Here is a 72,089-nt window from a genome sequence, read left to right on the forward strand (position 1 = left end):
CAAAGAATGACTGATACTGTTACTGGTCTCTTTTCTCCTCTTTTTGGGTCATTGGGTACGACCTCTGTTTCAGCGCGTACACAGTTGCGTAGCCAACTGCCTGGCTTCGATGAGCGGGAAGTATTGGATCACTTAGCGCGTAAATGGGTTACTTATACTTCGAGATATGATTTAGAGTCTGTTATGGATGTCTTCCGTCAATGGGAAGCACCGAAGCAGAGATATGTTTTTAAGAAGATGTGTACTTTTCTTCGTGAAGAATGGGAAGATGGTGATTTGGGACAGGCTCCACCTGAGTTGTTCCGTGTACAGTCCGAGTTTGCAAAGGGAACTATAGTGGGTGTTGACGTTGAGAGAGCAGTTGCGACATTGTTGTCATTTAGGAGTGAGTCTCCTTCTCAGTCGTTGTTTGAGCCTGATCCTTCTGTTAGGAGAAAAATGTGACAATATCCAATGAGAGAGGTTCCTCCGATGTGAAAAGATGCAGTTCAGGGTGATGTCGTTGCGGGTATTCAAGCTGTACCGGCTCATTTTCAGAGTGTTTGGGTACATGTTCCGTGGAAGCGAGTTGAAGTTTTGGCCCTTAAGCAGTCTTTGCCTGATCCACGTAAAAATCCTGCAGTGTACTATAAGGAATTATCACAGACTGCAGACTCATGTATTATGAATTTAGCCGACATAGACATGTTGTTTGGGAATGTAGTTCCACAGCCTATATGGGGATTGATTAGTCATACGGATCATGCGCAGGAGTTGGGTGATACATGGGCTAATATTGGTGCCTCTGATGCTAGACAAGTTGGTGGTGCTAAACCTGAGCAACTCATTGCAGAACTTCCTGGTAGGATTGTTAATTACATGAAGACTTTGATGCCTGCTGTAAGTATTAACTGGGACAAGTTGTCTGCATGTAAGCAGAAGAAAGATGAAAGTGTGTCTGACTTTTTCACTAGGTTTGAAGAGACGCTTGTCGACCATAGTGGTCAGGACATGAGTACGGAAGGTGGTCAACGGTTGTTCGTTGACAAGTTTGTGCATAACTTGCTTCCAGATTTGTGCAATAAGTTGAAGGATTCTGAGAGTGCTTGGGCTGTTTCTTCGTCAGCACAGATTTTAGCTACTGCATAGTACTACGAAAATAGGGATAAGGACGAGAAAGATAGAGCCGACAAGAAGACTAAAGAGTTAAAGACGAAGGTTCTTTTACAGCAAGCGTATCCGCCTCGTAATAATCAGCGCGATTATCAGCAACCTCAGCAATATCAGAGAAACTCGCAAAGATTCGAGTCTTCTCAACCACGTTTTCCTGTAGGCCCTAATCAGTGTGCATATTGTAAAGAAGAGGGTCATTTCAAGAGTAGTTGTCCGGTTCTGTTACAGCGTACGAATGGTGCTTCTGGTGTGAGAGGTCGAGGTGTTCATCAAGCTCCTAGATGTAGAGGACATGGTCAGAATGCGCGTTCCTTGCCTCCACAGAATTCTATGAATAGCTTTGATCAGCAGAATGGTGTGTCTGGTAGGACTGCTCAGTACTATGCGGACGATTACTACGTCGAAGGTGAGAATATGGATGGTAATGATTGCTAGGACAGCCATAGACAAAGAGAGGGAGTTGTTTCAGTTCCAGTAGATCAGAGTGGACCTTATGTTGAAGTGATTGCATCAGGTGTGCCAGAACCTTTTCTGTTGGATACTGGTGCTGCAAAGAGTTCTGTCATGCACTCTAAACTCCCTGGGGCACCTTTGTCTGGCTTAACGAATGTTTCAGTAGGTTTTTCTGGCGCCCCGGTTACTAATCCGATTTCTACTCCTTTGTCTATTTCTGTTGGACCTTGTGAATTCGAAGCACCCCTTATTCTGACAACAGGTTGTGGTGAGAACTTGTTGGGATTAGACTTATTGAAAAGATTGTATGCAATGCTACATTGTTCTCCTTCAGGAGTACAGCTTACATTGGGTAAGAGAGTGATCTCTCCGATGTATTTGTCTAAAGATAGACTTCCAGCTGAATTGTCTTCTCTCCCTGATTTTCTTAGGGCTACTGGTCGTAATGATGTGGGTCTTTTGGAGATTCCGCCATATGTTGTGACGTTGAAAACGAATGCTAGATTGCCACGTATTCCCCAATATCGGATTTCTAGTGATGGTGAAAGAGCACTTTTGGCGATCATCTATGATCTGATTGAGAAAGGTGTGATTGAAGAAACGAGAGGTAATGTGTGCAATAGTCCGGTTTTGCCTGTTCTGAAAAGAACTGATTCTTCGCAACCTCCTGTATATAGGTTTGTGAGGTGAATAAGATTGTAGTTCCGCAATTTCCTGTTGTACCAGATATCACTGCTTTATTGACTTTGATTCCGGCTTCTGCCACGTGATTTTCGGTGATTGACTTTAAGAATGCTTTCTTCAGCATCCCGATTGCCGAGGAGAGTAGGGATATTTTTGGCTTCTCTTTAGGAGGCCGAAGTTTCCGGTTTAAACACGCTCCTCACAGCTATTGTGAGAGTCCATCCATCTATAGTCAGGCTTTGAAAAGACAGCTTGATTCGATTGTCTTACCTGATGGTGCTGCCCTTATTTAGTATGTCGACGATTTGTTAGTTGCTGCTGACAATGAAGAGATTTGTAAAGAGGCTACTTTGTCGTTGTTGCGTCATTTGTCTGATTTCCATCATAAGGTGTCTCTTTCGAAGTTGCAATATTGTCGACAAAAAGTAACCTACTTAGGTCACCTCTTATCGAAGGAGGGAAAAGGATTGACCTCAGAAAGAATTCAAGCTATTGCGAAAATGAGTGTGCCAACGACACAGAGAGAAGTGCGTGCTTTTCTGGGTATTACATCGTATTGTAGACAGTGGATCCCTACTTTTTCTTTGCCTGTGAACCCTTTGATAGCTCTTACTGTTAAGGATATTCCAAATCTTATTCCTTGGACTGACGAATGTCAGAAGAGCTTTTCAGAATTACGCGATGCGTTGTGTTCGGCTCCTGTGTTGGGTACTCCCGACTACAGTAAGCCTTTTACACTCTATGTCCACGAGAGAGAGGGATGTGCATTGTCAGTTTTGACACAGCAGTTCGGCGATAAGCAACATCCATGTGCTTATTTTTTGTCAACTTTGGATCCGGTAGCTATTTATTTTTATTTATTTATTTACGCAACTTTTATAGCGCAACAAATACCCGGAGGTGTCTCGGCGCTGTAGAGCAACTGAAGTCTGTCATCAAATCATCCTCTTACTGATTAAACAGCCATGTTTTCAAGAGTCTGCGGAAGCTCATCAGGTTCGGGGCGGTTTTGATGGCTAGTGGCAGGAGGTTCCAAAGTTTTGGAGTGGCCACAAGAAAGCGCCTGTCTCCCCAGGTGACCGATCTTGTGCGTGGCACCGGGAGGAGACTGTTGTTGGCCGATCTTAATTGCCTCCTAGGAGTATACATCTGAAAGGCTTCAACCAGGAACCTAGGTCCAATGCCATGTACAGCCTTATAAGCAATACAGAGGGCCTTGAACTTGACGCGGTTCTCCACTCTCAGCCAATGAAGCTGACGAATACCAAGAGTGGTAGATTTGCGACGAGGGATGTTGAGAAGAATCCTAGCAGCCGCATTCTGAATAGATTGCAGCTTCGTTGTGACACGCTTCTGGGTGTGAAGGAAAAGTGCATTCCCATAATCCATCCTTGAGAAGACTAGGGTAGAGACCAGAGTCTTCCCAGCTGACGGCGGGAGATAAGGCAGCAGCTTCTTGATTTTTTTCAAAATGAAAAAAGACGACGACACCACCTTATTGGTGTGGAGGTCGAAAACCAACTTGTTATCGAAGATCACTCCCAGGTTTCTGGTTTTTTCTACTGGGACAGGTGGAGGGCCAAGCTTTTCTGGCCACCAACCAGGAGACCATTCAGGGGAAAGTCTTCCGAAGGTCATGATCTCGGTCTTATCCGAATTGAGGCGAAGGCAGTTCAGAGCCATCCAGCTACTGACCTCAAGCATAGCTTTCTGAAAGTTGGCTGCTACGGTGAGACCATCCTTGTGAATACCCAGCACCAGCTGGGTATCGTCTGCATACGATGTAAGCTGTATCCCATAGGCCTTTATTATCCTCGCCAAGTCCGCTACATAGATATTAAAAAGCATAGGACTTAGCGAGGAGCCTTGTGGGACTCCACAAGGGAGTGCAGAGATAGGGGAATAGAAATCTCCCAACTTTACTGTCTGGGTACGGTTTGCCAGGAACGATGATATAAGATCCTTGGCACAACCGTTGATCCCCAAAGCAGTGACACGGTCGACTAAGGTGGCATGGTCGACCGTGTCGAAAGCTGCTGACAGATCCAGAAGGATAAGAATAGCTGCCCCTCCCTGGTCCATGATCACCCTGATCTCGTCAGAGGCCTTTATCAAGGCAGTCTCTATTCCATGCCCTTTCCTAAAGCCAAACTGCGTATCGTCGAGGAGTTGGTGAGTCTCTAGAGCGTTGCCGAGTTGTTTGAGAGCTACAGCAGCAGCGGCTGTCTCGATTCGACAGTCTGCTGGTTTGGTAATGGATAATACATTGATTGTGATAGTTCCACATGCAGTGGATACCTTGTTAAATCGGACCAAGACACAGCACTTAACTAGTGCTCGGTTGTCAGGTTACGAATTGACACTCTTAGCGAGTTATGTGCATATAAAGAGATGCAACACGTTGAATCCAGCTACGTTGATGCCGATTTCAGTTGAGACAGATGTTGTTGAACAGCAAGATTGCTTCCTTAGGACAGAGGAAGAAATGAAAGGGAGAATAGACCTTAGGGACACTCCTCTTGCAGAGTGTGATGGTACCTTATGGGTTGATGGATCGTGTTTCAAGCTTCCGAATGGTGATACGACTGCGGCATATGCTGTTATGACTTTGCATACGATTGTTGAAGCTGCACGTATCCCACATAATTCAGCGCAAGCAGCAGAGTTGATTGCATTGACAATAGCGTGTGTGTTGTCGAAAGGGAAATGAGTGACTGTTTACACTGATAGCCAGTACGCTTTTGGTGTGGCTCATAGTTTTAGACGTTTGTGGAAAGAGCGTGGGTTCCTGACTTCGCATGGAACTAAGATTCAGCATGGTCAGTTGGTGAATGAACTTCTTGAGTCGCTTACTTTGCCGTTGCAAGTTGCAGTCGTGAAATGCAGTGCGCATAAGAAAATTACTGATGATGTTGGTCGTGGTAATGCGTTTGCAGACGATGTCGCGAAACGGCGAGAGATGTAATGAATCGAATGTATGTTGCGGGTCCAGTGAGATGGGTTCCGGATAGAAGTATGTGTGAAGATACGATAGAGAGTGTGAAGTCCACTCAAGCTGAAGCTACAGAGAAAGAGTTGAATGAATGGAGAGAAAGTAAGGATAAATTGGATTCGAATGGTTGTTGGATTGAGTTGTCAGCGCATCAGCGATGGTTGTTACCTGATGCGTATGTGCTTCCAGTGGTTACGATGGCTCATGGAATGGCTCATATCAGTGTGAAAGGGATTTGTAAGATGTTAGCTCCAGTATGGCAAAATGCAGGGATTCCTAAGTGTGCAGAGAATTTGGTTAAGAATTGTATGGTATGTCTGATGTACAATCCTGGTAAGGGAACTCCAACTCCAGCTGGTCATTTTGCTCCTCCAATGTATCCGTTTGAGTCTTTGCAGCTAGATTTCATCCACATGGAGAGGTGCAACAACTTAAAGTATGTGCTCGTGGTTGTTTGTGCTTTCTCGAGATGGGTAGAAGCATACCCCTTGAAAGATAATACTGTCTTGTCCACACCTAAAGCCCTTATTAGGGAATTCTTCCCTAGGTATGGATTGCCGAGAATGGTCTGGAGTGACAATGGGAGTGAATTTGTGGGTCAAGTGATGAAGAGAGTGTGTGACGGTTTAGGAATCCGCCAAAAATTCCATGCTGCAAATCACCCCCAATCAGCTGGCTTGGTAGAATGCTATAATAATGGCACCCTTAAGCTAAAACTAGCCAAGATTCAGGCGAGCTCCGGTCTACAATGGCCTGATGCCTTGTCGTTAGCACTTCTGTCCACAAGAATGACTGTGCATTCATGAATGGGACTTAGTCCGTACAAAGTAGTTTTTGGTCGCCCGGCGAACATATGGGGAGTGCCGCGGCCGACCAAATTCAGTGAGATAGAGCACCCTGTATTGCTTGATTATCTTTACGAATTGACGGCTAAATTGTGTGTTTTGCACCAACAGGTTCACGATACACTGCCACAAGCATCTGAAGATCCAGGACATGCTATCCAACCTGGTTCTTGGATCTTCGTGAAAAACTTCCAGCAGACCAAAAACGATCAGCCCCGCTGGATTGAACCCTACTTAGTGCTTTTGTCCATACGTTCAGCAGTGCGAGTGCGCGGTAAAAAGAACTGGATCCACGGTGTACACTGTAAGAGAGCTCCTTTGCCTCTGCCGTACGACCGGTGGGTCCAGGATGGTATTCCTGACTCTGAGACTGAAACCGTGCCTCGTTTTCTGCCTTTTAGCGATGCATGTTTGATTGGAACGAACACTGAACGAGAAAGCAACGATCTTCTGCAAGAAGCTGTGCCACCGTCGAATCGTTTGGACACTTCTAAACCTGAGCTTTTGTTTCGAGAACAGACATTGCCTGGCAAAGGCCGTTATAATTTGCGACCAAGAGTCGTTGGACTAATAAAATAATATTCTTTTTTTTATAGTTTTTTAATTTATGTTCTCTCCTCCGAGGAACTGTTTTGATCGATTTTTGTTTTTCGAACCGCCATCCTGGTTCAGCTGTAAGGTCGCAGTGCAAAGACTTTGGAGTGCAAGCCGAAGACACTAGGTCAACGGTTCTGGTTGGTCTAAGGGCGTTCCCTGGACTACAGACGTATTCCTTAGCACGGAACACCCAACCGCCGCGAACAGCACGGTTAGAGGATGGAGTTTTTCGAGATGGAGAGACCTGTTGAAAGAATGAACTTTAAGAGCGAAATATGTACTGTGATGAGCAGAAAACATTTTTTAGTATTATGTCTGTTTATGTTGTTTAGCTTAATGATGTTTTCAATAGGATATGTGACATTCTCTTTTCAAGTGACGTTTGTGCCCACTACACAACCTATGCCTCCTCCTACTGTTTCTTCGCATTCTTTTCACCCTCTGCCCGAACATGATTCTGTTAGAAGACTGGAATTTGCAAATAATTTGTTTGTTCAGCTTCTGCACCAACACCAGCTAGTAGTGAACACGACTAATTGTTGGGTGTGTGGACTTATGTCTCATACTACCGATAAAGGTATTCCTTACTTGGTTCTTCCTTTTAGCTACAATGGTTCTGTGTGGGCATATAGAACAATGTTCATCTATGCTCATGAATTCTACCCCCTTCGTTCTGTGAAGGATAGTCCAAAGACTAGTGGTCTGGTCAAGGGTATAGTCGACATGATTAGAGGAATTAGTTCCTACGAGACTATCCCGAGAGATGAGACACAAGCATACATTGGTTGGAACGTGACTGGATATGGAGTTAGTCTGAGTGTTAACCAGCAAGCGAAAAGATCCCCTCCGATTTGGATAGTGCCCCATCAGGGTCATTATTGTCTGCAAGGTAATGGCAAGAATCCGAGAGCTCAGTTAGGGAAGAGTGTCTGTACTGAGACGTTTGTTTTTGCATCCCAGTCTTCCCCATCGTTTCTAGCAGCTAAGGGTACCTATTTCATCTATTACGATAGAGCCTACACATGGTTGCCCCCTGATTTCTCGGGCACATGTTTTGTCTCGTTCCTGTTGCCTCCGACATATACAGCTGCGGCAGATTACCACAAGACGAGAGTTGCTAGAGGTGTCTTCAGTAAGGAAGATACTGCAGGACAAGAATTAGGAGATTTCTTGAAGGGTTTTCTGCCGTTTTGGTGACCTCTGGCTAACAGCAGGAACATTCGACAGTTGACGAGAATGGTTGAGTCCACCATAGTCGAAACTGCCGGTGCCCTTAGTAACTTGACTGCTGAACTCCAGTCGGATCGTCTTATGACTCTTCAGAACAGAGTTGCGTTAGATGTCATACTTGCAGATAGAGGAGGGGTATGTAAATTAATTCAATCGAGCTGCTGTGTTTTAATTCCAGACAATGCTCCAACAGTTTTCCAAGCCATTTCCAAGCTACATATGATCTCCGAGTCTGTACATGTGGACGAAGGAGATTGGTCGTTAATGGGATGGTTTTGAGGATTGTTATCCACTTGGGGATGGAAGATTTTGATGATCATTGAGATGATCTTAGCTATCCTTTTCCTGTTCTGTCTTTGCGTGCAGTGTGCTCCTGCTATTTGTGGCCTTTGTGCTACTTCATGTGCAAGGAGACCTGTCCAGAGAGAGTTGCTAAGTAAAAGGATGATGCTACAGCAACATCTTGATGATCTGATGAATATAGACCTAGATTCAGACTGACATGAGTTTGGGTTTATTGCCTATGTAAGGGCAAAAGAAGGGTCTGAGGTTCCGTGATTCTGAACCCGTTTAATAAAGGTCGTCAGATCAAGACGATTTTAGTATCAGCGGACCGCAAATGACGAGTGCGGTATGTACGAGTGTTTTCGTCATAATCGATCGATGGAAACACTATGTATTCAGGGATTTTGTTCAAACCTTCGGGTTCCATTTTGTGTACAGCAGCCATTATGTGGTTGCCCTCACATAGGCCGATGACTACGGCCGAGCGAGTCCTTGGGACACGTACACCTTTAGCTGACTTTTGAGTGACCTGAGCGAACTGACTCCCTTGCCCGAGGCTGACCTCGTTGAGCCAGTTCCTTGTTAGGCAGCTGGTCAGGTAGAGATCAAAGAGCAGGACATTGCTGAGTTTATGGTACACGCACACACCCTTCTATCTTACTTCTCATCTGTTTCTGTTCCTTCCTTTATGGCCTATTTATGGTTTGGGTTGAGGTCCTTTTATTATGGGTTTGTCCGGCCTGTCCGAGCAGGAATGTTGGATTTTGCCTTGTAATCTCTGGTGGGCTGGACAACTGAAAGTGGGCTTGTCGTTATGCGATACTTTTGAAATGTTATTGTATGATTGGATAGTTTGTAAGTAATTGATGCTAATCAGGAATGGGATTTTTGGCATAAAAGACGATGTCTCGCTTTACTAAATTGTGCAGTCTTTGAAGAACCACCCGTGTTGTGCTTCGTAGACCTCTGTTCCTGGTTGCAGCCAATAAACTTGGTCTTTGATGTCACCTAGAAGTGTCCCGTGTCTCTGTTTGCCAAGACAGGAGAACTCGAAGACTTCGGGCGTTTCCCCTGGCGCCGCTGGGTTCTAAAACCTGATCCTTCAGAGCACTGAATGAGACATGGGCTGGCTGACTTCCTGGTTGTAATGTCATCAATATGCATCACACAGCGACCTCGCAAATAGCGATTTCACCAATTGCGATTTCGCTCTTTGCATGATTGCAAATTGGTTTTCTTTGATTGCGAGTTGTTCGGTTGTATTGTAATAAGCGTTTGCGATTTTTAGCGATTCGCAGATTTATCGCTAATATGGTCTTGCATTGAATATAGCGATTCTTTATTTGCGATTCCTTAAATTTCGCCAATAAGGAATCGCTATTTTCTAGTTTGATGCATATGTCTGATAGTCATTAATGACACGCAAGGGGCACTGGGTGCAGAGTTTAGTCAAATGTCATACCCTATGGCCGCTGCCTGAAGCTCCAAAACAGTTGAACATGGTTCCGGGGAAGCTGCCCACAACTGCAGCAATTACGTTTTCACAAACCCCCAATATCTAGTCAGGGTAAGGGGGATATACACTTTAGATATCCCCTGCTCACCCCCTTGGTAGCTTGGCACGAGCAGACAGGCTTATCCCAAAGGCAATGTGTAAAGTATTTGTACCAACACTCAAAGTAACACAGTGATAACACCACAAATGGACACCACACCGGTTTAGAAAAATAAAGTATCTTTATCTAAACTTTAACAAGACCAAAACGACAAAAATCCAATATACAACTAATAAGAAAAGTGACTTTCAAAAGGTTTTCGCAACTGAGTCCATAGAAAACTATGGATGCGTGGTTTCTTGCAAAGTATCTTTCGTTGCGACATAATTCACCAAGCCACACAGCCGCAGAGATGGGAAACGTCAAAAAATAAAGAGATGCGTCAATTTCTGAAACCTTTGTGGAGGTGATGCGAGAGTTCCGCTGGACAAAGGGGAGCACTGCGTAGGGTTTGGTCTGTAGGGGGAAGCGATGTGTCGATTCTGAGATTACTCAGATCAGCGGGTTATGAGTCGGGGAAAACTTATCACACAGGGACGATGCGTGGAAATCCGGGATGCGTCGGTGAACAATGCAACTGCGTCAAGCAGCGCTGCATCGATTTCTTCAGCCACGATCCCTCGATGCATTGATTCTTGCAGCGGCGACAGGTGCTGTGTTGGTTTCAGCAGCAGCGTGGCAGTGCAGGGAGATTCCTCTCGCACCACGGTGTTGCGTCGGAAAAACTGTCACAAGAAGAGCGATGCGCCAATTTTCTTCTTGTTGTGTTGCTTTCTAGAACCCAGTAGCAGAAACAACCTCCAGAGGCAAAGGGCTGAGTCCAACACAACCCCCATCCAGCTTAAAGCCAGGGTAGATCAATCCATACGTCGATGGGCTACCCTGCTTGGGGCGATAGAACATGGAACCTAACCCACAACAGCAGGGGTCTATTCCCGTTCAATGCCTTCCTGAACCCAGTTGGCTCCCTCAATCCATACTCTCAGGGCCCACTAAGCTAACCCATGGTGAACGCTTCTCCTCACCTGTGGACCCCATCTGTGCAGCGCTTAAACTTACTCTGCTCACAGATGTGTCCCAACAGGCAGACAGTACCCACATGGCCAACACAGTGGTGTGGCCCAGTCCCCCCTCCCCGGGTGTGACTCCTGTCTCCCTTCCATGGGCAACTCTGTCCACCAGGACAGCAAGCCACAGTGGCCCTTGACAACTGTCACTGATGAGAGCCAGGCCTCATGCCTTTCAGGCCGTTCTAACCTATGTGGCGTCAGAAAGTAGTGGCGGTAGCCCCAGGTGACTTGTACCTTTTGTCCACTCTCCCTCCTGCCAAGTCAGGTATGGCATCCTGACACTGGCCCACCAGCCCAGGGTCTGTAACCTGCAGCTGGACGGGAGACAGGGGTGTGCTCACCCACACTCTGTTTCCCTCCACGGGGATCTGCATGTCCACTGGGAGCAGTCCCCCTCAATTCCAGAATTGTCAGGGCACCTGTGGCAGGTGTTCTGCACGATTCTCCAACCAGTTCAGGGGTTCTATCCTGCAACTGGTACACCAGCCCCGGGTCTGTACCCTACGGCTGGGCACAGGACGGGGTGGGAACTCCCACACCCTGTCCTCCTCCCTGGGGCTCTGCACCCTCCCACCTGGAGTCGTACCCCCAGAAGACAAACTGGTAGTTGCACTGTTAGCAACCACTGCCTCCATGTTAGGGGGACACCCTGAACCTGGTCCTCCAACCCAGGGTCTGTACCCTTAGGGTGGACCTGTGCCTGGCAACTCAGGATATCTGGGGGAGTACACCAACCCGTCCCAAGGGAAACACATTCCTTATAAGTTGTACAAGAGTCTGCCTGGTCAAGGTCTTCAGCCACCTGTCCACTTGACGGAGCATGAAGACCCACCAGGCCAGCAGTGGCCTCACCAGGTTCAGACCTGGGGTGCTGTGACCTCAGAGCCGGCAATCCCTGACCCACTGGTCCTTCCACTGGAAAAACTCCCAAAAGCTTCTTCAGACCCTCTGATCTACCTCCAGGGCAAGCTCCCTGCGGTCAGAGAACTCACACTCCACCAGCTGTTAGCATAGCTCTGGAAAACAGTGACTTAAAATATGCTCTCTAACAATTGAATCACACAGCCCCACACAAGTGTTGACCAAGCTACTCTTTGCCTCACGATCAAGTGCCTCACACAAGTACCTCACATCACCCTCCTGAGACTGGCAAAACAGTGTCTGACTGTTGCTGTCACTCAACCCACACTCTAACAAGACCAAAACGACAAAAATCCAACATACAAGTATTAAGAAAAATGACTTTCAAAAGGTTTTAGCAACTGAGTCCATAGAAAACTATGGATGATTGATTTCCCGCAAAGTACCTGTCATTGCGACAAAATTCACCAAGCCAAACAGGCGCAGCGATGGGAAGCTTGAAAATAAAAAGAGATGCGTTGATTCCTGAGACCTTCATGGAGGAGATGCGACAGTTCCGCTGGACACAGGGGAGCGGTGCATCGGGTCCGGTCTGTAGGGGGAAGCAATGCATCGATTATGAGACGACTCCGATCCGTGGGTGATGAGTCAGGGAAAACTTGCCACACAGGGACGATGCGTGGAAATCCAGGATGCTTCGGCGAATGATGCAGCGGCATCGAGCGGCGCTGCATCAATTTCATCAGCCTCGATCCCTCGATGTGTCGATTCTTGCAGTGGCAACAGACGCTGCATCGGTTTCAGCTGCGGCACAACAGTGCAGAGAGATTCCTCTCGCACCACGGCGTTGCATCGGAAAAACTGTTGCAAGAAGATTGATGTGTCGACTTTCTTGTTGTTGTGTTGCTTTCCAGCTCCCGGTAGCAGAAGCAACCTCCAGAGGCCACACACAGCCAGAGGCACTCCCGACAGGCCAGAACTCTGAGCAAGGAAGTTCAGAGTAGCTGGGGGTGAGTGAAGTCTTTGTGTTCCTGAGACTTCAAGCTCTACTCAAGCCCTTGGAGACTTTCCTCAAGCAGGGGACACAGCACACAGCAAAGTCCTTCTAATTTCTTTGGTAGAAAAAGCAACTGAAGGCCAACCCCAGACACACAGCAAGGGCAGTACTTCTCAATTTCTCCAGCTCCTCTCCTTGGCAAAGGTTCCTCTTGATTCCAGAAGTAGTCTAAAGTTCAGGGGTTTTGGGTCTGATTCTTATACCCCAAAATGTCTTTGTTCTCTTTGTGCAAGGTGCTCTGAGCCCAGTTCAAACCAGTTGTGAAAGGCACTCTGCAAGTGCACAACAGCATCCATTGTCAGTGTGAGCCTTGGCTCCAGACACACCACAGGGGTGTGGGGGGTGGAGCCAGTATTGTGGAAGGCAGGCACAGCAGTAGTCAGGTACAAGTGCTACTCCTCCCACGACTCCAAATGCAGTTCATTACAATTCAACCTAGTGCTGACTCATTCAGGAAAGGCAAGTCACACATCAACCCCCCCTCTCTGGTTGTCTGAAAGCATGCACCTCCCCAGCCCCTGTCACTACATAGCCAGACAGTGAATACACATCCTGGCAGAAGCACACTGGATGGCTAAGCAAGAAAATACCTACTTTCTATAAGTGGTATTTTCAAACACAGAATGTAAAAACCTTTCCTAAAAGATGCATCTTTAGATTCTGACTTCAGGCATACTAAACTTTTTTTCCCATCTGGTCCCAATGGTAAGTTATATTTTAAGATGTTATAAATTTACTCCCATGCTTTCCTATAGGGACAGAGAGCCTTACAATAGTGAAAAACAAAATTGGCAGCATTTCACTATCAGGACATGCTACACACATAGGGCATGTCCTACCTTTCACATACACCACACCCTGCCCACAGGGGTACCTTGGGCCTTACTGAGGGGTGACTGACATGTAAGAAAAGGGGAAGTTAGGGCCTGGCAAGTGTATGCACTTTCCAAGTCGACATGGCAGTTAACAACTGTGCACAGACACTTCTGTGGCAGGTCTGAGTTACCGTTTCAGGACTACTTGTGTGGGTGACACAATCAGTGCTGCAGGCCCAGTACTAGTATTTGATTTACCAGCCCCAGCACACTCAGTGCTCTTTACTAGGGACTGACCAGTAAATTAAATATGCCAATCAGAGAGAACCAATCATGATAACAATTTACACAGAGAGCACATGCACTTTAGCACTGATCAGCAGTGGTAAAGTGACCAGAGTCCCAAAACCAACAACAGATCAGGAAAAATCTAAATGATAAATATAAATGAATACAAACGTACATACATTAAAGATGAATAGTTCGTTTTTTTTAGATTAATCGGAGAAATGAGAGCTCAGTCTCTTGGATAATGAATGGGTAAGGAACATTTATTTACTGTGAGGTACACGAGAGTAACAAAAGCTTGTATAGTTCAACATGCAAAAACTCTACTGTCACAACACTGCTGTCAAAAACTCCTCCACCATATTCTCTTGAAAGATGTTTGCACCAAATACTGCACTGTTTACTCCCAAATGTTTGTCACAATACTGGCCGAAAATATATTTTCATCTGACCTATAATAGTGCTATAAAACTACTAAACAGCGTACTGGAATCCTGTATTAGTCAAAGACAGTGTGTACTTTGAGATCACTTAGGGGGGGGACTTGTTGCCTAGACCTATAGAAATCAGCCTGTTTTACGGTATGAATGTGGGAGGAGAGCTCACGCAGTAAGTGCATTTACTGCAGAGATAAGTGTTTAATGCGCGCCTCACAGCTTTTAATCATCATAAAATATCTTCGAGCGGATATAACACTGCTGTAAAGTACTTGTGTAAACTGCAGTTCATAGGCTCGTATTCTACAAAGATTTCTAAATGGGTCGATGTGCTGCACACATCATTCTGGTAACTAGTGCACGAGTTGCAGTTCTAGAAAAAGAGAACAGTGTGTTAAGCATCTGCTCCAAATATCACCCTACAGCTTAAAGTAATACATTTAAACTATTGAGTTTTTTTAATTCAATTAAGCTAATTGAAAACAATTGCGAAGCTCGAAAAACAATTTTATTTCCATTGTGTGCTATTTAAATGGCTAGTAACAGTGTAATTACATACATACATGCAGTAGTTGTGCGTTTAGTAAATGTTATTTTCCTTGGTTATTTTTTTAAAAATGTACCCAATATATAAAAACCTCATGCTTTATCTAGTGACATCATACATATATTCTCTAGTATTCTTTGGGTGTATGTATGTATGGATGCAGTATTTCTAGAGTGCAAACCTAACCAAAAGGCAGTGGAGCACTGTACATAGTCAGAGACAAGCATAAAGCCACGATGTATTCGGAGGGGAAGCCATGTTGTGGGCGATTAATGCATTGTGTTGGAGTGTTCGTTAAAGAGGTGAGTCTTTAACTCTTTCCAAAATTGGAGCAGAGTTGAGGCAGTCCTGATGGACACCCGGATGTTGTTCCATTCCCTGGATGCAGAGATGGAGAATGTCTACTGCCATGTTTTAACTTTTTTATACTTCTTAATCTTCAGTCGGATTGTGTCTTGGCTGCACTTTTTTTATTTTGAGGGGCAGAGTACCGGCACTTCTCAAGATAAATTATGTACTTTTAAAGGGAGAGTACCGGCACTTCTCAGAAACAAGCAGGTTCTCTGGTACCTGCACTTCTATTTTTCCATTTCAAGCACTGGCTGCAGGTGGGCTGAGTACTACCAGAGATGGTCAGCTTGGCTGCAAGATAAGTGGGGATGCCGGTTGTGATGGAATTATAACATAAAATACTGTTATATAGCATAAAATGCATTTATTTTTGGGGCCATCCCTTAGCTAACCTGTGGAGGCAAACATGTGTCTGTCTTCTGCAGCGATTACTTTGACTTTAGCGCCTACAGCTAACTAGCATTCAAATACCACACAGAATTACCACTTGTCCTTGCACCTAGATGGCTGCCTTGAAGAGGGAGTTAGAGAGTGTGGGGTGGGTTGGTAGCGGACTGCACTGCAATCCTCAAGCCTCCTTGCAGATAGCAGGTTGTTATGTGAAATAGAACTGGATGTACAGCAGCATTTCAGCTCAGCTCTGCTCCGATGAAATTACGTTTTTTCCTTTAATGGGCACGCTGCTGAAGACGGCAGTATTCTGGAAGCATGTGCTAAGCTGACCGAAGCATGGAGTCCTGCACCTCTGAGGAGTTGGGTGGGTAAAGGATGGAAGACATGTTTGGTAGGTTTTGGACAGTTTCAGGAAAATGTTGCTTCCAGGGAGACAAATTGACAATAGCAGCTTCACTAAGCTCCTTACCCTTGTTCCAGGTGGCCATAGTCACTGATGTACAACACCATGGCTCCGGGTGTACTTTGAACAGCCTCACTCCTCTACTTCATGAATACAGGCTTTCAGCACAAGTGTGCACTATCTATCGCACTCTGATCCATGTTCCACTTACAACATTTTTAGCACTTTTCTGGGCAGAAAGGATGCTATTTATGTCATCTTCCAGTTTTCTTCCCCTAAGACCCAGTCCACCCATCATCCTTGAGCACCTTTAGCTCTGTCCCTTTCACAACCTTAAATGGATGATAGCAAACAAACTAACAGCACCACCCACGGCTTGCTTATCTGAGAGCCCTATCCAACACTGAAGCAGAAGCCCCCAGCCTGCCCAGTCTAAATTCACAGTCTATTAGTGACACAAGGGAACACTTGAATTATATTTTCTAGTCTGCTGGTGGAAAAATACTTCTCAAACCCATATATTGACATGATGGAGGACAAGCAATTATTGATTTCATGCGGGGGCCGGAGTTTGATGAGAGGCAGTGAGCATATTTTCAGCAAAGCCAAACACATTTAGCTTGCAGTCCACATCTAGATCTAGATACTCTTCCAATAAAAAACTGGCAAAGAAAATTAATCTGCCCTGTCTAACAACTGGAATGCATTTAAGATAGTGTGGTGTTGGGGGCGTGGCTTTGGCATCTCCTAAGATGGCGGCGTAGCGGCGAAGCCCCAGCGCCGACCTCCGATCTCTGTCAAATTTCCGAGGCTTCAGCTGCAGTTTTCGAGTAGGAAGCGCTGCCCGTTGCCCTTCAGGATGAGGTGAGCCCAGCGCCCTCAGTATAACTCATAAAAACTGCATTTATGAACTTTCTCGGCCGCGACTCGGATCTCTAGATCCCGGCCGCCATTTTGTCATGAAGAAAGCGCATCCTCATTTCTGAAGCGCTAAACTACTGGCTAAGTCAGGCTCCACTGACATTTTACTCCATTGTACCACCCAACTTCTGCAGTTAGGATGAGGTGAGCCCAGCGCCCTCATTAAATACAGTTTTGCTGCATGTTTTGTCATTTTTAAAGCCGCGACTCGGACTTCCACATTCCAGCCGCCATTTTGTATTCCGAACGCGTGCTTCATTAAATAAAGCACTAAGATGCTGTTTCTTCATTCCTGCTTTCCTCCTACAATGTGGACAGCATTTTAACTATTTTCTTTTTTCTTTGGTCAGTCCTCGTCTGCTCTGGTTTGCTCCATGACCTTGCTGCTTCATTTTCAATGACTTTTCTGTCACATACAGGTTTTCCGCCATTTTGTTCGATTTCCCTTCTTTTTGACTCCATTTCCTCTCAGGTTTAATTGACTTTTCTCTAAATTTTTGACTTTTAGTGGCCAATGCTTTGCTTAACTTCTGCTCTCTGTGCTCTTACATGGTTAAAATTCGTAATTTGAAGCTCTCTACTGCTACCAAGGTGCCTACGTGTTCAGACTCTGACTCTCCCTCACAGGATACGGAAGAAGGTGCGATGTCCAAGGCTGAGATGCATCCAGGTGCGATTTCTAAATCTCACAATGGCAGTAAATTACCAACAACTTCAGCATCTTCTAAACGCCTCAAGAAAGATCCTCCCTCCCCAGATATTGCCTCATCCTCCTCTTCCATGGATTTTATTTTAGAGGAACTACGAGCTCTTAAACCATTTATGGAAACAACAACTAAAACCGTGCAAATTATGCATGATAAATGGTCATCCTTGGATTCTTGTGTTCTAATCCTTGAGCAATCAACGGAATCTGTACAAAGTTCCTGTTCTCGTATCCCATCCATGGAGGCTGAAATTCTTCAACTTAACAGGCAAACGGAGGACTTGGAAAAAAGAAACCGCAGGAATAACCTACGCCTTTATGGACTTCCTGAACTTTCAGAAGGATCCAACCCTACTGTCTTTTTACAGTCTTTCCTTCCAAAAATTTTAGATGCTCCTGCCTTATCTTCTGTCAACATACAGAGAGCTAATTGTCTTGGTCCTAAAGTATCCTCTAAACCTCGTGGGGTCATCATGTTGTTTCTATAATACACGGATCTCCTACGGGTTCTCTCAGCCGCTAAGATCAAATAATAAATTACCTGGGAGGCTCATCATCTTTTTCTATCACAAGATGTAGCTAAGGTCACTGCCGACCGCCGGAAGAAATATCTTGAATATGCGCCCAGAATTGCGAGCTCTTAACACCAGATATGGTCTTCTCCACCCATGTCTCTTCAAAGTTACTTACAAAGAGAAAACTACTACATAGGAAGATCCTGCCGTTCTGCAAGAATTTCTTCGACATCATGGAGCTGATGATATGAACACTTCCAGAGTCACCTGATTGGACCTAAGAACACTCCAGACTTCTGCATCCTAATTTAATTTTGTTGTCTTTCTTTTTTGATTGTTGCCTTACCCTTTCTTTTTATCCTTTGTTTAGAAATGTTTTAACTTATTGTTCCTCCTTTTTCATTTTCTCACAGTATATTTTTCTGCCCCTTTTTTACAGATATTTCCTCGCCCTTCCTATCCCGATGTTGTCACATTGGTTCTTTACAATGTTTTTCTAACGTTCTGTAAGCAGAGGTTTGGTTGCCCGCTCTCGCTGTTGTCGCCGTCGTCTTTTGACGCCGTCACCGCTGTTTCACGTTTGTTTCCGTAAGTATGTTTTTCAGTCGTCTGTTTTGGACATGTACTGTCTTTGTGTTCCTTATCTCTTTCTATTTTTTTTCTTGTGCATTATTGATCTTTCAATCTTTTCTTTTTCTCTCCTTTATTTTCTCTTCTATCGCTCTTGGTTACTTTCTCCTCTTCTGTTACTCATTCTTTTACATCTCTGGACTCAGTAACCATGCCATCGCTTTATATTTCCTCTCAATTTTATATTCCCTGTTACTACTTGGAATGTTAAGGGATTAAATAATCCCATTAAGAGGCAACGGGTATTGTCGCACCTTGCTAGACTTAAGACTGATGTTGCCCCTTTTCAAGAATCTCATCTCTCAGAAACTGAAGCTTTAAAACTTAAGCGTTGCTGGGTGGGTCATGTTTTCTTTTCACCCACTAATGATAAGAAAACGAAGTTTTGATTTTGTTTCACAAAAAGTTAAATGTTTCTGTAATTTCTTAGGATTGTGATGCTCATGGTCGTTGGTTAATTGTCAACTTGCTTATTGATAAAGTACCCCTTGTGATTTTCAATGTTTATGCTCCCACTGGTGTTGATAAGCTATTTTGGCCTTCCATCTCTGATAAACTAGCTACCCTTACAGATGAATATATTATTTTTGGTGGTGATTGCAATCAACTTCTTGACCCTATCCTTGACTGAAACTCCAAGGTTAAGTTTTTACCTCTAAGATGCAATACCAATTCACCAAAACTATTCAAAATAATGTATTAGTGGATGTTTGGAGGTTATGCAATCCCGACCTTAGAGAATATAGTTTTTATTCTTCCTCACATAATTCCCAATCACGCATTGATTATATTTTCCTTAGCAAATCCTTGACTCAGCATGCCATCCACTCTGAAATTGGTTCCATTTTGATCTCGGACCATGCTCCCGTACTCGTCGATATTGACCTCATTCCCTTTTCTCCCCATTCCGGCAGGTGGAGGTTTAACAATTCTTTACTTCTTGACCCCATTTTCTGAATAGAATTTACTAAGTTTACTTCTGAATTTCTTTTACTGAATCACACTCCCGATTCCTCATACGTCATGGTATGGGACTCCTTTAAGGCAGCCTCTAGAGGTTTTATCATTAACTTTGTGTCGCAAAAGAAAAAACTTAGTGAGACTAAATCTACTCAACTACTTGCTAAGATCAAGCAATTGGAACTCGCTTACCACTCCTCTAATACCGAATCCTCTCTCAAAGATCTCATTAACGCCAACATTTCTTTTAATAAATTTACCACTGATGATGCCTCGAATCTGTTATTGAAATGTAATTCACGATATTACGGTCGTCAAAATAATATGTGGAAACTGCTTGCTAATTATTTAAAAATTTGAAAAAGAGCGAACAAAATTTGAAATGATTAAAACCTCGACTGGTCATTCTTTGTTTAAAGATAAAGATATTCTTACTGAATTTGTCACTTTTTACAAAAATCTTTACACTCCTGAACATGTTCCTACTTCAGTTGATCTTCTTTCCTATTTTAAATCTATTCCTCCCCCTCCTTCGACCCATGTAGATTTTAGTTCTCTAAACGCTGACATCTCACTTCCGGAAATTGCCCTTGCTGGCGCAAAATTGCGTCATGGTAAGGCTCCTGGCCCAGATGGGTTTACTATTAAATTTTATAGCCACTTTGCTTCTCTCCTTTTACCAAAACTCTTGCTCTTATTCCAATCCTTTCTTGATTCTGGTCTGTCCAGCGGCTCTTTCCAACCACCTTTAATTTGTTTAAATCCCAAGGACGACAAAGATCATTCTCTATGTAAGAACTATCGACCCATCGCCTTAGTTAATACCGATTACAAAATTTTGGCTAAGATTCTGACCCTTCGGATGGATCCTTTATTACCCGATTTAATTGGTCCTGAACAATCTGGTTTCGTTAAAGGCTGTCTATCTTCTGATAATTCCCGAGTCTTTTTCGATATTCTCAGTAAAGCATCTTCTTTAGATCTCCCCTAGCTGCTATCTCTCTGGACGCTGAGAAAGCTTTTGACAGGATTAGTTGGGACTTTATGTTTCAGGCTCTCACTTGGGCAGGTTTCCCACCCAAATTTCTTTCTTTTATTTCTTTACTTTATTCTGGCCCTCAAGCGTCGATTTTTGTTAATGGTATGCTTTCGGATTGCTTCGCCCTCCAAAGAGGTGTTCGACAAGGATGTCCTCTGTCTCCTTTATTATTTGTTTTAGCTTTGGAACCTTTTCTCACCAAAATTCGCCAGGATGATCCCATTTCTGGATTCCATTTTGCCTCTCAGCAATTCAATAACAAAGACAGAGCACAGCTAACACACAAATAAATAGCTGATTGAGCCCAACCAGCAAACGTATTTAATGTAGAAATTGCGACAAATAAAATCTGTTCAGCAAATCAATCTTCATTTACAGATGTTCTTAGTTCATAACATGGATACAGGTACAGCCAGCCGACACGTGTTTCGTCGCCATAAAATAAGTTTGTTGCGACTTTTTCAAGGCTGTTGATAAATGCACATAAAGCATGCCATTAGTCATGAAATACCCTTTATGAAAAAATGGAAAGATATAATTCATACATTGTTGTTTAACAACAATTAACTATGTCAAAACCATTTATCCATATTGTACAAATTTTATATGATCTTAAAAGTGCACATGAAATAACTTTAACCTAATTTGGAAGATCCCAAATGCTGTGATGAATTTCCAATTGGCAAACGTTATGAAAAAATAGGGGTCATTTTCTCATGAACAGATTTTATTTGTCGCAATTTCTACATTAAATACGTCTGCTGGTTGGGCTTAATCAGCTATTTACTTGTGTGTTAGCTGTGCTCTGTCTTTGTTATTGAATTGTTTAAAACACTCGGATCTTTCCGATTGTATTAAGTGATACTGTGGGTGGCACGGTATCAGACATAGAGTACGCTCTTAAAAGTATTTTGTATGTTATTACATTGTTGCCAACATTAAGACAGAGGTGCTGGTTGTTGTTCGGCTTACTACATTGCCACTGTTGCTTATCTAATTTGCCTCTCAGCAAGTTAAACTTTCGGTTTATGCCGATGACATTATTTTTTTATTGTTCAGATCCAGTCACTTCTCTTCCTTCCTTTCTTCAACAAGTTTCCTCTTTCTCTGCTGTATCTGGTTATTGTCTTAATGTCAATAAATGTAAAATTCTCCCTTTAAACTCTTAATGCCAAAAACATCTCTTTGATCATTCTGGTTTCTCGTTGCAACCAACCAAAATAAAATACTTAGGAGTTTGGTTTGCTCCTCTCCTATCTGATATATATTGAGAATAAATTTCGATTATGTTTCTAAGAAGCTGGAAACTGCCATCATTCGCTGGTATCCACTCTATCTGTCCTGGTGGGGACGTTTAAATTCTATCAAAATGATGTTATCACCTCTTCTATTATATACTATTTCTATGATTCCAATTCATATCCCCGATTGCTATTTTAAAAGGATTGATTCTATTTTATTAAAGTTCTTGTGGAACGGTAAAAGGTCGCGCATCGCTCTCACTTCCTTAAGGAAAGATAAATCTCAAGCTGGAGTACGTTTCCCTGACTTTAAGACATATCACTGTGCTTTCCACTGATCTTCCCTTTTATCCTCCTCTTTGGTTAAAGATAGAATCCTCTTTTATCTCTCCTTTTGAATTTCGTGAAATTTTATCTTTCACGTCTACCTTGACTCATTTTCATAATCCTATCATTTCTTACTCTTGTAAACTCCTTCTTCCTTATTTATCTTCCTCATATCCTTCTATCTCTTCAACACCAACCCATTTGGCATAATAAACAGCCCAAGATTCATAACCGTACTTTCTTTTGGAAAACTTGGCACTCCCATGGTCTACGATGGATCTCTCAACTTCTCTCTCATAACCTCCCCCTTTCTTTCTCAGATCTCCAACCCCAATTCTCCTTACCCCCAGTTCTCGCTCACAATACAACATGCTTCTTCCTTTTCTCAAGTTATACCTTAAATCCTTACCGTCCTCTAATACTATTCCCGTCGCTTGTCGTTCCATATCTCTGTCAATAGATTCCTCTCCTTCCGCATCTCTTCTTTATAATTCTTTTCGCTCCGACATAGACAGGTCCAAAACTAAAATTTAATTAGCCTGGGAACGTGACCTTTCAATGGAATGGTCAACGTTCTTTTGGGACAAAATTTGATCTAAACTCCATAGAACTTCTAGAGTTGCCAATACTACCCAAACTCTATATTTTATTTATAGCCGTATTCTTTTTACTCCTCTGGTTTTATCGACTTTCTCCCCAGACACCCCCTCCACCTGCTGGTCATGCCCCTGTCTTTCTGCAGATTTGAAACATATGCTATTTGATTGCCCTCCTTTCCTCCAATTTTGGAAATTAGTTTGGCTTCAGCTCCAAAAAATCTTTCAATTTCAGATTCCTTTTTCCCTCACCCACATCTTTTTAGGTTCTTTATCCCCTGCTCTCCCCCAATCTCCCCAACATTACCTACTCATTGATCTTTTGATCGCTATTGCCTTCTATCACATTACCTCTAATTGGAAACAAGCCACTGATAGAGCGCACAGGTCACCCAACTATTTTGTTACCAAATATGCACACTTGGACCCATAATTTATTTTTCCACACTTATTTAATCGGGTAACCTACACTCTACTACCAGTAACCCTGTTCCTTTCTATTTATTACCAATGTACCTGACTTACCAATCCTTGTCACAGGTACCTAAAATCACAATGGATCAAGGAGCTAGCTGTAAAGATAAGCAGTAATTACAATATAATATCAATTTAATAAATGTATTACACTCTTTAAAATAACCACAGACTTGGGAAGTTTTGAAAACCTTTATCTAATCATCATCATCATCATATGTCATGAGCATAAAGTTCACACAGATAAGACGATCTATAACTAGAATTAGAAATAACGTATAGCTATGAATAAGGCAGAGAATACTAATCATTTAGAAATCGAAAATAAAGGGAAGGAGAAAAATTAGGAACATGCTATTTTAGATCAACAGACTTTCAAAACTTCACTAAAGGCGGGTAAAGAAAGGGAACATGCTAAATCAAAGTAGATTTTCGTAATTCACTAACTGTTAAAAGGAAATGAAACTTATGCAACTTGATTTATCCAGATGTGCTTATTCTCTATAGGGAGGGTAAGAATGGAACATAAACTATATGGAAAACGATTTAGCATTTGACTAAGGGTAGGTAAAAGTGGAACATGCTAATAATTCAATTCAATTCAAATGATCTTTATTCGGATTTTAGTACACCCATAAAAGTACATACAGAATGCAAATACATTTAAAACACATTAAAAACATGTATAAAAAATTAAAAACTGATTATCCGGTTGGGTTTAAGCAGCATATATATCGTAAAGTGCGATGTACATAGTATAAAGTGCAAAATACGTAGTGGAGGGAGAAACATTAATCTATTAGTATACTTAGTCACCGAGTTCAATTTATATACTCCCGAAGTGATCGTTTATATCAAGACACATATACAATTAAATCTGTAGTCAATTTGTAACCGAGTGATAAAGTGCCAAAAGTGCAGAAGATAACATAGTACTGTTATCCATTATCCATGTTCCATACTTGCCCTCGATCTCACACAAACTTTTATAAAGCAGCTTACAGTATATATAACTTCATCTGTGTGCAGCATTTGAAAAAAAATGTATGCAAGATTGAAGTCTCTAAGGTTGTATTTGCGAAGAATCGGCCTAAAATATTGACAGGTATACAATTTGTAATGGCCACAGAAGAAGAGATAGTGCAATAAGCTTTGTTTTCCGCCCTGAGAGCAGGGGCAATCCAACTCTTCTAGTTTTTTGTTATAGCCAAGGGGGAAGCTGAGCAAATTGACTATGCTTCCGTCCCGAAACCTGAATAAAAGGCTCCGATTCCATCTTCCTATTGGGATTGACAGGTATCTGAAAAAATTATTCAAGTTGAGGTAATAGAAATTTTCAGGTAGTTAATGTGTCCCCCACTCGCACCCCGTCCATACACACGTGCTCCATGTATGTCATGTAATTCCTTTTCCGTGCATGCCAGGAAGACGCATATGCATTTGCGTCCAACGTTAACATGTCAGTTATTCAATTCCCCAAGAAAATCACGTTAATTAGGCTTCTAGGCCTATGGTGCCAACGTCTTTACATGGTATACTTTTGAATAAAAGCACACGTTTTCTCCATGTTTTCTGGCCCAGTCGAGCCAGACCCTTAATCGAGGCTCCGAGTTCTTTTCTCTCTGAAAGCTGCAGTTTAGGTATGCATCCCTGACCTCTACCTTACATCCTGCCCAAACGAGCGGTGCCCGACTCGGCTTGGCCTGCTTGCCAAGACGATATTTTGCCTACAGTTATCTGCTCAGCCTCCGCGAAAACACATTCCAGTCTAGTGAAATAGGTAAACATATTCCTGGCTACAGAGCAAAGGGCCCTGCCTTCCTGTCTCCATGCAAGTAATTTACTGCACCCGTTACCATGGTAGGCCCATGGCCCCCGCACTTTGCATGAAGATCCGTATGCACGCATTCAGTGATGAACGGCCTCTGCCCGAGAGACCTTTTACTTCAGACACTACATCCTTTAAACACGAGATACCAGATATGCTATAGGTGCAGGTCGTTCTGACATCCCAGACATTAGTCTCCTCTACTAGTGCTAAAGTCAAAGCCCCCAGCTCTCCCCAGTTACACGTCATGCTCAGTTGCGTGCGCATCTATGCCAAAAGTTTCTGCTGATCCTGCAAACTTTCTCTAAGCATCCACCCACTTGTGACGTTTCTTGTGACGTTTCTCTGACATGTCAAGTGCACGCCCACGTGTACGCCTTCTTACACGCCTCCTGTTACGCACATGTGTTCTTATCTCTCTCTTTTCACCTGTTACGCCTACTGTATTCATTTCAATTATACTGTTTTACTATATCTAATGTGTGATGTTAATAAAATGTTGAATGTCCCTTCCTGAACCTTAGTGGTGATGGAACCCGATGTCCCATGCCTCGAGGCATTTCATTAAAGCCCGTATGACTCAGATACCACGGACTCTGCCTCTCATTTGATTGAGCTATCCTTATTGTTATTTATTGCATGGAAAAATAGTCCGGTAATTTTATTTACCACATAATCTGGCGCCCGAACAGGGAACCCCCCTTCCCCACTCGCCGGCGATGTAACGCAGGCCTTGACCCCTTCTACAGCCGTGACGGATCCAGTGCACACCTGCGGGTTTTCCTGCTATCTCCCTCAGCCCCACGGAGGAGACGGAGACTGCGGTCCGGCATCCAGACGAGGCGGTGAGGAATGCGGAGGATCCCGACCAGAGCCCCAAGTCGAGAGAGCAAGGTCCGAGGTATCCGGAGGCCCACCTGTTCCGAAGCGCATGCGTAGGAGAAATCGTAGCCCGACGCAGTCCAGTCCAGTCCAGTTTCCGAGGCCTTCAGTTTCTGCTTCCCGGTGAGTACCGTTGTTGGGAACGCATCTAGACGGGTTCATTAATTTGTGCCCGGTCAAGACAGGTCTGGGTACACAGACCTGGTCCAGACGTGTTCACTTAGGTGAATACGGTCATGACGTGTCTCTTAATGGGACCGGTATTGTCTGTACTGTTTTAGCAGTGCATCTAGTGATTCAGTATTCTAGTATTGTTTCTCGAGATTTTCAGAATTAGTGTCTTCTATGTACCAGGTAATATCAGAAGAGAAAATTTTGTAATGTGTTTTAATGTCGTGGTATGAATGATTGTTTGCTCTTCATTACTGTGTTCATTGTGCTCATGTTCAAGTCAGTTCAAAAATGCAGCTGTTCTCGAAATTACGTCAGATAGGAACTAGGAAAGCGATACTCGAAGAAGCAGTTCCCGTCCCGCCTAGGGACACTCCCGGACATTTTATGTACCATAAACATGGCTTAGATGCCATACTGTACCTAGATTTGTGGGTGGATTACACAAAAGATCTGGAAGAGAAATATAGATGGCCTTCTCAGGGACATGGGATGCTGATTGCATCATGAGAGTAGAAGAAGCATTATGGAAAAAGAAAGCCAGACAATCCCAGAAAGATGCCATAGAATTATGGCGTAAAGAAGCGCATAGAAGAACAGAGAAAGAAATCAGGAAAGCAGAGAGAAGTAGAGAAGAATCTGAAAAAGCCAGAGAAAGAGAGTTACTAGAAGAAGGAGAACGAGTCAGAATAGAACAACAAGACAGACAAAGAAATGCCCTTATTACAGGTCTGTATCCTGTTCTTGCCGAGGGCCTGCCCAAGGCGACCCCGGAAGTACCCCGTAACTTGCCACCACCCTTGGTCCCGACTAAACTCCGTCACAAACAGACCGCAGCGGACATTTTCCTTTCTTCCTATTTAGATGATGTAGCTCCAGAATATACCAATGTACGCGTACCACCTGCTAATAATATACATCAGCCTATTCAGCCTGTTCAAGACACGTTACCCCCACTCCCTCAAGACTCGACTCCTCCACCCATTGTCACTTCCCATCCTGTCACTACTACTGCTACTGTCCCTCCTGCTATCGGTCCTACCAATCCTTTTTCTACACTTACAACCCAGAGTCTGCCTACATTACCTACACCTACTTTTCAAGCTATGACACCAGTAGTAACAACACAGCTAGTTGATGGTTCCGCTTCCGCTTCAGGAGGCGCCGTAGGAGGTCTCCCTGTCACCCCGCCTCAAGTAAAACGAGTGACGCTTAGAGAAGCAGCATTACAACGTACACCGAAAGCTGCGACATTCGCAGCCCTTAGACAGTACCTTACAGATTGCAGATATGATCCAGTACCAGGCGAAGACGAGATGATACTATACTCGATACGTTTACGACGAGTCACAAACTATTTGTTCATTCTACCACATATGAGACAACATTTGGATAACATATACAATTTCATTAGAACAGGGGAGAAACCAGAATGCATTCACAAGGCCATGGCACACAACAAGGTTGAGACACAAAGAATGATCTTACAGTTTTTGATAAATTGTTTGATAAGGGAACGAGATCGGCCAGGTACAAGCAAAGAAGAGATGGACATCCTGATAAATTGGAGTAACAATATAGCTGATGGTAAACATAATAAACAAGGTTGTATAGAATCCATGTACAGAAAGATCCGTAAAGAAATTGTAGTAATACACGAAAAAGAAAAAGCAGCTAGGGAAGCCGAGAAAGAGGAGAATGAAACCACAGAGGATGAAGATATAGATGATACAGAAGAAGACCCAGATAGAATAGTGTACGTAGGTAGAGCAAGACCTTTTGACAGACCCATTCGCCTAGAAAACAAGAAACGTTTTCTTTCTCCCATACCAGAACAATGTTCTCTTGAACATTTATTCCAAGCCACTGATAAAATACTGAAAGAAAGAATAGGTTACAGTGAACTTAGTACCATGCATGATCAGGAACTAGCACGGTCAGCAGTACAATGGGCTGGAAATACTAGTATATATAAAGATGATTCAGTAGCGCAAACATTTTTTAATCTTTCCCCAGACGAACAGCGCTTAGCTGGTATGTACATGATCCAGCATCTCATTACACTATATGAAAGTCAGCATTCTGATCCAGGTCCCCTATATAGTATACTGGAAGAATTACTCCTAAAAAGATGGAGAGGCCTAGGTACCGATTTAATTAATACCATTCTAGAACAACGCCACAAATACAGAACTTTCCTGACTCCACATTTCGTTCCTGTTCCACCCCCAGTAAGACAACCATTTTACATAGACAGACAGAATCCCTCACGAGAAGTTCATCCCGTCCAGACCGCAGGGGGTGAGCTTCAACGAGTATTCGTATACACACCCCTGACCAAAATGGAATTATTGGAAATGAAGAAATTAGTGCCCTGTCATGATAAAGATCCAGCAGGATTCCACCGTGAATTAAATGACATGTCACTCATGGGGGATTATACGTATCCCGATATTCTTAAAATGTTAAAGGTATTGTTGCCGGCAGGCATTTACGAAAAACTTAAAGAAAAGGAATGGGAGGTGGGAGATACAAAGATTATTTGGACTGAATTAGAAACAGAAGAAAATGGGCGAGTCCCAGGTACTGGTCTCGGGGACAAAGCCAAAGCATTACCAGGATTATTAGTACAAGTCTTGCCTAGGTTATTGACAGTTAAAAAGGAAGACTGGGATGCAATCTCAGCCTGCAAACAGAAACAAGACGAAGACACTAGTGATTTTTATTCTAGATTTGAGAAATGTTTCATTATTAATAGCGGCCTGAAAACAAGTAGTGAATCTTATCCACATCTTTTTGTGACCAAACTAGTCGAGAATTCCTTACCACAAGTTAAAAATAGAGTACTGAAAGTCGAGAGTACATGGCAAGCAAATACCCCTTCCCAAATGTTACAAATGTTACAGTACCACCAAAACCGAATTAAAGAGGAACATGATCATAAACAGAGGCGCTTGAAAGATACGAAAATGAAAGTACTAGTTGCCCAGTCTGTTCCAGCTGACGGTCAGAAAAAGGGTACAGCACCGCCAGGTCCTTCTGCAGCTCCCATTAAAGGGAATTGCAACTATTGTAAACAGCCAGGTCACTACATCAACGAATGTACCGTTCTGAAATATAATATTGCTACAGGTAGGACGAAAGAAAGACCGCGTCCTCCTAGACAAGAACACGTCCCACAGCATATTCCACAGAATACGCAACCTCCACAGAATACACAGCAAACAGTAGTTGTACCCCAACCCCAACCTATTGCTGCCACGCAACATGTCACACAGCAAATGTACCAGTATGCACAGTCAGATTACCCCGATTATCAGCAGTACTCATGAAACAGCCTAGAGAGGGAGGTTGGCTTGCCTCTTATTGAGGTTCGTGTAGATCAAGAGGGTCCCTATGTACATAGTCAGGTATTAGGGAAAGACAGAAAATTTTTGATTGACACAGGGGCGAGCAGAACTACCATCAGTCATGACGAGGTTCCAGGGGCACCCCTCTCAGGCTCACAGAATGTTTCCCTGGGTTTTTCAGGAAAGCCTATTGTTAACGAAGTGTCAAAGCCAGTTTCCCTAGAAGTTGGTCCATTGTCCCGTACTACAGACTTGTTACTTACGAAAGCATGTCCTGAAAATCTGCTTGGTATTAAAACGTTGAAAGCACTAGGAGCAGTAATATGCTGTTCTCCGGAAGGAGTGAGATTGTTTTTACGTGATTTCAAAGGTCATTATGTGTTGAGAGATTTTGATCCAAGATTGCAAAATTTACCACAGCATTTATGGGCACAAGGTCCAACTGATGTAGGTTGTATGCACATTACACCTTATTGTGTTACACTCAAGCAAGGAGTTGTACTACCCCGAATCCGACAATACAAATTGCCCCCCGAGGCTGTAGCAGCCTTACTGAACATTATTGACGAACTGATTGCCCAAGGAGTAGTTGTAGAAACTGACTCCAATATATGTAATCCTCCAATCATTCTGATCCTTAAACGAACTGACCCAAATGCACCACCAGTCTATAGATTGGTGATCGACCTTCGAGAATTAAATAAATGCATCATTCCCCAGTACCCAGTAGTGCCAGACATTTCTTCCCTATTGACTGCTATTGATTCCGAAGCAGCGTTCTTTACTGTAATCGATCTTAAGAACGCCTTCTTTAGTGTCCCCATACATCCGGAAAGCCAGTATCTTTTCGGATTCTCTTTAAATGGCCGAAGCTTCAAATTTGCCCGTGCACCTCAAGGGTTCACGGAAACTCCTAGTATTTACAGTCAAGCCCTGAAACGTCAACTAGACAGTATTCACATGCCTACTGACACTGCACTGCTCCAATACGTTGATGACCTTTTAATAACAGCACGGACCGAACGTGACTGCGAGCGCGCGTCACTGACAGTCTTGTATTTTCTGGCCGAAAAGGGGCATAAAGTGTCCCCTTCGAAGCTGCAATTCTGTGCCCAGCAAGTGGTATACCTTGGACACTTGATGTCCAAGTGGGGTAGACAGTTGACACCAGATCGTATTCAGTTAATTGCAGATCTGCCACAACCCAAGACACAAAAGGAAGTACGGGCCTTCATTGGTCTCACTTCTTACTGCAGACAATGGATTCCTCAGTATGCATATCTAGCCAAGCCACTCATACAGTTGACAACACAGGAGGCAGCGACTTCGACTGTCCTCCCTTGGACTCAGGAACATACACAAGCTTTTGTTGAACTGAAGAAAGCTCTATGTCAAGCACCTGTTTTAGCGACACCAGGTTACAGCAAACCTTTTACACTTTTTGTCACAGAACGCGATGGCACAGCATTATCTGTTCTCACACAAGATCAGGCAGGAAAACACAAGCCTGTGCTTATTTTTCTAGTACATTGGATCCAGTAGCCCAGGCCTTGCCTGCGTGCCTAAAATCAGTTGCAGCAACAGCTCTAGCTATCAGACAAAGTGACTCGATAGTGTTAGGACATCCCCTGACAGTACAAGTTCCACACTCCGTGGAAGTCCTCCTAAACCGAACCCAGACTCAGCACTTGACCATAGCACGACTGACAGGTTATGAACTGACACTGTTCCAACCACACATAGAGATCAGACGTTGCAACATACTCAACCCTGCTACACTGTTACCCTCGAGTACAACTGATCCAGCACCACATGACTGTGTGGAAGTCATTAATACCGTGACAAAGCCCAGACAAGACTTGACAGACATTGCATTGCCCGACCCAGACCTGACACTTTACGTGGATGGTTCATGTATGAGAACAAGCACAGGAGAGTTAGTAGCCGCATATGCAGTGACCACTGAAACTGAAGTCATAGAAACACATTGTATTGACACATTATCTGCCCAAGTAGCAGAGCTCATTGCTCTGACCCAAGCCTGTATACTAGCCAAGAACAAGAAAGTGAACATATACACAGATTCACAGTATGCATTCGGAGTCGTTCACGAGTTCGGTGTTCTCTGGCAAGAAAGAGGTTTTTTAACTTCTCACGGTGCCAAGATACAACACGGTCCCCTCATTCAAGCCCTGTTAGAAGCAATACATTTGCCTACAGCCATAGCCATCATGAAGTGTAAAGCACATACTAAAGTCACCGACACTATTTCCCAGGATAACGACCTGGCAGATCGAACAGCTAAACTCACAGCTCAGACTCAAACAGACATACCGACTGATCCGACAAAGACTGAAGTAACTTCACTGACACATTACATGACAGTTAAGGATCCCACACTAGATGTACTTGACATCCAGACACATGCAACCCCAGACGAAATCAAGAAATGGACTGAACAAGGAGGGATCCAGACAGATCAGGGATGGATGACGAAGGGAAGAGCCACATGGTTCCTCCCCGACTCTATGGTTCAAGTTATCATTAACACAGCACATAGTCCAGCACACTTAGGAGAGAAAGCCATGTTAGACAGCATTCAGAATCTTTGGTTCAACAAGCATTTACGTGCAGCAGCAAAACAGAAAGTGCGTACCTGCATGATCTGTTGTCAGTTCAATCCAGGCAAAGGCATTCCCGTGGAACAAGGTGGATTCCATCCTCCTGACCATCCTTTTGAAGTCCTCCAGATGGATTATATCCAGATGGACAGATGTAGAGGATTCAAGTATGTCCTCGTAGTTGTATGTGCCCTTTCCCGATGGACAGAAGCGTACCCAGTCCCAGATTACACTGCTGTAACCACTGCCAAACAACTGGTCCGTGAATTTATCCCGCGATACGGCTTGCCCCGTGTCGTGTACTCTGATAATGGACAGCCATTCTCGTCCGAGCTCATGAAACAGGTATCACTCCTGTTAGGTTACCAGTGGAAATTCCACTGTGTAGGACACCCCGAAGCAGCTGGTTTGGTCGAGCGACACAACCAGACTTTGAAAACACGATTAGCAAAGGTCTGTGCAGAAAAAGGTGTAGATTGGATAGTAGCCCTGCCAGTTGCCCTCTTTTATATGCGAATGGTAGCCCATTCCAGAACCGGATTGTCCCCGTATGAAATAGTCTTTGGACGTCCCCCGAACATGTGGGGTACGCCTATGCCCCGCAAAATTACTGATGTTGAAAGTACTATGCTGACAGAGTACCTAGCTTCCTTGATGTCTGCACTACTATCTTGTCGTTCACAGGTCGCGGCTGCCTTCCCGGACAACACCCAAGTAAAACCGCATGAAATCGTTCCAGGGGATTATGTCTACGTCCGCAACTTTGATCGCTCAAGCCCTCTGGAGCCAAGGTGGAAGCAGCCAAAGCTGGTGTTGATGACCACGAGGACCGCAGTGAAACTGGAAGGACGTAAAGGGTGGCTCCACTCAAGCCACATAAAACGCTTTCATGGACTGTGTCCAGAGACTGTAATCAAGGACTGCCCCCTTTCAGACACTGACTCTAAACTCCCCCTACTAGAAAAAACTCCGCAACAGGAGTACCGAGCCAAGTTGAGGTCTAGTAAGTCAGACAGCGTTTAATTGTTTAAGTCCCCCTCGGGTGAAGCGGTTAGACAGGTTTCTGACATGTATAAGATAGACCCAACTAGTCAGACAGATAGGCGAATCGAAAAGAGAGAACAATATTGCAAAAACTTGCATAGCAGATACATCATAAAGTTAATTTTCATGTTTATTCTGAGCATTTCGATTATATGTATAAGCTTCATGTTACATGATTTCTTTCCTCCTTTTAATTCACATGTACATACTTTCTCTAATGACTCTGTAGAGCACACTTTCAGCGACCTGCCCCCTCATGAGCTGTCCTATCGATTAGCAATGCGCAACAATACATTCATTTGTATGTTACACCATACTCACCAGACCAGCAATGCCACCAATTGCTGGGTATGTGGCCGACTCCCACCTTATCAGAAATACAAGGGAGCTCTGCCCCTCTTTCCCTACCCGTTTACGCATAATGGTTCATGTGGAGCATGGTTTGCTTTAATGTCTTCCTTAGACAGTAAGTCCAAAGTTTCCCAAGGCAATTGGATATGGGGGAATCTGAATACAGTCATGAATAAAGCATGTTTCCCAGACGCAGACGGTCTTCCTCAAAGGAGAGGGACCGATCTAGAAAATGAAGTGTATGAATTAGGTAACTTTTTCCTCAATCTCATGATCATGAACGTCCAGTCCGAGACTAATTCGGACTTGTCGTTTATAACAGTTTTACCAGTGAAAGGCGAATTATGCGTTAGAAAGAATGGTTCAGTACATCTAGGACACAGTGATTGTGATACTGTGGTCGAATTTAGTGATAAAGGAAAGTCTATTTGTGGTCAGACAGCCTATGTACATCTGCCCCTTGATTGGGATGGGACGTGTTATATCGCGTTCCTATTACCACCTGTTTTTCTAGCCCCGCCTGATTATCATCGAAATTCACGCCTTGTACATGTAAGACATAGACGTGAGATAAAGTCCCCAATTGTCGATCAGACTGAGACAACGTGGGAACACTATACAGATTTCAATAAAGGATTCTTTTTCTTTGTAGGTCCTGTCCAGAACAGTAAATTGATACGCAAATTAACTAGAACTTTGGAAGCAGTAGTGAACGAAACTACTTCTGCTTTAGGTAACCTGACTGAAGAGCAATCTGCTATGAGACTTGTAGTTCTTCAAAATTGCCTTGTCCTTGACGTCATCCTGGCCGATAGGGGTGGGGCTTGTAGAGTGATCGGATCCAGTTGTTGCGTGTTTATTCCTAATAACGCGCCATCCGTGTATAAGGTCATAACACGGCTCCACGAAATTGCTCACCTGATACACCAGAATCCAGGCTCCTGGACTTGGTCCGGTTGGCTCTGCAGTGTGATGTCTGCCTGGGGATGGAAATTGTTATCATTCCTAGGAATAATACTGCTTATTCTGTTCAGTTGTTGTCTCTGTCTGCAATGTGGGCCAGCGATTTGCGGCTTGTGCGCCACAGCTTGCATTCCCCGTCCAAGTTCACGTTCCCGTTCCCGAATGAAGAAAGAAGAGCAAATGATGTTATATGAACAGATAGATGGTCTCATGAGGATAGACATATCCTAAAGGGTGAAGTAGGGGCCAAGGAGGGAATGAGGTAATAGAAATTTTCAGGTAGTTAATGTGTCCCCCACTCGCACCCCGTCCATACACACGTGCTCCATGTATGTCATGTAATTCCTTTTCCGTGCATGCCAGGAAGACGCATATGCATTTGCGTCCAACGTTAACATGTCAGTTATTCAATTCCCCAAGAAAATCACGTTAATTAGGCTTCTAGGCCTATGGTGCCAACGTCTTTACATGGTATACTTTTGAATAAAAGCACACGTTTTCTCCATGTTTTCTGGCCCAGTCGAGCCAGACCCTTAATCGAGGCTCCGAGTTCTTTTCTCTCTGAAAGCTGCAGTTTAGGTATGCATCCCTGACCTCTACCTTACATCCTGCCCAAACGAGCGGTGCCCGGCTCGGCCTGGCCTGCTTGCCAAGACGATATTTTGCCTACAGTTATCTGCTCAGCCTCCGCGAAAACACATTCCAGTCTAGTGAAATAGGTAAACATATTCCTGGCTACAGAGCAAAGGGCCCTGCCTTCCTGTCTCCATGTAAGTAATTTACTGCACCCGTTACCATGGTAGGCCGATGGCCCCCGCACTTTGCATGAAGATCCGTATGCACGCATTAAGTGATGAACGGCCTCTGCCCGAGAGACCTTTTACTTCAGACACTACATCCTTTAAACACGAGATACCAGATATGCTATAGGTGCAGGTCGTTCTGACATCCCAGACATTAGTCTCCTCTACTAGTGCTAAAGTCAAAGCCCCCAGCTCTCCCCAGTTACACGTCATGCTCAGTTGCGCGCGCATCTATGCCAAAAGTTTCTGCTGATCCTGCAAACTTTCTCTAAGCATCCACCCACTTGTGACGTTTCTTGTGACGTTTCTCTGACATGTCAAGTGCACGCCCACGTGTACGCCTTCTTACACGCCTCCTGTTACGCACATGTGTTCTTATCTCTCTCTTTTCACCTGTTACGCCTACTGTATTCATTTCAATTATACTGTTTTAATATATATAATGTGTGATGTTAATAAAATGATGAATGTCCCTTCCTGAACCTTAGTGGTGATGGAACCCGATGTCCCATGCCTCGAGGCATTTCATTAAAGCCCGTATGACTCAGATACCACGGACTCTGCCTCTCATTTGATTGAGCTATCCTTATTGTTATTTATTGTATGGAAAAATAGTCCGGTAATTTTATTTACCATTGCCTGAATCAATAATGCGCAGATATCTAATAACAACAGGTTTAATAGATTCAGATCTCATTCGTTCCTCTTTATATGAGTCAAGCAATGCCCGTTTAATACTATTCTTATGAGCAGGTACAATAGAATTAGGAGAACTAAACAGAGAACCTTGACCCACGCTCTGCAGGCTATTCTTGACTGCATTTACCCAAGGTATGTGATGGAATCTTTCGCATAACAAACAGTCAGATATTATACTGCGCGTCAAGGATGCGGCTGGATTTAACCATATTTTGATCCAGAAAAGCGCGGGCCTAGACCTAATAAAATCAACAATGTATGGCAGCCTCAGTTCATTGTGACAAATAAATGTAGGGGCACAAAGAACTCCCCCCAGCACCCTCCTACAAAATCTATTTTCCTCTGACTGGAGAGCCATGCTGTTACAATAACCCCACACTTCTGCTCCATATGTCCCAGTTGGCTGACATTGGGTACGATAAATGTTGAGCAGGGGGGTAACGACATCAGCCAGTTTGGGTTGTCGGAGAGATAAAATTTAATTGATTGACTTGCCAATTTTATTTCTCGCATAGGCAGCATGTGGCTGCCATGAACCTGAGTTGGAGAATAACAACCCTAAATAGGGGAAAGTGCTAGTGCATTTTAAAATATTGTCGCCGGATTTAATTGAGGTAATATTGTACTTTTTTGGTCCGCAGTTCATAATAAAAGATTTTTTTAAATTGGTATTTAAGCCAAGGTCGGACATAAAGGCAACAAACCCAGAGATTAAAATGCGTAAAGCATTCGGGGTACGCCCCATTAATACTGCGTCGTCCGCATAAAGTAAAGTAGTAATGGGGGAACCATTTATAATTGGGACATCCTTAGTGATCCTACTCAAAGTGCTACTCAACCCGTTAATATATAAAATAAAAAGCAGTGGGGCGAGTACGCAGCCCTGTCTAACTCCTCTGCTAATAAAAACATCATTGGATAGATCGCCATCATTATTGATTTGTACTCTCGCTTTTAAGTCCCTATGTAAATAAGAAAGAAAATACACCAGTGAGTCATCCAAACCATAATCAAGCAAAAGTGACCACAACCTAGAACGATTAACAAAATCAAATGCGGAACTCAGATCCATGAAACCTAAATAAAGAGGGGATTTTTTAACAATGGTGTATTTGGCCATGATCAAATTCAAATTTAGACATTGTTCGACAGTGCCTACTTGGCTTCTAAATCCCAGTTGACTAGAATGAAGGACGTTATTATCCTCAGCCCAATTCCTTATCCGTTTAAAGATTACCCTTCCAAGGACCTTTAGCGTGTTATCGATCAGTGAGATCGGGCGGTAACAGGCGGGGTCCGACCTGTCACCTTTTTTGAATATCGGTACGATGACACTGTTCGACCAGGATTCGGGAATTGAGCTGTCACACTGCTTATTAAATTGCTTGCATAATAGAGGGGCCCAAAAATTAATTTCAGATTTAATCTGGCCAATAGAAAGACCGTCCGGGCCGGGGGCTTTATTACTGGCGCTATCGATTATAGCATCCTCGACCTCCAATAATGAAAAGTTCAGAGGTTCAATGCTATTGGATAGGGGGACAGTATCTAGGGGAGTGGCTGATATAGCATAAATTTGGGAAAAATGCTCTACCCACGCCTCACCCGTTATGTTACAGTTGATTGGTTTGATGTTAGAACCAAAAGATCTTAGGGACTTAACTTCTCTCCAGAAACCTGTTGTGTCCTTTAATGTGGCAGTACGCGTGAGAGATTCCCAGTGATTAATCACTAAAGCCTCGGATCTAGTGCGTAGCGCAATTTTGTATTTTGATCTTAATTCTCTCACGAGTGGTGCATCCCTTGGGTGAGTTTTTAAGGCAGCCCTCAGGTCCCTATTGGCCTTAGAGCAGGAAGAATCAAACCAGCGGGGACCATGATCTATATTCTGCCTAGCTGGTTTAGAGGATTCTCTTTTAATAGCCCCACATAGATTGCCAAAGGCATCAACCACATCGCTACCAGGACTCATGTATGACAGGCAGGTCTCTACTGTCTCAGGATGTTTTTCAATTACTCTGGCTAGAATGTCTTTGTTGTCCACTCCTTTCCATATTAGTCTTAATCTATCGGTAGATAATGCCAGATTTTGTGCCCCAATCTCTAATCTCGCTGCAACCTTCATGGTCTGTGGATTGTGTAAATATATTCTAAGCGGATAGTGGTCGCTATAAGCGGAACAGATGACTTCTGCTTTTAGAATTATATCGCTTAATGATGGGCATGTAAATATGTAATCTATCGTGGAGGCACAGCCCTGACCTATAAAAGTAGGTGTTGTTATATTATTTGCACTAGAACCTGCAATTTCCATTACATTTACTAGGTCATGGGAGGCTAGATGGTTTTTCAGCTCCTCACCGTTTTTGCATAGTGGGCTATTGCGATACATATGGGCATTAAAGTCCCCTCCAATGCAGATGCCATCAAAGGGCCCATACTTCTGCCCTTCCATAATTTCGTCGATAAAAGTAAACAATAACGTAAAATTATCATTAGGACGGGTAACAAAATCATTATTACAAACATTAATAATGCATAATTTCATTCTGTTGGTGTACTTCATAGCCATAAAACAATTACCCGGTGTAGGGATCAATTTGGTTTGCACCCCGGATTTTATTTTGGACCAGATAGATAGACCCCCACTGGGCCTACCCATATGAGAGGGGAAAGCCTTTAAGTTATAACAACAAAAACCCTCCATTGTTGGTGTAGTTGTGCACCAAGTTTCTTGTAGCATCAATATGTCACAGTTGTTATCGACCCAGTTTAACCATTCTTTAGTTTTCAATTTGGAATTTAGTCCCGCTATATTCCAACTAACAAGAGATAGTTCGGAGTCCAGGGGCGATTGTCTATGAATTGGGGGTTTTTGACTCATAACAGTCCGTGGCAGAGGTTGTGGGACTACCTGGAGGTCAGAAATTGGTGCCGGAGATGATTCAACTGAGTTAGTCAGAGGTGGTCAATCTTGCATATCCAAATCCGACAAAGGTGCAAATCTATTGAGCATCTTAAATGGAAATGGAGCTGGTTGGAATTGCATAGGCGGTGGCTGAAAATGCATAGGTGATGGTTGGAAATGCATTGATGGTGGTTGGAATTGCATGAAAGATGGCCGAGGTTGTATTGCCATTTGTCTGTAAAAATAGCTCAAAGGTAACATAGTTGCAACAGTGGAAATAGCAGAACAGTTACTGTTTCTGTTAAGGAGGTTTCTTACAGTCCCTGGATTTTTAAAATTAAGAACTATGCAGTCACCTTCCTTATCTTTGAGTAAGGGCCCAACCCACGACACCCTGCGGGCCGATAGAATCTCTCTTGAAATATCATATCCAACGCCTTTGTGCTTAGTCAGCCAGTCTATGCATTTATTTCGCAATTGCACCCATGATTCCCCCTGGTCCTCCCTCAACGGCGGTACACCTGCAAGGACCAGGACAAAAGGACAAGCATCCGGTGGCAAATGTAAGGCAGGCCCTTGATGTTTAAAAGGCTTGCTTGTCCCTTGTTGGCCGATACCCTTATTGTTGTTAGCAGCAGTTGGTCTTGATGCTGTTGTGGGTTGGGTAGGGGCAGCATGAGAAAAATAACCTAGGCCGTCAGCAAGAGTTAGTGCACAATTTGTCCAAACTATACAGAGAGCGAAAACAATGACATGTGATTCTAGGTTAAAAATATATTTAATTTGTATAGATAAAAATCATATAGTAACTACAACACGTTGAAACTATATGATACAATAAAAATGACATAACACATAATAATCACCATAAATACACAACATATTTAAATCATAAACAGTACAGTTAAAAATAATTCATATACGGAATATCAAATGGTGACAACAGAACTCGACGCGCGTTTCGGCTGAAAAAACGCCTTCCTCAGGAGTCACTGGATGAAAACTAGCAAAAGAATTATGTTCTTGCTTAGCATTTCAGAAATTGAAAGACATCTTCTCGCAATATCACAATCAAGGAGGGGCCACTTGATAAAGGCTAATTCCTGATTTGTAATGCGGTGATCCTACTAGTGATCTTCTATATATAAAATTGTATGAGAAGTTTGTTGGATTGCTCGAGACGGGTTATTAAAAAACGATAGACGTGTAGATGGACATCCTCTATGTAAACATCAGATTTCACATCACTAAGAAGCAGCTTCAATTCCTAGGTAGATGTTTTAATCCAAAGGAGATAGTGGAGGAGGGGCGCTTGGATAGCTATTAACTCCACAGCTCACACGTATCGTGCCAAGTACTTACTAGCTTGATGCTTTTTAAGCATGGCACAGCATCTTTAAAGTTCAAACAACTCAATTTCAGCAGGATATTGGAGAAACTTCTGTTCCGTGGTTGGGAGCGCTCTGCTTCACCGGTTTCCTCTACCGGTGAAGCAGAGCGCTCCCAAACACGGAACAGCACCATCTTGCTGCACGCTCGGCGGCAACCTTTTATCAGCTCGCAAACAAGCCATCAATTACCCTTATGTAAAGAAGTTTCTCCAATATCCTGCTGAAATTGAGTTGTTTGAACTTTAAAGATGCTGTGCCACGCTTAAAAAGCATCAAGCTAGTAAGTACTTGGCACGATACGTGTGAGCTGTGGAGTTAATAGCTATCCAAGCGCCCCTCCTCCACTATCTCCTTTGGATTGAAACATCTACCTAGGAATTGAAGCTGCTTCTTAGTGATGTGAAATCTGATGTTTACATAGAGGATGTCCATCTACACGTCTATCGTTTTTTAATAACCCGTCTCGAGCAATCCAACAAACTTCTCATACAATTTTATATATAGAAGATCACTAGTAGGATCACCGCATTACAAATCAGGAATTAGCCTTTATCAAGTGGCCCCTCCTTGATTGTGATATTGCGAGAAGATGTCTTTCAATTTCTGAAATGCTAAGCAAGAACATAATTCTTTTGCTAGTTTTCATCCAGTGACTCCTGAGGAAGGCGTTTTTTCAGCCGAAACGCGCGTCGAGTTCTGTTGTCACCATTTGATATTCCGTATATGAATTATTTTTAACTGTACTGTTTATGATTTAAATATGTTGTGTATTTATGGTGATTATTATGTGTTATGTCATTTTTATTGTATCATATAGTTTCAACGTGTTGTAGTTACTATATGATTTTTATCTATACAAATTAAATATATTTTTAACCTAGAATCACATGTCATTGTTTTCGCTCTCTGTATAGTTTGGACAAATTGTGCACTAACTCTTGCTGACGGCCTAGGTTATTTTTCTCATGCTGGTTCTTACCCTGCCCTAGGAGTCTGCGTACCTTACTACCCAGGGGGTCCTTGTTTAATTCCTACAGTGGGTTGGGTAGGACCATTATTGCGGTTGGAAGCAGTGTTGTTGGTAGTAAGGGGGGTGGTAGTTTTTCTAGGTGCAGGCGTGGGGGTCGGTTTAGTGGGTAAATTGGGTTTTGTCGGATTCGTCTCTCCGTTGGTGGATCGGGGTTGAATAATAGGTGGTGCAGTAGGCGGGGGTAGTGTTCCAGGGTTACTCATACCCCCACCCGAAGAGGTGGTAGTTTCCTGTTTCTTTAATGACAATGTGTTGTTTACAGATTCCAATTCTTTTAAGAGACGGTCGGCTCTGATTTGGTCCAGGATGACAGACCCCTTCCTTTTTGTTTCTCCATTTTTGACCAGGTTATCTAATCTGTCAAGTCTTTTAAAAACATTATTAAACTGGTTGATCATTTGCTTTTCTAGTCGGTTAAAAATAGTATCCACTATAGTTTCTATGAGGTTCCCATTTTGTCTTGAGAGATTATATTTATCTCCCATTAATGTTGTTTGGGTCCATATAGTATTGGAGTTCCCACTAGAGTGAATGGTGGTTGCGGCAGGAGTACTGTCCGTGTCCGCTAAATCTTTATCCTCCGTAAGAACAGTTTGTGCCCCCGAAGATTTTTGTTTATTCCACAAACTTTGAGGTGTGGGCTGATTCTTGTGGATTAAAGGTTGTTTCCTTTTGTTAGCACTTTGCTTGGTGATGCCTCTTTTGCGTTTTTCCCCTCTCTGTTTATTGCTACTAGATTCCATACTGCCCGGGGTAATGGCGTCGTCCTGGGAAGCTATTGTAATAGTAGGAACAATTTCAGTCAACAGGGATACTGGGGGTGTTGATATCAGTACCGGTTTTGAGATGACAGCAACTAGTGATAAAGGGATGCCAGGGCTGTTTGATAGTGATGTCAGCTGTGTGGTATTGTTGGTACAGCTCATGGACATTCTCCTTTCAGTATCGGCTATTTCATTTGATACCAAGGTAAGTGCATTTTCAAGCAGGGACTCAAAGGTGGGGGGGGGAAAGGAAAATCATCATCCTGAGTAGCAGCAGCGACACCAGGCTCCATAATGGTAGAGGTAAATGGACTTACCACGGGCAGGATGGCGATATTAGAGGGGTGGCCCGCCCGACCACTGCTGACCACTGACGGCCACAGACGGCCCGCCCTCTGCCCGGGCTCCGCCCGGCGCCGTCCGCGTGCGTCCGCGACGCGGAGGGAGTTCCGCGATTTTAAGCACCTCCTGGTGCGCGGGACAGGAAGTGGTGGTGTACGGCCGCTAGGGTGGTTGGGAACCGTAGTTCCACCCCTCGGCAGCCGAGATGGTGAATGGCGCCGTCAACGGGGGTCACAAACGGCGTCAGCAGCCCAGCGCCCAGCAGCAGCAGTCTCCCAGAGGTGAGTGCGTTCCAGCGCAGCACTCGGTCGATTTCACAGCTAATAGACAAATAATGAAATCTCATTTATAAAGGGACAGGGGAGAAAAAGGAACATATGCAATTATGCTTTGCAATATTCGAGAATTAGAAATGCAAATATAGATAAGCAATCACCCACACAGACTTTATATTTACCTAGGATAGAGTGAAGACCAACCCTGGCCACGGGTCAGTTTGGAAAGACGGGAAATGACCCTTAATGCCAAAAACATCTCTTTGATCATTCTGGTTTCTCGTTGCAACCAACCAAAATAAAATCCTTAGGAGTTTGGTTTGCTCCTCTCCTATCTGATATATATTGAGAATAAATTTCGATTATGTTTCTAAGAAGATGGATACTGCCATCACTCCCTGGTATCCACTCTATCTGTCCTGGTGGGGACGTTTAAATTCTATCAAAATGATGTTATCACCTCTTCTATTATATACTATTTCTATGATTCCAATTCATATCCCCGATTGCTATTTTAAAAGGATTGATTCTATTTTATTAAAGTTCTTGTGGAATGGTAAAAGGTCGCGCATCACTCTCACTTCCTTAAGGAAAGATAAATCTCAAGCTGGAGGACGTTTCCCTGACTTTAAGACATATCACTGTGCTTTCTCTCTAAAACAGACGTCCCGTTGGCTTTCCACTGATCTTCCCTTTTATCCTCCTCTTTGGTTAAAGATAGAATCCTCTTTTATCTCTCCTTTTGAATTTCGTGAAATTTTATCTTTCACATCTACCTTGACTCATTTTCATAATCCTATCACTTCTTACTCTCGTAAACTCCTTCTTCCTTATTTATCTTCCTCATATCCTTCTATCGCTTCAACACCAACCCATTTGGCATAATAAACAGCCCAAGATTCATAACCGTACTTTCTTTTGGAAAACTTGGCACTCCCATGGTCTACGATGGATCTCTCAACTTCTCTCTCATAACCTCCCCCTTTCTTTCTCAGATCTCCAACCCCAATTCTCCTTACCCCCCAGTTCTCGCTCACAATACAACATGCTTCTTCCTTTTCTCAAGTTATACCTTAAATCCTTACCGTCCTCTAATACTATTCCAGTCGCTTGTCGTTCCATATCTCTGTCAATAGATTCCTCTCCTTCCGCATCTCTTCTTTATAATTCTTTTCGCTCCGACATAGACAGGTCCAAAACTAAAATTTAATTAGCCTGGGAACGTGACCTTTCAATGGAATGGTCAACGTTCTTTTGGGACAAAATTTGATCTAAACTCCATAGAACTTCTAGAGTTGCCAATACTACCCAAACTCTATATTTTATTTATAACCGTATTCTTTTTACTCCTCTGGTTTTATCGACTTTCTCCCCAGACACCCCCTGCACCTGCTGGTCATGCCCCTGTCTTTCTGCAGATTTGAAACATATGATATTTGATTGCCCTCCTATCCTCCAATTTTGGAAATTAGTTTGGCTTCAGCTCCAAAAAATCTTTCAATTTCAGATTCCTTTTTCCCTCACCCACATCTTTTTAGGTTCTTTATCCCCTGCTCTCCCCCAATCTCCCCAACATTACCTACTCATTGATCTTTTGATCGCTATTGCCTTCTATCACATTACCTCTAATTGGAAACAAGCCACTGATAGAGCGCACAGGTCACCCAACTATTTTGTTACCAAATATGCACACTTGGACCCATAATTTATTTTTCCACACTTATTTAATCGGGTAACCTACACTCTACTACCAGTAACCCTGTTCCTTTCTATTTATTACCAATGTACCTGACTTACCAATCCTTGTCACAGGTACCTAAAATCACAATGGATCAAGGAGCTAGCTGTAAAGATAAGCAGTAATTACAATATAATATAAATTTAATAAATGTATTACACTCTTTAAAATAACCACAGACTTGGGAAGTTTTGAAAACCTTTATCTAATCATCATCATCATCATATGTCATGAGCATAAAGTTCACACAGATAAGACGATCTATAACTAGAATTAGAAATAACGTATAGCTATGAATAAGGGTAAACAGTCAAAATATCGATTTTCTAATTTCGACTTACACTTATATCGAGTTGCTAATATCGATGGGACAGAATATCGATGGCCAGAATATCGACCCTAAGGTAAGTAATATCGAAATTACTTATATCGATAGCATATATATCGATGTAAGTAATTTCGATTTACTAATATGTGGTAGAAATTTTAGTTAAGTATTTAAATTAATTGTTATAATATGTGTTTAATATGTTTTTATAAATAAAAAATATATAAAAGTAAATAATATGTTTTACTACCAGAGCGGGTTGTGGGTTTGTAGGGGAATAGGGTGGGAAGTAATTTATTTGTAATTAAATAATTATTTTTCATTGATTAATTTATTTTTCAATTCAATATTAATTGGCAATGAATTATTTTAATTGATTAATTGATTAATAATTGATAATTTATGTATTTTTTTAATTAAATTATATGTTTTACTACTGGAGCGGGTTGTGGGTTTATAGGGGAATAGGGTGGGAAGTAATTTATTTGTAATTAAATAATTATTTTTTAATAATTTATTTATTTTGCTATTAAATATTAATTGGCAATTAATTATTTTAATTGATTAATAGAATAATTAATTGATAATTTATGTTTATTTTTAACTAAATTATATGTTTTACTACTGGAGCGGGTTATGGGTTTATAGGGGAATAGGGTGGGAAGTAATTTAATTGTAATATTAATTAATTTTGGGTAAAGGGGTATTTTTAGGGTTCAGGGTCAGTTTTCAGTTTTTGGGTAAAGGGGTATTTTTGGGGTTCAGGGTCAGTTTTCAGTTTTTGGGTGAAGGGGTATTTTTAGGGTTCAGGGTCAGTTTTTAGTTTTTGGGTAAAGGGGTATTTTTAGGATTCAGGGTCAGTTTCAGTTTTTGGGTAAAGGGGTATTTTTAGGGTTCAGGGTCAGTTTTCAGTTTTTGGGTAAAGGGGTATTTTTAGGGTTCAGGGTCAGTTTTCAGTTTTTGGGTAAAGGGGTATTTTTTGGGTTCAGTGTCAGTTTTCAGTTTTTGGGTAAAGGGGTATTTTTAGGGTTCAGGGTCAGTTTTTAGTTTTTGGGTAAAGGGGTATTTTTAGGGTTCAGGGTCAGTTTTCAGTTTTTGGGTAAAGGGGTATTTTTTGGGTTCAGGGTCAGTTTTCAGTTTTTGGGTAAAGGGGTATTTTTAGGGTTCAGGGTCAGTTTTAGGTTTTTGGGTAAAGGGGTATTTTTAGGGTTCAGGGTCAGTTTTCCCTACTGTTGCACCCACTGGAGTGGGAATAGTAATTATTGTTAAGTAAGTATATATTATATATGATTTTTAATTATTATTTTTTAAATTAAATATGTATTATTAATTTTTTTTACCATTATTACATATATTTAAATATGTTTAAGTAATTAATAAGTATTATTTACAGTATTTTTTATTTTATTTTAAATTTTAAAAAAATCGATATATTTAACAACGATATTTTTCACATCGATATTATTTTTTCGATATTTTGGTACTTACCATGTTGTACATAGGGCGTCGATATTTTTGCTATCGATATAATTACGCCGATATTTGTGTAGGTCGAAATTCTGTCTGTCGAAATTCTGTCATAGATCCATGAATAAGGCAGAGAATACTAATCATTTAGAAATCGAAAATAAAGGGAAGGAGAAAAATTAGGAACATGCTATTTTAGATCAACAGACTTTCAAAACTTCACTAAAGGCGGGTAAAGAAAGGGAACATGCTAAATCAAAGTAGATTTTCGTAATTCACTAACTGTTAAAAGGAAATGAAACTTATGCAACTTGATTTATCCAGATGTGCTTATTCTCTAAAGGGAGGGTAAGAATGGAACATAAACTATATGGAAAACGATTTAGCATTTGACTAAGGGTAGGTAAAAGTGGAACATGCTAATAGACAAATAATGAAATCTCATTTATAAAGGGACAGGGGAGAAACAGGAACATATGCAATTATGCTTTGCAATATTCGAGAATTAGAAATGCAAATATAGATAAGCAATCACCCACACAGACTTTATATTTACCTAGGATAGAGTGAAGACCAACCCAGGCCACGGGTCAGTTTGGAAAGACGGGAAATGACCCTCAAGGACTTAGATGCCAGTAGGCAAGCAGGTACAGCTCATGGACAGTCAGGACAGGATAACCCCAGAATTTGGATCAGGACCGGGTTCACCATAGGGTACGACCAACACCTGCAGCTTCGGTTGCAAAGCCTGCGCTACTCCCTCTCTGCAAGGAATCTGCCAATAACTCTGATTGGGTTCTCGAACCTCCCAGCAAAGTGCTTCGCCAGCATTTTAAGTCTGCATAAACCCCGAATGGGTTTCTCGAACCTCCCAACAGAGTGCTTCGCAGCTCTCTGAGTTCAGTCACCTCTAGAGTGCGTTGGGTCAGTGACAGGTCAGCTATTCGGACAAGTCGGACAATTTCTCTAGCTAAACCTACGCTAGTTATACTGTTTGCGGGTCAGTGTACCACCCTCCAATGTTGCAAGTGTAAGGATTCCCAATTTTGATTGGACAAAGGAGGAGGTCAGGTCATCACACCACCTAAAATTTAGACTTTCTCAGGCTTAATATTCAATCTTTCTACCCACCCCTTATTTTCTAGGTTCCCATGACATATGTTTTCACATAACAATGGTGAATACTTTTTTTCATATACAATTGTTACAAATGTAGTATAGTTCGGCTTCTTCAACAAGGTTGTCTTCCCAGGCACATCTTGGCTTGGGTTACCATGTGGCTTCCGTCCAAAGGTCATTTCTGCAGAGGCTTGCAGATCTCGCACAGACTCAGATTCAAGCAAGCTCACGTTAGAACAGGCCAAGTTTTCGAAGTGTTACATGAAATGGAAAAGAACAGTTTTAATACATAGAATAAATGATTTCACTGTATACCATGAGTTGCTATATTATTCCCATTACTTTATAATAACTAAAGCATTAAGTTTTAGGCAGAACAGACAGCTTTGCGAAAGCGGCAATGCAAGCTCATAGCATGTGAGAACACAAAGCGGCCATGTCAGCTGTATTGCGCACGAGCAAACACTTTCCCACCAGAACTGCGAGTACGTCATGTCACATGGGTATGATCAATGCATGCGCAGTCTAAATTCCCGCGTAGCAGCGGCCATTTAATGGCAAGCGTATTAGGTTTAGTAAACACATAGGCAAGCGTCACTGGGACACCCCGTGTAGTGTAAAAATGTGCAATATTAGTAACACAAACATGTTGATTTAGTTTTATTAACATTATTTGAGGTTCTTGATACAAACAAGTCGCTTAAATTGCGAATCCTTGCTCCATCACCACTAACGTTTTTTTCCGTTCGTGGTGGAGTGCGGTGTGTTTCCATCACCGACTAGACACTAATTATGTCTCCCCCGTTTCCCGAACAATTAAAAGAGATCTCCTGTGGCTCCCTTTAGTAACTTATCTCTCCTCATCTGCCCCATCAGTTACTACCCGTGATGTTAATTCTGTTGAAGTACGCAAACCACCGTAATTCTCCCATTGCCCCTTTTACTCAATATCAATTGCTAATGTTCTTTATTGTTATTTCTCACATATTGTTTAATATATTTTGTTTTTGTAGTATATTATGCTTGCTCTGTCGTTCCACATGTATGATTTTGGATACTTTCATCTCTTATTTATTTGTATTTAGTATTTACAATTTCATCATTTTCCCAATATTGTGTCATTTGATGACTTATCATACTGCCTGTTTTTTCACTCCTGCTTCTGTTCCTGTTTATGTTTTCTGTACTCTTCAATTATCTCAAACTTAAAAAAAAGATAGCGTGGTGTTTAAAGAAAATATGTCCAAAACATAGCCTATCCTACAAGTGCCAAGGCATGGCACTTCCAACGTAACTCATTTGTTTAATCTAGCAGGTAGAGAGATCTAGGTGAACAGTTGGTCACAGCGTGAAGTGATCATAAAATAGCTGAGAATGTAGTGTACTTCTTAATGAGCATGGTGTCTATCATATAGGCCGCAGATTTTTATTCTGTGAAAAATGTGTCAGTGGCATAATGAGTTTTTTTGCAGAGATATATTGGTATCCTAAGGGATACACGTTATAATTCAATTTATCTACGCTGTCTAAACAGTTATAATTACTCACATTACAGGCATAGACCTGAAAATTTCATGGAATCCACAGACACCTATGAGACTCATAAATCCAGTGCGTGAGCAAGTGAGATCACAGTTTTTACTTTTACTGCTTGCGAAATAACATGGTGAGAGTTTATTTGTTGCCTTTGAAGTGTTTTTATTTGTTCTCTATAGATCTGTTATGTTTATCATGATCTGTTATGTTTGCTTCTTGTTCTGGTTGTGTTATGATTTCCACGGTGTGTACCCTTTGAACGGACAAGATGTAAAGCGCTCTGTTACCAATATGTGGTCTTGCTTACGCTATATAAATCTCTTTAAATAAATAAATACATAAATAAATAAATATAGAGGGTGCCTCTGTGCCAGTCCGATGTATACACTTTTGGCTTGGACACAACAAAGACGATTTGTGGTGGTCAGCCTGCAGTTTGGATCCTGCTCTAGAGAAAGTTTTTTTGCAGTCATTATGTAGCGCAAACTCAACCTGAAGGTATTGGAGTGCTTTCCATGAGCACCAGTTACATTACACAATGACACATTCATTTCAGAACCATACACTGGTTGGTTTTCCTTGTGCTTTAATATTGATAACCAATCAGACCATTGAACATTAGGTGATGTATGAGTACTTGGTATGTGTGTTGTGTAGTTTCACATTTTTATAAATAAAGTCCTACAGCACGTACCACAAAAAGCATTATTGATCCATACCTCGTTTTTTGACTGTATATAATTTGCATTGAGGTTCAAGTATTGCTGATGTTTATTATTTTCACCATATAGAGGGGCACCAACGATTTGATTTTAACAGCATTGTGGAGAAGGCAGTACAGTTTGGCGTAATGCTGTTCTGCTGTTTTTTGTTGCAGTGGAAAGCAAAAATTCCTATGGGAGCTTGAAACAGCAATGTTACCTTTTTACCACCCCTTTAATTTCCTCTCTTGCAAAATCTGTATGAAAATGGAATTGCTGAAACATAGCCAGTTTTGTTGATTGAAAGTCATATTTTATGCAGGCACTAAATTTAGTAGCAAACCAAAAAAGCCATATTCCATGAAATGTGAGACTTGCCAGTATCTAAACGGTCACTGTTGCTAGGCGTTTATGGAAATTTCCTAACATAAGCAGTTTTTGCCACACAATTTCCTGATGCATACAGCAGGTTAGTCCCACAACTTCACACCCTCTAATTAAAAGTACCATAAAAAATTTGCAGGAAAAAAAGCACACTCTGTGGCCAGCTCAGTGCTTTCAAAATACTTTAAAATATTACTTTCAAAACTGGTTTTGAGCTATTGGAAGAAGCAATTCTCTCCTCAAGACCAACAAGAAATGCAAAATATAGTAAGAGGCGTGACAAATGCATGCCACGGACAAATGAGGAGAAAGATCGGGAGAGTGACAATGGAGCCAGCAAATGGGAAGCCTCTAGGTGGGCTCTAACTCCACAGAGTAGATATAGCATGTCTCAAAGAGATAGCGCAAGCACTGTCTAGCCGAGACCAGAAAGTATGCCAGTAACATGGGATTTGAAGTAACAGGGCACAAGTATCAAAACCAATTACAATTAACATCACTGAATAACTCCTGGACAAGTTCCCAAACAATTCATGATCTGGAAAAAAAAAGTACACCTCTTTTTGTCAGCCCGTCTCGTGGACTGCTGATAGCTTCCGCTGGGATGTGAGGTGGAATCCTCATGCAGTAAACAGGCTATTTGAGAAAGTATCTGTTCTGTTTTGCTGAATAACCTCTCACTTTTGACAGGCAGGGGATAAAAAAAATAAGTCTCAGCTCTTTTTAATTTCGTTTTGCTTACTGTGTTTTTGAACATTTTGGCTTGGCAAATTCGCTTACACTGGCCATTAAATGAAAAAAAATGAAGCCCTGTAGACATTCACATTTGACTTAAAACCTTTCACATTAAACACAAGTCTGTGGGTAACTTAATGAGTCTGTTCAACTCCTTGGAAAACTTTTCAAACTAAGCTGTTCAAAATATTGCCTTTTAAAGATCCTCCGGATTCCTTTCAGCGCCGAACTGCCAAGAGTGTAATTCGTAATTAATAGAGCCCCCTCGGTGCTTGTTGTTTATGCCATGTACAAAGGGTTGAATCACGCATGACTCAAAGCCCTGCAGATATCTATCAGGCCTCCCACGCCTGATTAGCATGCCTAAGAAAAAAAAAAGGGAAAGTGGCAGGTTCACGGCAGCCTGGCACACCGCTCAGTGCTGAGCAGTACCATCCAATGCAGGCTGGATTTAAAGCATGACAACGCGCCTCCTTGGCTACACTTAACAGGCCATTAGCCGTGACAGCAACTTCTTTGTGCTGGGCCACCAATTAATACGCGGTGCAGTGCTCATTAGCCAGCCCGAGGCAATTGGTACGTCTCTGTTTTCAACTTCTGCCAAGTTGAAGTCAACAGGCTCAGTCCACTTGCAGGGCACAGAGGGAGGGGCGAGGGGGGGGGCGACTATTCTCTGAATGTTGTCCTACTAGGGCAGAGTATGTTTGAGATAAATGGCATGAGATTCATGGCTGTTTCCTGGGTCTTGACTTGAGACCCCATTGTGTAAGGTGCTGGAGAATGGATTTATCGTGTTAGAAGGTGAAAGTGAGGCGCCTAGTTGTCCAGACGAATAAAAGAAAAGTATGGGAACTCTGATCCTGAGTCCAATGAGGGGCGGAGTCAGTGAGCCTGGGGGCGGGATCGAAGACATGGCTAAAAAACAAAATATTCTTTAACTATTTTGTCAGTCTTTCACCTTCAAGTGACTGCATATAAAATAAATGCAAGTTAAACAAATCAATGAGACATGCGCTATTTTATGTTATGACACCTCTATTGGCTGTGATCCCTGCAGACATATGTGTGTGTGACCAGAAAGACACAGGATTAAATAATGGTTTGTGCAGTGGGGAACAGTGATTTGTGAGTTTTTAGTTTTATTAGGTCCCAGTCTGTGACAGAAAGCACTGTGAATACTTGCATCATTACTTTAAATTCGTATTGCAACATAGGCTGCCACATAGTGCACAAAAAGATTTAGGTTTAAGATTTTAAAAAAGTGCTTCCAAAACATACATCTGAATAATATGCAGGCTGTACCTAGTGCAAGCATTGTTTGTAACTGCACTAAAAGCACACACTCCAAAGCTCACCACGTCACTCACAATACCTATCAAAAATAATATTCTTCAAGTGTCTCAATCAATTAAATCCAATACAGCCTCCAAGCAGCCTTTACATATGCAGATTACCAAATGTGCACATTTACATTTCTTTCAGACAGCAGCTACCATGGCAAGAAGGATTGGTTTTTTTCAGCTGTCTGTCCCTCCCTTGACTTCACAGCACAGGATACTACTACCTCACTTCTACTTCAGCTAAGGGATCTCAACTGTCGAAATGAACCGTCCTTGCCTTTTAAGATAAGGTAGGGAAGCTGTTTTAGTCAAATTAAAGAAGTATGGGCAGGTCGTGTCCCTCAGATTCCACCCAATTCGACCTCTGGACATGCCCAATAAAGCAATGTAACACCTTTCCCAGCAGTCAATGTTTTGCATGACGCAAATATAATATGAACATAGGACAGCGGCAAATTACAATCCTTCAGGCTCACCAGAGAGAAAACGTAGTTTCATGAAAATTTTAATGTTTGCTGTTAGGAAATAGGTTTATAGTATTTGTGAAGACAAGGCGACACAGACATCAATTAATAAATAGTCAAATAGACTTTTAGTCCATTATACCACAATATACGAGAAATAATGCATCAAAAAGCAAATCATATTTGAGCATTTCATTATTTTGAAAATCTACTGGCACATGCATCAACGTAGGCTTTTGCGATTCCTTAATTGCAATTATTAAGGAATCACAACTAAGGAATCGCAAAAGCCTATGCATGTAGGAATCGCTACAAAAATAGCGATTCCTACACATTCCTTAATTGCGACTCGCAAATTGCAAGTCGCAATTAAGGAATGCCGTCCCATTCATTCCTATGGGCCTTCCTCGTCCCATTCATAAAGCAGTGAGACAATGCTATCTAGGGACAGAAAAAAAGAACAAAGGAATGCTGGCCCTACCCCACCCCTTCCCTGGGAGAACCAAAGTGTACCTATCCCAGCATTCCCCCTGAAATACCAAGCCCAGATGAAGGCTGCAAGTCCGGGAGGGAGGGTAGTAATGAATAGGACAAGGAAAACGGGACCAGGAGAAATGAAGATTAGAAGTAAGTAATAGGGCATTACCCCAGGTCCCTCCTGTCCTTGTCACATTCATAAAACAGTGAGAATACTCAAGCACCCACCAGCATTCACCAACAACAAACCACCTGGACAAAACATACTGCAAACCTAGTGATTTTTTTAAAGAAGCAGATCGAGGCACACAGCCCTCAGAACTCCCAAACCAAAATTAGCATCATCCCCCAGCAAATTCTGGATCCGATAATGTCTCCCAAAAGTGATAGAGGAAGCCCAAGTAGCAGCATTACAGATCTCAGGCAGGGACACCCCCCGAACCTCAGCCCAAGAGGCTGCTACCCCCCTGGGAACAACACTCCTGAACACTCGCTGGAGGAGGGGCACCCGAAAGAGAGTAAGCCAATATAATGACCTGCTGAAGCCAGCGACCATTCTAAGAAGATGCAGCCTTCCCCCATGAGAGGCTACCCCAAAGGAGTCAAACAGGGAATCGATCAGGATAGACACATAAAGCCCTGCATACATCCAGGAATGGCCAAGGAAGATCATAAGCAGACACAGGAGTAGTGTCCAAAGCAGGCAACACCAATTCCTGGGAACAATGGAACTGCGAAGAAACCTTGGGTACAAAGGCTGATTCCAACTGGAGGACCACTCCATCCTCTGAAAAAGACAAACACAGCTCCCTAGCCATCAGAGCACCCAATTCCCCAAGGCGCCCAGCTGAAGTAATGGCCACCAGGAAGACCACCTTCAAAGTTAGAAATTTAAGGTCCACCTCAGACGAAGTCTCAAACAGAGGAGCCACAAAAGCCCACTACACAAGTGGCAGATCCCAAAAAGGAAAAGATGGATGCACCACCCGGTGGGACAACAAGAAACTCCGCAACAAGAGAGAGGCCAAATCCTCCACATCCGACAATTCCCGTAAGGGGAACTAAAAGCCTTAATCGCTGCCCATTGAGCCCGCAAAGTGGAAACAGACTGTTTCTCAAATCCTTCCCAGAGACACTGAAGCACCTCTATCAAAGAGCACTCCCGAGGGGACAAACTGAGAACCCCACAACAGCGCCAGAAATTCCCCCATTGAGGCCCATAAGATTTCAAAGTAGAAGGTTTACAAGACATCTGCAGAGCCAGGACTAAATGTTCAGTGAAACCTCTATGTCGCCACCCCTGCCTCTCAACTTCCAAACCGACAGCCGTAGCCATGAGAGAGCCAACATTGAAGATGACGGAAGAGGGGACAAAAAGCAAGGGAGAAACCAGGCACCCTGCGCAGTCAATAGTCAGAGTGGGGCACCAAGACCGACAAGGCCAGAGCGGAACCACCACCACCGGGACTCCGACAAAGGCAAGACAAAAACTGGGGGATCAGAGCCAGTGGAGGAAAGGCATACAGGAGGCACGATGGCCAAGGAATTGACAGAGCATCCATCTCCCAAACTCCCTCCTGCCAAAACAACCGAGAGCAGAACTGGGGTAGCTGGATATTGTGCATGGAAGCAAAGAAGTCGAGATAAAGAAGACAAAACATCCTGCACACAAGCCAAAAACCCACTGGAGTCAGCAATAACTCCTGGGAGGTGGGAAAAACCTGCTAAGGGCATCTGCCACTCCGTTGTCCACTCATAAATGTGAACCGCCGAGGGAGACAACAGATGCCCTTCCACCCAACAAAACAACGGAATCACAACTGCATTAAGAGACGTTGACTTGGAACCCCCTTGATGGTTCAGGTAGACCACCAACACCATGTTGTCCGAATGGACCACCACATTTCACAAAACCCATCACATCCCGGGACAACGACGTTAACTTCCCACCAATTTGAGGGACGCCACCCCTCCTGAAGGGACCCACGACCCTGAAGAGACATGGATTCCAAGGTCATCCCCCACCCAAAGGCACTGGCATCGGTAGTCAGAACTCCTGGTGGAAAGGACTGCAATGGCAGACCCTGAGAAAGATGTCCTGACAACGCCCATCAGCACAGAGCAGGGATGAGGGACGGAAACACCTGAACCCGAAGAACCAGATTGCGTGACAACGGGTTCCAGCGGGTCAACAGGTACAACCACAGAGGCCTGAGATTAAACCGAGCCCATGCCACCGTAAACACTGATGCCGCCAAGAGACTCAGAAGCCGTAGCCATAGACGGACTGGAAAATATCCCCCCTCCAGGAAACTCCAGGTAAGCAAACCCAAGGTCAAAGCCCGAGAAACAGGCAAGAACACCCTGTTCAGATCGGTGCGAAAGCCCGCCCTGATGAACGTCAATTCCTTTAAGGGCTCCAGTTGACATTTGGGAAGATTCAGAAGAAACCCATGATTGTGTGATGCAGAAGATACCACTTCCTGATCCACCAGCTGAACTCAAGAGCCAGCATGGATCAAACAATCACCGAGGTATGGGTAAACGAGGACCCCCTGAAGATGCAAGCAAGCCACCAGCGGTGCTACCACCTTGGTGAACACCCGCAGAGCAGACCACAGGCCGAAAGACAGGACCTGAAACTGGAAAATATGGCCCTGAAGGCAAAACCTCAATTACTAACAAAAGCTTGACAAACAATGTCCAGAACCCACACATTGAAACAAGACTGCAGACAATCTGGGAGGAAGAACTGCAGCTGCCATCCTACCAAGAATCCGGGAGCCCCATCCATATAGTCAGGAACGAGATTTGGAGGGATTTAGACTTCCTATCCTGACCTGAAGAGAACTTCCTGCGACCCCTGAAAAACTGCAGATGAGAAGGAGGGTGAAAGAAACATTTTGGCTTGGAAGAAGGAGTCCCAGCGGAGAGCTGCTTGAAGGAAGAGGAGTGTTTTTTCTCTTTAAACAATTTTATGCAATTTGCCCTTCAATTCTTCCCCAAACATCATTGTCCCCTGAAAAGGCAAACGCAAGGCGCAAGCCTTTTGAGCAGAATCAGTCTTCCAGTCCTTCAACACCAGATTGCGGCAGGCCGCCACACCTGCACCACTGGAAAGGGCTGAAGCACTCACCACATTGAAGGACACAGGAACTCCACCTGCTGATCAATGTGCTCCAATAGCCTAGAGCAGTCTGAAGTATCATCCATTGATTTATACAAAGCCTTGATAGCAGCGATCAGAGACTGAGCTAGGTAAGTACCATAAATGCCAGCCCTCAAAGCCAGATGAGACCCAGACTACACCTTCCGGATGGAATCATTCACCTTCTTATCCGCCGGATCTTTGATCACTGCGTCCTCAGCCAAGGAAGTCCGCCCAATAAGACTAGCTACAAAGGAATCAATTGGAATCGAATCTGGTAATTGCTTGGACATACCCTGAAGTGGGTAAAGTTTAGCGATAAATCTAGGAAGCAAAATGCGATCCGGGTCCTTTCACTTCCTTTTTAGAACCTCACATACTTAGGGATCGACAGGAACGTCTACCGTAGCCGAACACTGAAACTGCTGCAGCAACATACCACCAGAGGTGCTGGGCGCTTTATCATCAGGAAACCCCATATCGGACTTGACATTCTTAAGCAACTCAGGCAACATGTATTTGTCAACATACTTTCCTTTATGTTCAGCAGCCCCTATCCATTCCTCCTTGGAATCAGAAGAGTGAGAGGAGTGATAGAGGCAGGGGACCCTTGGAACAAGGTCCTCCCCCATCGCACGCAGGGTTTCCTGAATCAACCTTTTAATTCAATCATCATCCCCCTCCCTGCTGCATTTTGACTGCACCAGAGAAGGGGAGGAAGAAGAGTCAGAAGATGAGGAAGAGGAGCGCTCTACATTTATGCACTTTTTAGCATGCTTCCCAATACCAACACCGTCAAATCCATCCAATAGCAAAGTTACCACACATCCGTGGGTCTGAGGGAGAAAGTGGAGACCTCCACACTTGGCAAGAGAAACAAAAGTCCCAAGCTGCTGCCACAAGAGCACACCAGTACCGGTTCTCAACTGGTAAGAATATGGAAAAAGGAAAGAAACCTTGTGATAAGCCAAAAACAATCCAAAAAACCACTGCGCGAGACTCAAGATTTATGCCGGTCTCAACTCAGCCTTGCTGCCGACCGGCATGCCAATGTCTGACCCCTGGGTCCAGCCAGTAGACAGTCAGCGAGACCCAGAAGAGGAAACATAAATGTGGATGGGTCTCGACAGGAATGCCGCACCTCCCAGTGTGCCCGGCAACCCGGGAGGTGCAGACCGGAATCCTCCATACATGACACAGCAATCCTCAGAGGAGGGAATCCACCCGACTTCCACCAAGCCCAGCAGGGAGGAAGACGGGAAATGCTGTAATGCCCCCACTGCCCGGCAGCAGATCTCATACGTAATCAGGAGCTCCCCAGCTCCTGCTCCTCGTCCTATTCTGTCGAAAGACATAAAAAAAGAACAGGAGGAATGCTGGGATAGGTACACTTTTTTACTCCCACGGGGAGGGGTTGGGGTAGAGCCAACATTCCTTTGCTATTTTTTTCTGTCATGAGATAGTATTATCTCATGTTTTTATAAATGGGACGAGGACAAGAGGGTCCTGGGGATAATAATCGAACTCCCACAGAATCACAGGTCTGGTGAGCTCCACTCAGTAGTTTACCACCTTGAGGAGCAGCATTGTCCTGAGGATGAGAAGCTAAAATAATTACTTATTTGACTTTAATGAACATATTTAATCTGGACCTGTAAGCATTTCTGTAAAGAATGTAGCAAAATTACCACAGTAATAATAATTGGAGGCAATTTTTTTGCATTATTAAGCTGATTACTTGTAGGAGAAAGACAAGCATTTCTTCTGTCGAGCCAACCAAATTAGTGGGGTTAGGCAGGGTTGGCACACTTCAAATGAAAATATAAAATTGCAGTTACTCACTTTTCAGAGCACTTCTTTGCTTTTGAGAAGACTAGTGCTCTGCCATTACAATCTATTGCAGCAGTGATAAGAAGTGCAGGTATTATCCCTTTCTCATTAAAGTAGTGCAGTACTCCGTATCGGACAGCATCTGCCCTGGGCTGGGAAAAAGAGATCAGTCTAAAATGCGTCCAAATTCCTAAGAGGTTAAATATGACTGTGGTAGATATGACTATATTCAAATGGGCAAGTTATAGTTTGAAATTTCTCAAGCAAAATCAAAAATGTTTTGCTTTTTTTCTGAACCCATGAGTCAAAGAAGATGAAATTGTAAATGCCCATAGAACCCCTATATTGTCTGTGTTCCTTGTATATTTGTTGAATAAAGAAATAGATCAGTTCGTTTGTTTGTGCTTCGGCTTTTTCAAAGTCAACCGTTTTAAAAGCACAGTCCCCGTAAACGGCTTAGATGAAACATACCCAATTTGCACCACACACTGAGGATATAGCCATCAGCAGCTGCTTCGCTTTTCCATTGCAAGGCATTCTTAGTTCATGGAGGAAGTTTCAATCGTGGGCCTTAAGTGAACAGCTTCAAAAGCAGGCAGCGGAATGCACAAACACACCAGCGTCACTCGGCGCAGCCAGGCTGCCGCTTTTGTGTAACATGGGACGGAAGCCAGGAAAAACAGGAAAACAGCTGCTGCTAATTATCCGTAGATATAATGTGTCTATATGCCCAAATGGCCAGCTTTTTATTCGCATCCACGACTAATGAATTCGGTATTAATTAATTGAGAGAGGATTGTCTTTTGCTTCAACGCTGTCTTCGTTGGCAAGGCTCATGTATGTAAATGGAATAGGTTCTGCACGTCAGATCTTTAAACATTAACATTCGAAGAAGACCCCGGAGCAAAGAAGTAGGGTATGCGAAGATTCTCGGCTTTGCCCTATTACCACTGTATTTTAAAAGTTCAATTTTGGCTATATGCATTTTGCATGAAAACATTCTTGAGGGCATACACAATTCGTCTACTACTTTCTCTAATGCTTGCAGGACAAACAAAAAATGAATTTTCATTTGTCTCAAGTCAAAGGTTGTTGTTCAAGTTATCCTGCTTTTAACATCCAAATTATTTTGTGGCCAGAAATGACTGAAATATCACTCCGATCAGTCAAATGGTCTGAGTTGCGAGAAATTAACCAGGCTCTAACTTCAGTTAGTGGAGCTGTGTCAGCACCATTCGCTGCCAACACCTGTCCATCACAGTGACTAAAACATATTTAAGGATCCAATGTTTTTAAGCAATGAGTACGTCTATGTGATTGGCTGTAGAAGTGCACGGGAGTACACGCGTTTAAAAAAAGAACAAGCATTGGCAAAGCCCATAGGTCTGTCCTTGGTCATCAGCATTTTGGCTGTGTCAATGCTGGTTCTGTTCTTTCACGCTTTATGCAAAACCGTACTGCTTGGGAGGCAGGTGGCATCATAAATATAAAAAAAAAAATGTCTAAAGTCAAAAATATTTTTGGGGTTTCGAAAAAGAACAAATTACCATTGTAGTTGCTGACGCTGAAGGGGACTACTTGGCTGGCTAAAACCCTCTAAAAGGGACTATGTTATAGTATAGTAGTAAAGGAAAAGGTCTTGACCTACATCCGACCTAAAAAAGTCAATAGGTCGGGCCTTGGCGGCCAGCACCTTGTCTTTCCTAATGCTTTTGTAGCATGTTTGTAAACCTATAGATAAATAGACAGACAGACTGATAGATTGAGATAGATAGATAGATAGATAGATAGATAGATAGATAGATAGATAGATAGATAGATAGATAGATAGATAGATAGATAGATAGATAGATAGAGATAGAGATATAGATAGATAGATATAGATAGATAGATAGATAGATAGATAGATAGATAGATAGATAGATAGATAGATAGATAGATAGATAGATAGAAACAACAGAGCTAAAAATAGTAATGCTAAAACTAGTAGTTTAATAGTTTAACACAAAAGTAATAAAATAAAAGCAAAAACACTGGCACTGAAGAGAAATACATTAGTTGTGGATGTGCACCCTGTGAAATAGAAAAAATGCAGTCACTCAAAGTGAAATTATCCAGTGACTGAAGTCAGCTGACACCCTGTCTGTTGGCTTAGTTCAATGAATGCATCCACTGTAAGGCCCTTTGTTCGAACTCATGGTGACAGGTTCAAATCCCAACTGGTTCACTCAGCCTTTCATCCTTCTGAAGTTGATAAAAAGAGTGCTTTTGAGTGGGCTAATAATAAACATATGTTATTCAGCACCAAGATACCATTTTGGAGGGACGGGCACCAGTGGCGTAGCTAGGCCTTAGGCCGCCCATGGCGGCCACTGCGTTTGCTGCCCATGGCGGCCTGATCGAAGAACGGGGGTGCTGGCAATTCATGCGGCAGCGATTGCCGAAAGCAAGAGCGGGAGGGCTGGTTGGTTTATGGGGGTTCTGCCGATTTTTGTGGCTGAGACTGCCACAGGTAAGAGTGGGGAGAGGGGAGGCCAGCAGCCACCCCCAAATCTCTTGCCGCCTGGGGCGGTCCGCCCCCTCCCCCCAGCCTACGCCACTGATGTGCGCTATACAAATGCTATGTTATATCTCATGCGGTATGCTGTAGTGGCTGGAAGCAAAATGTGAATGACACACCAAAAGACCAATGGATGCATTCAGCTGTCAGAAAGCATCTTATGATGACTATATTACACATATTTTTTTTTAAAAATAATATGGTCTTGGCTACAGCTCTATTAAGATAACAAGCATTGGCAAAGCCAACATTTACTATGTTTTTGTGGTATTTTTCTTTATGTTGATAAGGAAGGGAGGTGTGTGGTATTCCAGCTGTTGCCCTTGGTTATTTTGCCTGAGCCTGGAACTCCATGATGTCACAGGGAAGCTGGGCTCAGGCGATGCAATGTTGTCATTTGAGTACTGCGAGGGAACCCTCAATATTTGAAGTCATACTATGGAGACCAATACTGGATCTCCACTACGTCTTGACTTTTTGATCTTCCAATATATCACAGTTTCCATGTAATTGAAGTTTTTGCTTTTCTGGCTGTTCACCCCTCCCTTCACAGTCCTGAGGAAGACCCGCAGTGATGCTTACCATTCCGCGATGTTTCCAGGATCGAAACGTCAACACTTTTTCATCACACATGTCTATACAGTGCTCTTGACCAAAAATTAATCATTATTGGGTCTTGCATTACATTTGTTAAATAAGGAGACAGGAAAATAAATTCAAATATTCTTTTAATTTATGTCACTTATGTATTTTATGTATATAGTGTACCGTTTACTTCATCATTCACCATACGTCACCTTTGCACAATAGCCACTTTTGTATTGTTACAATTTACTTGTGTTTGTGACAGCCACTTAATATTCAATACTTTTTGAAAATGTAAGAGTAAATCAACTCATCTTGTGAATTCTTTTTCTTGGTGGGTTCTTATCCAAATTGTTTTTAATTTATTGTGAATAAGGAATTGTGAGACACCATTACTCTCGTATTGAATACAGCAATTATAGCATTTGTATCACCCAACAGAAGCAATTGTTCTCTATATTACCAATGCCCAGGTTCTGAGGGACACCGGGTCACCCCATTATCCTTAAAGAAGGGGCGATTTAGCCAGAGGGAATACCCAAAGAGGGTGGTGATCAAGGCTGCCAGAGAAAAGAGTATGAGTACCGACAGGGACAGTCTCCTAAGACCCAGAAAGAGAAAGAATGGAAAAAAGGAGTTCAGGCTCATCACAACTTTCAGCAGTGAGTCTAGAGGCCTGAGCAGGATAATAGGTAAGCATTGGCACTCGGTAAAATCAGACATGGTAATTGGTGACATAGTGAGTCCCGGACCACATACAAGAAAAGTGATTTCCTCAGGGACATGCTAGGGCACAGTTATCCTAAAAAACAGCAAGGGCTCCCTGGGTCCTGGTTGAGAGAATCAACAGGATACCATAAGTGTGGCAGGTATCAAGCAATTACGCATAGTTCCAATGTCAGGACATACCTCTTACCATCAGGGAAGAAAGCTAAGATCATAAATTTTTTTATTGCAATACCGATTTTGTGGTGTATGTTTTGGCTTGAGCATGTGGCTTGCGTTATGTAGGGAGCACCATATTCCCGTTCAAGAAAAGGGTTCTAGGGCACGTTTGTACTAACAAGGACCAAGATGTTAGCTATCCGGTAGAGAGACATTGCAACCAGGCATTTGGAAACAAAAGTGATATGATTTTGTTTTTTTATTGTTGACAGGATCCCATTGAACCTGAGAGGGGTGACAGGGAACGGGCACTAAGGAAACTGGAATCTGTAAACATCCAAATTGCATGAACCAAGATTAGGGCCTTCATGTCCATCTGAGATACTTCCTACCTCTGCAAACTTCCTTCCTCTGTACAGATCTGTGACGTATATGGTGAATTGTAGTCATTGACATTTGTTTTAATTAATCCCCCTTCAGTTAGTTGCATTTACATTTTTCTGGATATATTGTATTTAAGTGTCTTTGACCCTCATCTGAAAGCCTGTGGATTTCTTTCGTTTACTATGGGGCCTATTGTTAGGGGGGTTCAGGGAGAATGTGCACATTGGATATGAGGTATGAAATGGCAGAGTGAACTGGCCCCACTTTCCTTCTGAGTATAGGGTTCTGTCCCTGTTTTTTCTGTACCATGTGTAGGGCACTTTCTTTTCGCACCATCACTTTTTTATTTGTTTATCCATACTAATATGATAAAGAGAGAGCCCAAACCTTTGAGGCGGGTAATCTCAGGAACCATAGCACCAATCTCAACACCCAATACAGCGTTGGAAAGGGCAGTTGGAGCAGAAGGACATAGACTATGCAGACGCCTGCCATATACATTTAAAAGGTAAAAGTACTGTGCCAGCAAAGGAGTCCCTTGTGGGCGTGTCTGCGATTTTCTGTGGGCGTGTGCTGTGGGCGTGACAAACGCTGGGGGCATGAAGTACGTTCTGCCCTCCATGCCATGTCTCATATTGTGTGCTAATCCCACCCCGCTCCCTTTAAATACCCCTGCACCCCAGAATCATAACCCACCCCCATACTCCTTAAAATACCCCAACACCCTTAAACAGTAACTCATCTTAACCCTATAAATATACCCTGTACCCCAAAACCCAAACTTATCCCTAAACCCTAAAAATACCCCTGCACCCCAAAACCCACACCTAGCCCTGAACTCTAAAATACCCCTGTACCCCAAAACCCAAACCTAGCCCTGAACCCTAAAAATACCCCTGTACCCCAAAACCAAAACCTAGCCCTGAACCCTAAAAATACCACTGTACCCCAAAACCCAAACCTACCCCTGAACCCTAAAATACCCCTGTACCCCAAAACCCAAACCTAGCCCTGAACCCTAAAAATACCCCTGTACCCCAAAACCCAAACCTACCCCTGAACCCTAAAAATACCCCTGTACCCCAAAACCCAAAACTAGTCCTGAACCCTAAAAATAACCCTGTACCCCAAAACCCAAACCTACCCCTGAACCCTAAAATACCCCCTGTACCCCAAAACCCAAACCTAGCCCTGAACCCTAAAAATACCCCTGTACCCCAAAACCCAAATCTAACCCTGAACCCGTAAAATACCCCTGTGCCCCAAAACCAAAACCTACCCCTGAACCCTAGAAATACCCCTATACCCCAAAACCCAAACCTAGCCCTGAACCCTAAAAATACCCCTGTACCCCAAAACCCATACCTATCCCTAAACCCTAAAACTACCCCTGTACCCCATAACCCAAAACTATATCTGAACCCTTAAAATACCCAAACCCCCCCAAAACATATACCTCAGTACCCCAAAATATATACCCCTACCCCCATACTTACCTTATCCAAACCTTTAAAAAAACATGCTTTTACCTTCATGCATTTACAACTAATTTTGTTGTAAATGTATGCGTGGTAAAAACATATAAAATGTAATGGCATGCGTTATAATGGCATTGCGGACTCATGGTACTTTCGTAATGAAAGTATGCGGAGTGATGGTATGCGGAAAGAAAGTTGCGGAATAATGGGTGTTTACCCTCTTCTGGTAAGTACATTGGTGGCACGGCGGCTCACATCTCCAGCAACATACACATATTTTTTCACCACCCATTTAAAAAATGCACAGGTCTCTCTCATTGATGGCCAGCACCGACATACACTTTTAGACACACCTCCCGCCACAAGTTCTAGAATTGCGAACTTTAGAGCTGGGCAGCTACGTTCGAATCTCGGCATCAGCTCAACATCCTGTGATTCCAGGCAAATCGCTTTGTCTCCCCATGCCAACCACAAATGAATGTGTTCTTCTGTAATGTAAATTGTGCTCATGCCATGTTGTAGAGCTCGCGTTATATAATATTGCAAGGAAAAATAAAGTAGGGAAACTCGAGTTCACACACTACTGAAGTGATACAAAAGGGGATGATGGACGGAGCGTTTGAGCAAATCAAACACTCACCCCCAGTCAACAGATCTGGGTTTAATCCATCACCATTCTTTAGCTCACTCAGCCACCCCAGTTCAAACATAACCATATGCAAATCAGTCTGACCCTGTGCCTCATGGGAACAGTCCAGCCCGAACAGCCAAGCCATGTCTTCCCTGGACCGGAAACAAGCTTCCGAGGACCGGTTTCTGGCATTCCAGCCGTCTTCAGCCCGGCTTGGTTGAATCCAGTGGCAAAGTGAGCAAGGGGCTCACGTCTGAGCATACCCTGCCACACTTATGGCAGCCAAAAGCGGTACAAAAGGGGGTGGTGATGGACAGAGCATCTGAATCAATCAAACACTCACACCCAGTCAAAAGATCTGGGTTTTGCCACTGGATTCAAGCAAGCCGGGCTGAAGACGGCTGGAATGCCAGAAACCGGTCCTCGGAAGCTTGTTTCCGGTCCATGGAAGACATGGCTTGGCAGTTCGGGCTGGACTGTTCCCATGAGGCACAGGGTGAGACTGATTTGCATATAGCCATGTCTGAACTGGGGTGGCAGAGTGGGCTAAAGAACGGTGATGGATTAAACGCAGATCTTTTGACTGGGTGTGAGTGTTTGATTGATTCAGATGCTCCATCCATCACCACCCCCTTTTGTACCACACACTATTGAAAGCGCACTCTTGAGTGCATCAGCAGTGCACTGTGAATCGGAGCGTTTCACAGACCTGTCACAGATAAGAAATGCTATCTAAACGAAATTCTACAAAACAATATACTACTGGCCGGCAGCAATTCCTACTCGGACAACGTCGGGACGGGCTGCTAGTTGTATATAAAGTGCAACCTGAAGTGGCAGGAGACATCCTTGGAGACGATGAGCAACTGTAAATATTTGAATAAACGGGTCACTTGGCATGTAATGCTTACACACTTGTGGGTTATTTTCTATGTGAAGAGCATAATAGTGAATGTAGCCTATGCCAGTTTATCTCGATATACTAATGAATAAATACTACCTTCGCTGGTTCTGCAGAATATGGCATGCCTGGCATTGTATTGACAAATATTAAGATGAGCTGTTTTAACAGACCCTTTTCCAGTAAATTTGTTATATATTTATATTATTTGGGTATCTGCATGATGAAACATATGCAGCAATAGTCTGTGGTTAAATGGTAGAGTACCTGTAAAAATGCTGGTTATACTTTTTTAGATATTTTTTAATATCAATATGTAAGCAGAGAAGTCTGCTTTTCCAAGGAATAGAGCATGATATGAGGTCTCGTAAGTCTTTCCACTATTTGTTTGTTGGTGCAAGAATTGTTTTTCAAGATGATAGGGCACCGTCGCTGATTGCAAATTTTGCTCCGAGAATGACTGTCCTGGTGGAAACGCGTCAGCCGAAAATAAATCATTAACCTGAAACTATCTCTGGAGTGTGAGTCTTACTGGCATCACATTGAAACTGATACATGAGTGCTAGTGTGATTTATTACAGGGTCCTGTGCCCTGAAACACAGCACCGGCCTTGTGAGGTGGATGTGGCCATGTTGAAACACACAGGGAGACTGGAAAGCTAATATATATATACATATTATGTTTATTGTGTGCCAAATTGTGGATATGAAGTATATATATATATATATATATATATATATATATATATATATATATATATATATATATATATATATATATATATATATATATATATATATATATATATATATATATATATATATATATTATTAACAAGAGGGAGAGACCCAAAAGACAACAACTGCAAACAATTGTCTATTACAGTAGTACCAATCTGTTCAGAACATAATGCACAATAATTCAATTCAATTTCCGTCTTTATTCACTCATATTCAATCATAAAAGACACATTTAAGCAATACAATAAATATATAAAAACACACAACAACACAAGTTTTGTTAAAACAAAAAAGAAAGAGAGATGACATATTAAAATTCCATTTCTGATCGAAAAAAGATACCAGTGACATTAAAACATCAAGTATATCATACAAGTATAAAAACTTTGAGGTAAGAAGCATTCTGAATCCAGTACAAGGCTAAACATAGTTGGCGGCTTCAAATCTTTAACTAATTTTGCTCATAAGAGAACTAGAGAATGCCGTTACACATTACATCAGATTACAATGTGCCTTGCAAATTATTCCTTTTAAGTGCCCAAGTCCAGCTCAAGAATTTAGCCATAGCAATAACTATGACTTCTGTAGTATCTGTTTTTAAGATACACAGAGCCATATGGCAAGATCTTGTTCCGAGCATTTTATATACTAGTTTAAGCCACTTCAGTGAGGGCCCTTATATGCAGGGCACACAAACAGGACATGTGATAAAGTCTCATCCTGAGTTACACGAATGTGACATTTTGTGTCTTGGTCTTCCCCCTACTTTTTCATAAAGGATTTCAGTGGGAGAGTGCCCACCCTAAATTGATTAAATAATTTTCTATCTCTGGGGCACGTGATAATATCCCAATAGGCATCAAGCCTATATTCACTTTTAAAATCAACGAAGAGTCCAGTAAGGGATGCACCATAGGCCAAGGACAGAGACTTTTGATGAACCATGTCCCTAATTTGGCTTTGAAGTCTTGTTTAGATGGGAAAGAATTCCCTTCGGGGTCCTGCCACAAATGAATGAGGCCCATATCTGATAACGTAGCCTTAATCTTTCATAACCACGTGATTTTCTTTTAGATTTATCAGCTTATATAGTAAACTTAACAGCTTTAGGATAAGGCGCTAACTCTGGATTGGCCCAAAGTCGTCTCCTGTAAGCAAGCGGTTTAAAACCCGCAGCTTCCTCAAAAGAAATACACCCTAGATCTAAAAGTAAGGGCCTAAGAGGGGAAGATTGAGGGAGGCCGGTCAATGACCGTAAAAATGTATTCTGAGATACAACTAGTGGAGCTAAGTTTTCAAAGCCCATAATTCCACTTCATAGATTATTGACGTTCTAACCTTTCCTTGATATATGGCAAGGGCCGGTCCAACTGGTTTGGTCTGGGATAGCCAGAATTCTTATAAAAGGGCCCCTGCTAATTGGTTATACCTTAAGATTAGTAAGTCTAACTGTGGCTTCCAGTTCATACGTTTGCCCATAGTGACGCCCAGATATGTAAAGGAGTCAGTTTGTTCCAAGGGCTTATTATTCATTTCTACTCTAGCCTTCACTATTTTATGCCTATACAAGACCATGTACTTTGTCTTTTCAACATTGACCGCTAAACCATAGTCACTGCAAAAAAGAGTAAATCCATCAAGGGCTCGCTGCAGACCAGATTGAGTCTTAGACAAAATTAAAGTCTGCAAACATTAGTAGCGGAACCCTAGTTCCAGCAAGTGTAGGGGCGTCTGTTGGGTAATCAGTATAGTAAGAGATAACATTATTTATGAACAAGAAGAAGTGGGTAGGGGCCAAGACACACCCCTGCCGTACTCTCTTGCTCACAAGAAAACGATCTGTTAACTCACCCTGCTGACCCCATCGTACTTGGGCATATGTTGACTCATGTAATTTTACAATAAAAGATAGGATCTCAGCAGGTATCCCTGCTTCCCTAAATGTGTCCCACATTTTATGGCAGGGGACAAGATCAAATACAGATTTAAGATCTACAAATGCAGCATAAAGTTTCCCCCTTGCTAGGACCACATTATTCCAATATATCAACATGAATCTAAAAACTTGATCGATAGTGCTAACGTGGGAACGAAACCCTGCTTGATAGGTGGATAGGATTTAATTTTCATCTATCCAACTGTTTGCCCTTCTTAGCACTACCCTAGCCACAATTTTTTGTATAGTGTTTTAATGCTTATGGGCCGATAATTAATTGGACTAGCGTGATCCCCTTTATATAAATGGGGATAATTTCAGCCTGTGCCACGATTCCGGAACAGGGGCCCTTCTGGCCAAGTCATTAACAAGAATAAGGATGTAATTCAACCAGTTCTCCCGGTCTGACTTAAATACATCCGCCGGAATACAGTCCGGTCCCGGTGCTTAGCCTGCACAATCAAGAGCTCTCTCAATTTCCGTCATAGAGAATGTTAGAACTGAATCTGTCTCTACCCGGGGTAAATTCCCAGAACTATCTTCAAATGATGAGAAATGATAGTGTGCCACCCAGACTTCGGGAGAGACATTATTAACTGGGGCCGGGCCGGCACTACCCCTACCTCATTTAATCAAGTGCCAGAACAAACACCAGTTTTTCCCATTGCTTGCTTCCAATAAGTCTCTCCATCTATTCTCATCAAAAGCCTTCTTTGCCTTAAGTTGGATTGCCTTATATTCTAACCGTCGGTACCTTACCTCCTGCTCAGAGCACACCCTAATTGCTTGGGACAGGTGTCTAAAAGCTAAGCTACATGCCCCATCATACCAGTTAGCGGTTTTATACACTGGAGGAACATTAGATCTTTTAATATTTTCTTTTGTTAAATAGCTTTTCAACTTAGCAAACAAGGACTGGTGAATCTCAGTAAGAGCAAAGAGGTTGGCCTAGCTGGAATCAAGCTAGGGAAAGGCTTAGGGGGATTCTTCGAGTGTCAGCATCATCTAGGCCATAGTACCCTCATCCTCAGAGACCCGTGCCCATTTTAATCTTCAACAGTCATGGGACATAAGTAGTCTGAGAAGTTATAATATCCATACCACCCCTCGATTCTAAACAACCCTTCACCTCCAGTATCAGGGATAAAGGATCATGATCACTCTCTGGTCTTATTAGGACCTCCATATCCTTTAGCCTCAATCAGAGTACTAAGTTAATTAAAAAGTAGTCAATCCTACTGCTTCTCATTCCATTATTAAAAGTGGGGTTACCTTTACTATCGAATTTGGCTCTCCCATTGACATCTTGGAGCCCTCTTTCCAATGTGAGACTTTTTAATTGTAGGACTGCCTCGGTCCATTTTTTAATTGGGGGGAGCGTTCATGACGGCACACCCCATGTTGCATCCTCATCGCTAGTTAGACAGCCATCTTATAAGCCATGTGCCTCGAACGTACAATTAAAATCCCCTGCAACTACCCAGTTACTTGTCCTTTTAAAAGATTTAATAAATTGGTCTAGGTTAGAGACGGTTGAGAGGCTTTCCCCCCCACCATCCCTCTTGCGTATACATTAATCAATATAAAATCAGGCTCATCTTTGGAGGTTATTTTAAGTGCCAGAGTATCCGGATTATCTATCCCTAGATTGTTTTGCCTGATACCCCACCTGCTGTCTGACCCAGACAGTTAATCCTCCTGAGGGGCGCCCTTTGGAACTTGCGATTGCTGGATTACCAAAAGTCAGATAGCCTAGGCAAAAAATCTGGCTCCATGACCAGGACTCCTGGAAGGCGATGATATCAAAAGACTCAATAAAAGTAATCCAATCAGAAGAAATGGTCTTCGATGAAAGGCCAGCAATGTTCCATGATAATATGTTTAATGTACTAGGAGTCTGACCTTCCCCTGTTTTATCAACATCGAAGCATTGATGTGCACAGACCCCCTGTAATACCTATCTGAGGGCATAAGGTGGTCGCAAGGGAAACGGTTGGCGGGGTAATAGAATCCTTGGCCGCCGTTAAGAGTTCGGAAGGCAGTCAATCACATGCATCTAGGCCGCACAAGGGGGCATACCTATTGGCATGGTTGAAGTCAAAAAGACTGTCTATAGGTCTTTTTAATGCCAAACGCCCCCCCTCCCTTGCGGGCAGTAATGGTACAGTCTTTTAAAAAAAACTGTGGCAAAAGGAAAATCTTCCCTTTGTGATGTCCTGGGTTTTTATTCCCCAGGTGCTCCAGTAGGAATCTAACAACATGCCCATTGTTAAAGTTGGCCAGTAGACAGTCACCCCACCCTTCCTTTTTGATATGTCCAACCCACAGGGCCCGTCTTGCTATAATCATTTGATAGCAAATATCCCAGCCCCGTATCCCTTCTGCCTTTAGTTGAGTTGTGAGCCAGCTTTTTGTTTTAGCCATTAGCTGTTCAGAGGATTCCGTCGGCCCTTCCTGTAAGGTTGGAACATTCTTTAACACTACTACCAGGGGGGCAGCGGGGGTGGTAGATGTAGGGCTATCGATTCATTTACATCTATCCTACCGGCCAAAGGATTATGCGTAACTTGGTAATCACAATCTGAAAAGCCATGCACAGTGGTAGGTTGATTACCTATCCCACAATTAGGATGTTGTTGCGTGGGGTTGCTTAGTGTCCCACCCCAGATCCTACTGCCTTCCTCCCTAGGGGTGCTTGGGATGAGCTGAGCAAACTCGCTTGACATGTTCCCTGTGTCACCCACATAGCCACCTATGGGTACAGGGTCAACAACACAGTCTATTACCACCCTATCATTAATGCCAGGTGGTACAGAAATTAAGTGGAATGATAGGGGAATTGAGGGGATAAGCTTAGGGATAGGCTTAGGGATAACCGGATTGCACATCACATTTGTAACAGGTATAAGGGGCCAATCAATGTTTCCTAGGGTGTCCTTAATAATACAAAGATTGGGTACAATTTGTAATTCAAAAATAGTTAGTCTGTCCTCAATCAACGTAAGTCTTTCCAAAATTGGAGTAAAAGATGACGAAATAAAAGCCCCCACTTTGGCCAACAGAGCCTCATGAGCATCAAAAAGCAAAGCACTATGTAAACCTTGATTAGAAGCAATTTTGCCGAAGCTTGCAGGCACGGGGATTGATGGCAATGGGGATTCAGACCCGCCATTCCTATTAGGCATTGGCTTTTTTGCGCTTTTCTGTCTTTGCAGGCCCCCTCCCCTCAACCTCTTTGCGGGCAATACCGTAGATGGAGCTGTGTGTTTAGGTGCCAACCTTGTGGCAATACGTAAAGCTTTACAACTGGGTGCACCGTCTGAGGCATTCTCCGTGACCGGAGGACTATTTGGATCCTCCATTATTATTGAAAAGTCTGAGGGGGTCGAGAGGATCTAGGTCGCACTTCTCGCTAGATTATGAGAATCAATGTCTTGAGTCGGTGAATGCTCAGGTGTGTGTACAGATTTCAGAATACCTAGCAATGAGCGTTTACCTTGTGGGAAATCTAAAGAGAGATGTCGCTAGGTCAATGCTATCTCGTAGGCTAACACCGAGTTAGCTCTAATCAAAAATTGGTCCAAGATCCCCACAACGGACCCGCCAGGGAATACAGATTTACCCTTCCTCTCACGAGTGCTCATTATAACCAAATTTAACAAGTAAAAAGTGAAATCCCTAGATATTTAGGTCAGCAGTAAGCCAGTAGTACGTAGGTATCAACTAACCTGAGCAATCACAGGAGTTAGAGGGAGGGCTGAGGCCAGCCCAGCCCCTTCTAGCCTCTAACGGCTCAAACGGGCACCTGCGGAGTGGGAGAGGCGAGGTGCTTTAAAGGTGCAGGCAAGCGGACTCGGTGCTGGCCAATAACTCT

This window comes from Lissotriton vulgaris, chromosome 3_1 (assembly GCF_964263255.1).
Source record: "Lissotriton vulgaris chromosome 3_1, aLisVul1.2, whole genome shotgun sequence".
NCBI lineage: Eukaryota > Metazoa > Chordata > Amphibia > Caudata > Salamandridae > Lissotriton > Lissotriton vulgaris.